The sequence below is a fragment of the Rhinoderma darwinii genome, chromosome 10, assembly GCF_050947455.1.
Source record: "Rhinoderma darwinii isolate aRhiDar2 chromosome 10, aRhiDar2.hap1, whole genome shotgun sequence".
In the NCBI taxonomy this organism is placed as follows: domain Eukaryota; kingdom Metazoa; phylum Chordata; class Amphibia; order Anura; family Rhinodermatidae; genus Rhinoderma; species Rhinoderma darwinii.
In genome coordinates, this window is record NC_134696.1 from 45,124,664 (window position 1) to 45,196,752 (window position 72,089).

At 43.5% G+C, this 72,089-nt stretch overlaps 1 protein-coding gene across 1 annotated transcript; it reads left to right on the plus strand.

Moving 5' to 3' along the window:
• Positions 1-8,314: 8,314 nt before the first annotated feature.
• LIN7B (lin-7 cell polarity scaffold B) lies at positions 8,315-51,945 on the plus strand. The gene is made up of 6 exons (XM_075839822.1): positions 8,315-8,423; positions 13,976-14,094; positions 14,858-14,929; positions 23,685-23,894; positions 35,569-35,732; positions 45,484-51,945. The coding sequence occupies exons 1-6, from the start codon at positions 8,387-8,389 to the stop codon at positions 45,503-45,505; spliced, it is 624 nt and encodes a 207-aa protein (XP_075695937.1). The 5' UTR covers positions 8,315-8,386; the 3' UTR covers positions 45,506-51,945.
• Positions 51,946-72,089: the final 20,144 nt, after the last annotated feature.

The following is a 72,089-nucleotide window of genomic DNA, read 5'->3' on the forward strand; positions in this document are numbered from 1 at the left end:
TCATTTTCTCATCAAATAAAGGAGAAAAATCACCATAACATTTGTAAAGAAACTTCTCCAGAGTACGCAAATACCCCATATGTGGTAATAAAGTACTGTATGAATACACATCAGGGCTCAGAAGGGAAGGAGCGCCATTTGGCTTTTGGAGAGCAGATTTTGCTGGATTGGTTTTTCTGCACCATGTCGCTTTTGCAAAGCCCCTTAGGTAGCAGTACAGTAGAAGCTACCCAAAAGTGACTCCATTTGGCAAACTACACCCATTGAGGAATTCATCTAGGGGTGTAGTGAGCATTTTGACCCCACAGGTGTCTCATAGATTTTATTAGAAATGGGCAGTGAAAATGAAAAATTACATTATTTTCCAATAAGATGTAGCATTAGTTAAAACATTTTCATTTTCTCAACAAATAAAGGAGAAAAAGCACCATAACATTTGTAAAGCAACATCTTCAGAGTACGGAAATACCCCACATGTGGTCATAAACTGCTATTTGGACACACAGCAAGGCTCTAAAGGGAAGGAGCGCCATTTAGTATTTGGAGTGGAGATTTTATAAGATTTGTTTTTTGACACCATGTTGCATTGAGCTATAGTAGCAGTACAGTGGTACCCCCCAAAAATTACCCCATTTTGGAAACTAGATCCCTCAAAGAATTGATCTAGGGGTGTAGTGAGCATTTTGACCGCACAAGTGTTTTGCAAAAAGGAGTAAACAATAGATGTTGCAGATTGAAAATGGCTGTTTTCAACAAATATGCCATTTCAGTGCCCAATGTGTTGTACCCAGCTTGTACCACCGTAAATACACATCCCATAAATTGTTAAGCGGGTTCTCCAGAATACCCAATATGTGGTCATAAATTGCCGTTTGGGTACACTGCCAGGCTTAGTTGGACCACCATTTGGCTTTTGAAGCTCAGATTTTGCTTGGTGTATTAGTGGTATTTCAGCTTATAATGTGGGGGCATATGTGAGCTGGGCGGAGTACATCAAGGGTATATGTAAGCTGGGCGGAGTACATCAGGGTATATGTAAGCTGGGTGGAGTACATCAGGGTATAAGTAAGCTGGGCGCAGTACATCAGGGTATATGTAAGCTGGGCGGAGTACATCAGGCTATATGTAAACTGGGCAGAGTACATCAGGGAATATGTAAGCTGGGCAAAGTACATCAGGATATATGTAATATGCGCGGGTACATCAGGATATATGTAATATGTGAGGAGTACATCAGGGTATATGTAAGCTGTGCGGAGTACATCAGGGTATATGTAATATGTGCGTGTACATCAGGGTATATGTAAGCTGTGCGGGTACATCAGGGTTTATGTAATATGTGAGGAGTACATCAGGGTATATGTAATATGTGCGGGTACATCAGGCTATATGTAAGCTGTGAGGAGTACATCAGGGTATATGTAATCTGTGTGGAGTACATCAAGGTATATGTAATATGTGCGGGTACATCAGGCTATATGTAAGCTGTGCGGAGTACATCAGGGTATATGTAATATGTGCGGGTACATCAGGGTATATGTAATATGTGAGGAGTACATCAGGGTATATGTAATCTGTGTGGAGTACATCAGGGTATATGTAAGCTGGGCGGAGTACATCAGGGTATATGTAATATGTGCGGGTACATCAGGCTATATGTAAGCTGGGCGGAGTACATCAGGGTATATGTAAGCTGTGAGGAGTACATCAGGGTATATGTAAGCTGGGCGGAGTACATCAGGGTATATGTAAGCTGTGCGGAGTACATCAGGGTATATGTAAGCTAGGCAGAGTACATCAGGGTATATGTAAGCTATGTGGAGTACATCAGGGTATATGTAAACTGTGAGGAGTACATCAGGGTATATGTAAGCTGGGCGGAGTACATCAGGGTATATGTAAGGTGGGCGGAGTACATCAGGGTATATGTAAACTGGGCGGAGTACATCAGTGTATATGTAAACTGTGAGGCGTACATCAGGGTATATGTAAGCTGTGCGGAGTACATCAAGGTATATGTAAGCTGGGCGGAGTACATCAGGGTATATGTAAGCTGGGCGGAGTACATCAGGGTATATGTAAGCTGGGCGGAGTACATCAGGTCATAATAGGATGATGTAATAATGGGGAGAATGAATAATCCATGGATTGGTGTGGTACGTTTTGAACCAATCCTTTATACACAGGCCGGGTTTATTGGGTATTATACAGAATGTCTGCGCTCCAGTATTGCCTTATATTTGACTTCTTCACTAGCCCTATAAGCCGCACAAGGCTCTAAAGTTTCCTCATCTCCGCTGTGTCTACAGTGTCCACCTGTGGGGTCCAGCAAATGACGATGTGGGGTATTTAGTGAAATTCTACTGGACCTAAAAATAAGTCTGGGCCGTCATTTAGAATCATTTTGCATCATTGCGTTTTGAGAGTCATAACGTGTTATTTTTCCGTTGACGGAGCTGTGTGAGGGCGCGTTTTTTAGTGGAACGAGCTGTAATTTTTATTGGTTCCATTTTGGGGTACATGCGATTTTTTTTATCACTATTTATTCCATTTTTTGGGAGATGAGGAAACCAAAAAACAGCCATTCCAGCACGTTTCTTTTTTTTTTTACAGTGTTCACCGTGCAGTATAAACAACATGGTAACTTTATTCTGCGGGGCGATACGATTACAGCGACACCAAATTTATATAGTTGTTTACGTTTCACTACGTTCCCACAAAAAAAATACTCTTTTCTAAAAAAATCATGTTTTAGTGTCGCCATTTTCTGACAGCCATAACTTTTTTATTTTTCCGTTGATATCGATGCGGGAGGGCTTGTTTTATGCGTGACGAACTGTAGTTTCTATTAGTACCATTTTGCGTTACTTTTTGATCACTTTTTATTACATTTTTTTTGAGACAAGACGACCAAAAAATAAAATGCTGTCATTGTTTTTTGTTAAAATTTTTTACGGTGTTCACCGTGCTGTAAAAATAATGTGATATTTTTATAGATCAGGCCGTTCCGAACGCGGCGATACCTATTATGTATAGTTTTTTTTTCATATTTTCATTTTTTTTTCTAATAATAAAGGAGTTGATCAGGGAAACAGGGCAAGTGTTGTTTTTATTATTTATTTATCATTTATTAAGTTTTATTTATTTATTTTTCTTTCACATTTTTTTTAAACTTTTTTCACTTTTTCTTTTACACTGACCTGGGGACTTGAAGATCTGGTCTTCTGATCCCCGCTACGATGCACTGCACTACTTATGTAGTGCAGTGCATCGTAACTGTCATTTTTCATTTGACAGTTAGCCGATTAGGTCCTGCCTCGGGCAGGACCTATTAGGATACCGTACCTTGGCAACCAGGAAGCCTAGTAACGGCTTCCTGGTTGCCATAGCAACAATCGCCATCCGCGATCCATCGCGGGGGGGGGGCCCGGGGGTTACAGAGGGAGCTCCCTCCCTCTGTCAACCACTTCAATGCGGCGGACGTCATTGACAGCCGCATTGAAGGGGTTAAATGGCTGCGATCGGCGGTAGCAGCCATCGCAGCGGCATGTCAGCTGTGTATAACAGCTGACAGCCGCTGAAGATAAAGCGCGCACAGCTCCTGTGCTCGCTTTATCTGCTGGGCGTAACTGTACGCCCGTCTGCGGCAAGTCACTTGATTTTCGGACGTACAGTTACGCCCAATCGCAGGAAGGGGTTAAAGTCTGTGTTGTACGACCCACATATTGCAACTTACATGTGCATTGAAGCACATATACTACATATGTGCTCCCACAGTTGAGGTGGTTTTTAATCGGAAACCTTTCGCCCGTCAATGCAGAAGAATAATCCGTACACTTATTGGTAATGTTGTTACAACACAAACATCTATTGCGACCACAACAAAAAGAACCCTTCACATCAATTGATGAATCTTGATTTGCCCTTTTACTATTACACGTTTTACTAGGGGCTATTAAGTTCTTAATTGTTTTAGCCCGTCTATATGTGATTTTAGGATTTACAGGAATTAGAGGTTTCAGAAAAGGATCATTGATCAGAATATGCCAATGTTTTCTAAGTATGGACGTGATCAATGTGCTACCTTTATTATATGTCGTTATAAAATTCCTGTTTCGTTCCACATTATTAGACCTCTCTATACACGCAGTTGTTTTTATTTGGATACATTCATCCTGGGTCAAAGTCCTGGCTTTCAGTTCTGCACCCTTTAATAGACTCCTTGGAAAGCCTTTTTCCAGGAATCTTTTATTTAAAATCTCACATTCCTTATTGAAATGTAATTCATCAGAGCAGTTTTTTCTAATTCTGCGGTATTGACCAAAGGGAACATTTTTAAGCCATGGAGAATAGTGCGCGCTCTTAAAATCAAGATAGCTGTTCACATCTACCGTTTTAAAGTGTGTTCTAGTTAGAAAACGGCCATCCTTTTTCTCAATCGTTAAATCTAAAAAATCGATGCTATTACCCGAGAACGTGTGGGTAAAAGACAGGCCAAACATATTCTTATTCAGATAATCTATAAAATCATTTGCAGTGGATGCATCACCCTTCCAGATAAAAAACAAATCGTCAATATAGCGTCTATAGAGCACAATTTTATCTTTAAAAATATGTTCATTCATTATGAGGGAGTCTTCAAAGGACCCCATATACAAGTTTGCATATGAGGGGGCGAACCGCGACCCCATTGCACAGCCCTTGATTTGTTTATAAAAAACACCATCAAAAGTAAAAGCATTGTGAGTTAAAATGAACTCAATACAGTCCATAATAAAATTCAGTTTTGAATTAGAAAAACGGGGGTCATTTATAAGAAACCCAGAAATAGTGTCTAAACCTTTTGTGTGAGGGATATTTGTGTATAGAGAGGACACATCAGCGGTAAGGAAGTTGATGTCTGACATATCATTGTCAGTTTGTAATTCAAAGAGATCTCTAATAAGTTGGGTCGAATCTTTCAAAAATGAAGGTAATTTTGAAAAAAATGTTTGAAGGTGAACATCCACAAAGTGCGATAGATTGCTGGTCAATGATCCTATACCCGAAATAATTGGTCGACCGGGTGGGTTTGACAACGTTTTATGTATCTTCGGGAGATGATACATAAAAGGAATAGTTGGGAAAGGAATGGTCAAAAATGCCCTTTCTTTTTTGCATAGGAGATTATCCTTAAATGCAGTCTCTATCAGAGATTTGTATTCAGTCTCAAATTTAGAGATAGGATTGAACTTTAGTTTCTCATAGAATTGCTCATCCGAAAGCAACCTAGATGCTTCTTTAAAATATTCAGGTCTGTCTTGAATAACAATACCCCCCCTTTTTATCTGCTGACCGTATTATAATATCCTGCCTCTTTCGAAGGGCTTTTAGGGCTCTGCGCTGGGGACCGGACAGATTATCCCTATTAGAAATGGATGGTTTCAAATTATTAAATTCTGTACTCACTAAATTAGAGAAGGTCTCCAAAGCCGGGCCCCTGTGATGCAGCGGATAAAACGAAGACTTAGGTTGCAATTTGGTTCTAACTGGCGTAGAATTATCTATAGTTATTTGGTCAGACAGTCAATGGTGGAGACATAGCGAAATGACGTAAAAGGGTGATTTTACGCATAAATTTATTCAAATCCATAAAAAGTTAAAATCCGTCAGGAGATGTGGTGGGACAAAATGAAAGACCTTTGGATAATAAGCTAATTTCATCAGCATTTAGACTATGTTGAGACAAATTGAAGATTTTGACTAGGTCAACTTGTATTTCTTTTTCAGCGATGGGGGCAGGACCTTTGGTATGATGTCTGCCCCCTCTGCAACCTCTATATCTACCCCTAGTTTTTTTTTGGAGGATAGTTTTGAGATTTTTGGGAAATATGAATTTATGGTTATGGATGAGGGACTTTGAGGTCCCCGGGGTTAAAGGAAAGGAATGATTGGGGGCATGAGAGGATGGGGAGGAGGACCTAAAAAAGACAAGGAGTCGGTGGAAATGATGGGGTCAGATGTCACAGGAAGAGTGGTCTGGGAATATGGGGAAGGGGTGTTGGTGGGGGATGAGGGAAAGTGCGTGGTAAGATCTAGAAGGGTGGGTGAAATGGCAGAAATAATAGTAGTGTCAATAGAATCATTGAACATAGAGCAATTGGAAACTGAATCTGAAGGTGAGTCAGGGATGAGATTGAACAGTCTAAGCTGAGCATCTAGGTCACATGATCTAAATGCAAATTGGGACAAATGCAGGTAGAGAAAAATGGATCTTTTCAAAGGCGCTGCTGTGTGGTGAGAATAATGTGGAACGAAGTCCCGGGGTATTGGTAATAAGATCAATTTATTAAGAGTGGCTACGCGTTTCGACGACGAACAATCGTCTTCCTCTTTGAAAAGATCCATTTTTCTCTACCTGCATTTGTCTCTACCTAAGCGGTCCCATCTGGACACCGACTCGGATCCGGCAGCAGCACTGTGGATATTATACGCCTTGAAACCTCCTTTTTCTGGTGAGCACATTTCTTGTCATTTGTCTCCTCACCCCAACCTTCTGATCTACACAAGGTGGCGCCGTCCTTTTTTCTATTATTTTCATTTAAATGCAAATTGGGGAATGGATCCCAAATGATGTGGGATGTGCGATGAACTGGCAAGAGAGAAATTGGCCGGTGCAGGCACCTCAATTGAAAGAAGGCCTACACTATTTGTGGTAGACTGCTTAGATAGAATATTTGGAGTCAGAGTAGTATTGAGATTAGAGGACAGTTGTGATGAGAGGGAAACGGAAGGATAACGGGCATTGATGGTATGCCCTGGACGGAACGGGATTGTGGATTTGGAAATATTTGTGACTTTAGAACGGTGTATGGGAGTGAAGGATTTTTTATAATTGTTGGCATTGGTGACTGGAGGACATGACACAGTCCAATCACCAATTTCATTCCTAGCATAGTCCTTCCTATCACGCACAAGTTTGCGTTTTTTTTTGGAGATAAGCATTTTTTCAAAATCTTTAAGCCGATCAAGGGTTGATTTTTCCAATTTCTTAAAATCAGGGTGAAGAGAGTAAGGAACAAACTGTTCCATAAGAACCTCAATATTAGATGCGAGGGATAAGATCAACTCGGACCTCTTATATACTAGGCGATCTATAAAACCTAGACTGCAATGTTCTATATATTCAAACCAGTTGGAACTGAAACCCGAGTCAGCAGGATAAGGGGATTTAAACAACAGCCTTAGTCCCCTAGGGGCCATTTTCTCAGATAAATATACATTTAAAAAATGGCAATCTATACTATGGAATGCTTCCTCTTTCAGGGAGTCTTCCAACCGTAAAAAGAGTTCAGTCATAACCCTAGTCTGATCTAAACTGAACGGATTATTATTTACAGTAATCACATCATCATCCCCCGATTTCATATCAGTCATCTGTAATAGTAATGAGTCCCGGGATTTAACCCTCTCCAACACAGCTTCCATCACAGCAGAGTGTGGAATGGGAGCAGTCATCCAGAAAGTAGCTTATGATCAGAATTTTTGGTGATCACTAAGTGTGGATAATCGATGTTACAATCAGATCCAGGATATAGATTTCCAGTTATTGAGGCAGCCAATGTCCGAGGCTCAAAAACAGTCACTAGACTGCGTCCAAATGTAGAGCTCCTCGAATACCAGGGACGAACACCCACAGGACCTGGTGTAAAACGCCCAGCAATTGCAAACTAAAACAGGAGAAAAAAAGAGACATGGTGTGGGGGCCATGGGCAGAGGGCAATTTCGACCGCGGCAACCCATATATCTACGCTACTGAAACCTCAGCCACTATGGCAATGTACCTCATAGTGAATTATCGCTTATATCAGAAATCTCCATCCTGCCGCAGGCTGTAAGGAAATGCTGGAAGTTGTAGTTTCACAACAGCTGCAGGTAGAAGCCACTGGGTTATATACTCCTCACGACTCATTTTTATAATTTATATACCACTGAAGCCGCTCAGATTGCATGAAGATTTTATCTGGTTAGATGTAATTGTTTTGATTGTGTAGTAAGACTATCTGATATGATAAATCTTTCGCCACCTTCAGACTGGGTGCACCAAAAATAACTACAAATGAATAGTTGCGTTATCTATTTTTTTTAAACGTCACTGTGGTGTGTTTCAATACACATGGGGCACATTGTGGGTACATCAGAGGGCATTAGAAAGCTATGCAGCCTGATCTGCCGTACGTTCACTGGCAAACTCATGGCTGTGACACAATAGTCAGTGCTTGTGTGGAGGAGGATGATATAGCGGCTGTCAGGACGCACACAGCATCTCCAAGGCTTGTGGGCTGAGCAGCCGCCTCCTCCTCCTCCACAGTGGGGAACTCCTGGGCATGTGACTGCTGGAGCTAAGATGGCAGCTCTGTCTGAACCCTTAGGTCTGGAAAGAGGTAATAGACACAATGAATGTTGCATTGCAGGGGCTAGGATGTTGCCTGTGGCAGATGAGTGTAGCCAGGGGGAGGGGAGGGGAGAGATGAATTGCTTAGCTTTACCTTGTTTCCCACTGGTGCCAACCTGCTAATCATGGAGGAGACTGACTTGCAGAATAACCTTGCACTTACCTTCCTATTGCTACGATGTTCATTCATACGCTCTTCTGCGTCAGAACATATTGTAAATGTGGCCTTATAATCTCTTCCCTAAGTATTTTATAATTACTGTTCTTGTTCACATTTGTCTGTAGCTTCCATTTGTATCTTCATTTATATATATATACACACATACACATATTGGAGGGGTTGCTGGATGTTTTGGGTGTCAGGCAGGTGCCTTAGCCTGGGTGTTAAGATACAAGGCTAGGCGGAAATCAATTTTACATTTTTGAAATTGTATTCAAGATGGCAGAGGGTAGGTTTGCGTGGTGATATACTGTATGGTGTACGCCGTTACTCTAATACGCTAATTTAATTGTGAGATCTATGTAACAAGCGCTTAGAAATGGTTCGGTGTATTTGGACTTTTAACTGAAGTTTGATAGACACGAGATAGATACTTTTCAACACAACTGTATATATGAAAAGAAGTATACTGCGAGTTAGATAGGCAGACACACATGGATAACCCTTTAAAGACCCAGACATTTTTCGTTTTCACGTTTTAGTTTTTCACTCCCTGCCTTCCAAGAGCCATAACTCTTTATTTTTCCCTCAATAGAGTGGTGTGGGGGCTTATTTTTTTGCGGGGGGAGTTGCAGTTTCTCTTGGCGTCATTTAAAGTACCATATAAGTACTTTTTTATTTTGTACATTGTGCTTGGGGAAAAATGGGATATGGGGCTTTTTTGAACTTTTTATATTTTTTCCATTTTTTACACTCCTGAAAAATGTATTTAACTTATTTTTACACTTTTTATTAGTCCTCCTAGGGGACTTGAAACAGCGATCGTTAGATGGCTGGTACAATACACTGCAATACAAATATCTATCTATCTATCTATCTATCTATCTATCTATCTATCTATCTATCTATCTATCTATCTATCTATCTATCTATCTATCTATCTATCTATCTATCTATCTATCTATCCTATATATTCTATCTATCTATCTATCTATCTATCTATCTATCTATCTATCTATCTATCTATCTATCTATCTATCTATCTATCTATCTATCTATCTATCTATCTATCTATCTATCTATCTATCTATCTATCTATCTATCTATCTATCTATCTATCTATCTATCTTATATATTCTATCTATCTAATCTATCTGTCTGTCCGTCCGTCCGTCCGTCCGTCCGTCTATCTATCTATCTATCTATCTATCTATCTATCTATCTATCTATCTATCTATCTATCTATCTATCTATCTATCTATCTATCTATCTATCTATCTATCTATCTATCTATCTATCTATCTATCTATCTAATCTATCTATCCTCTATTATCTGCGGGGCTAATGTGCTACATTGTATAACAGGTTTTGTAGTAATTAGGTCTGCTGTATACTTGTCTTTTCCTCTTGGAATATGCTGATACAGCATTTTGAAGTATCTAGGACAAGGCGTACATAATAAATGAAATATCTGTAGTGCATAATGCAGTTTTTCATAAATCTTTTTGTACATTCCTAGTTTTCCTATCTCATAATGACATGACTCAGTTTTCGTAGGTGTCTCTTCCTTTGTTCTGTGGCATCCATTCTTCATTAGAAATTCAGACACCAGGTTCCTGTGATCACTGGGCCATGTACTGGTATTGTGGCAGAACCCCTAAGGTCTTTTTGCATGGTAGCCTTATAATCTTGACGGAACAGAACTGATTAACTCCTTATTTATCTGCTAAGAACGAGAATTGTTCTCTTCATATAGTCATCAATGGAACAGAATTACTGCATCGTATAACAGTATTGTTGTAATGTGTGGAGGCTGAATTAATACAGTATATTTAACCCCTACATGACCTGCATATCACCCTATTACATTTTAAAGCAAATTCTTTTTATTTTTACTGTGAGATAGATACTGGGATCTACAATTACTGGAGAAATATGTTCCCAGTGTTAGGGCTTATTCAGACGAACGTAGTATACGTCCGTCTGACAGACATTTTTTTTTAACGGTCGTCACACGGATGCATGTATTTCAAATCGGCCGTTCACACGGTCGTTGATTTTCGTCTGTTTTCACGGATCCCTCCGTACACTCAAGTCTATGAGGGATCCGTGAAAACGGGTCCAGCACGGGTGTGACTCGGACGTGAAAAACGGCTGGTTTTCACGTCCGAGTTTGCACTCGTTCGTTTTAATCGGGCATTACTTAGCACTTCGAAAGTCCAGCTTTAATGTAAATTGAGCTGCCAGCAGAGCGCAGAGTTAGTAATTAGGGCACCCTATAGCAAAACTATGAATATGGACCAATGCCAAACTTGCTCATGTATCATGCCTGGCCAAGTAACTTTACAAGTAACTGTCCCACTGCTCCTGAATGGTCCCATCATGGACTGCACGAACACTGACTTTTAAAGGCTATGTCCACCATTGCAACCATTTTTTTCTCTTATTCCAATGTATCTTAAAATGAAATAAAAAGCAACTTTACAAATGGTCTTAAAGTGGTTTTCCCATCTTGCCATTTATGGAATATCCAAAGGATACCTTGTTAAGCTCCCGCTGCTCTCCAGTAACTGTCTGACGAGGTGGTCCGAAGAATGGAAACGGATGAGCTCGCTGAGCTATGTTGCTTCTGTAACTACCATAGAAGTGAATTGGAGCTACGGAGATAGCATAACTCGCCATGCTATGCTGTTTCCTGGAACTCCCATTCACTTCTAAGAGGGTTATGGAAACAGCATAGGACAGCAAGCACAGCTGTTTCCGTACTTCCTAGGCAGTGGCCGGATATAAGTGGGAGCAGGATAAGGTAGGAAGGGGTCAGGGGGACCCATTCTCAAGATGCAGGTCCCAGAGTCCCTATTGGACATTTATTGAATATCCTGTGGCTATACCATAAATGTCCAAGATTGGAAAACTCCTTTAATTAATAATGTTCTACAATTTTCACCTAAAGGCTGACGCAAAAAATAGGTTTGTAGGGAGAGACCTTAACATTAGAGTTTTGGAATGGTGGATTCAGAATCTTAACCTCTCATCTTGGTCCAGTCAAGGGATAAGCCAAATACAACAACTATATCAGGTCGATTCGCTGTTGTCGTTTCAAATTTTAAGGGATAAATATTCTCTCCGGGAAAGGGAATATTATAAACATCTTCAAATTGTTCCTTTTCTGTCTCTTTGCCCACTAGAGCACATCCCTCATTGCAGAGCAGCTATCACACAGGTAGAAACAGGAGGAAAGGGCCTTAGAGCCTTATATTCTATGCTAGATGATCAATCGGAGTTCGTTAAATCATATCCATTCAGGCATAGGGACAGGGATTTCCATACTGTAGTGGAAAAGGAGGATTGGACTAGGGCTATTCGTCTAGCACATAAGTCCTTAAAATGCAGTGCACATATTGAGTCCTTCTTAGGTGGTACTTTACACCTGATAAGATACATATAGCATATCCTCAGTGGGTTGTGTTGGCGGGACTATAGTCACAGGGGTACCATTATGAATATTTTCTGGTCCTGCCCTGTGATACGATCCTATTGGAATGGACTCTTTAGATTACTCTCCAGAATCTTATATAAATAATTACCGATGAATCCACAGATGGCTTTACTGTTTTTAAACATGTCAGAAGTTCCGGGTACACATAGATCCCTAGTCTGCAAAATTCTAACAATTTCTAAACTGATATTAGCAGGCAAGTGGAAAACCAAGACAGTCCCCAGCATCACTGAAGTGATAGAGGAAATCAATACCACATAGTTATGAAAAAGTCACAGCACTTGGGAATAAATCTTTTTCCAGCCGTGGAAACATCTGGCATGGGTGGACTAGGGGTTCTCTTTGTATATAGGTATAGAGACATATCAAAGAGGTGGATACAACTGCATATATTTATTTATATATATATATATATATATATATATGTGGTTTTGCTAGTCTGATGACCACACTTGCCTACTACTTAGTTTGGACATTAGTTTTCTTGATTTGTTTTTATTTTCTTTCTTAATGTAAGGGTATGTACACGCAAACGTAAAATACGTCTGAAATTACGGAGCTGTTTTCAGGCGAAAACAGCTCCTGAATTTCAGACGTTTTTGCCAGTGCACACATTTTTCGCGGCGTCCATTACGGACGTAATTGGAGCTGATTTTCAATGGAGTCAATGAAAAACGGCTCCAATTACGTCCCAAGAAGTGACATGCACTTCTTTGAGGCGGCCGTCTTTTTACGCACCGTCTTTTGACAGCGGCGCTTAAAAAAAAAGCCCGTCTGCACAGAACACCGTAAGACCCATTGAATTCAATGGGCAGATGTTTGCCGACGGTTTGGAGCCGTTTTTTCGGCCGTAATTCCAGGCGAAAAACGCCTGAATTATGTCCGTAAATTGGGCGTGGGAACATACCCTTACTTGTAAACTTGTGCATCTTATCCAATTGAAAATCGCTCTTAAGACGTAACCGAACTATGTTATTTTTCATGCAGCGGATGGATAGATGTATCTTCACGTTGATTTTCTATGTTTTCATAATTGTTGTAAAACATCTTATGTAAACTTCTAATAAAAAAACTATTGACACAAATTAAAATGTTCAACTGTTTAGTGTCTACAGCTCGTATATTACCTATTTGTTTCCATGGTAACAGACAACAAAGAAACGCTGTGTAGTCCGATCCTACAATCATATTGCCTTTCATCAGTCCCCTAATTCTTACTAAGGCTAAGATCACACTAGCGTTAGTATACGTTTACCTCTCTTCCGTCAGAGGAAGAGACGATCAAAACTCTTTAGTTTCAGTTGCTTTCCGTTTGTCTCCGTTCACTATGTTTGCGTTTTTTTGAACAGAAACAAAAGTGCGGTCTGTAGAACTTTTATTTCCGTTCAAAAAAACGGAAACCTAGAGAACGGAGAATAACGGAAAGCAACTTAAACAAATGAATTACCATTGCAATCAATGGTAATTCTAACAGAACCGTTGTTTTCCGTTTAATGTTTCGATCCTATCTTCCACTGATGGAAGGGAGGTAAACGTATACTAACTGTAGTGTGAACTTAGCCTAACATACATGGTAAGTCAGCAAGTAGTAGGGGATAGATGGGAGGTAATAAGACCAAAAAATAGTTTGCATAGGTTGACAAAGCTTTTCAGTGGGGGAGATAGAACAAACGTTACATTTCTTTGCTAGAACTGCTAGCAAAAGCCAAAGCCACCAATCACAGCAAAAACTTAAAGTAAAGTAGTGGTACAACTTTCTCCTACACCACTGCAGGTGCCTGTGAATGTAACTTTCAACAATGGAAGGAGTAAGATCTCCAGTATCACAGAATACTGACTGTAAAGTACGGTAGATTTTAACTGATATGTCTATGGCTTGTAGATGTTTGCCGTGCAATTGAGCTGCTGGAGAGACTACAACGAAGCGGAGAAGTGCCACCACAGAAACTGCAAGCCCTGCAACGTGTTCTGCAGAGCAAGTTTTGTTCTGCCATAAGAGAGGTCAGTTTATCATATCTCATTTAAAAAGCAGATTGCCAATATTTAATATTTACTCCTCCAAATGGTCTGTGTATCTCCGAAAATAAGAGGAGACCTCCTGGACTCTCAGGAGAGCAGCCATGTCTCTTGCATAGCCAGAAACGTGTCTGACAGTAGCAGTGAATCACTGACCACTCCTGCCAGATGATGGGTGACTAATCTCTGCTTACAGAGGGGGCACTCAGGATATTCTGTGGAACACTGTGACTGATCACTGTTTATGGGGACACTCTGTCTGTTGAGGCACTCTGGCTGGTCACTGTCTAGGGGCACACTCTGGCTGGTCACTGTCTATGGGGATACTCTGGTGAGCCACTATCTGTTGAGGTACTCTGGCTGATCACTGTCTAAGAGGGCACTCTGGCTAGCCACTGTCTGTTGAGGTACTCTGGTTAGTCACTGTCTAAGAGGGCTCTCTGGCTAGTCACTGTCTGTTGAGGTACTCTGGTTAGTCACTGTCTAAGAGGGCACGCTGGCTTTATGCTGTCTCTGGGGGCACTCTGGCTAGGCACTGTCTAGGAGCACACTCTGGCTAGGCACTGTGTCTGGGGACACTCTGGACAGTCACTGTCTATGAGGGCACTCTGGCTATTCACTGACTAAGAAAGCATTTTGGCAAGTCACTGTCTAAAAGGGTACTCTGGTTAGTCACTATCTATGGGGGCACACTGGCTTGTCACTGTTGGATTTTCTTTTATCTTCTTTCTGCATTCTCTCCATGCAGGTGTATGAGCAATTATACGATACCCTAGATATCGCAGGGAATGCTGAAATAAGGGCAAATGCCACTGCCAAGGTGAGTTGGGATGTACCATATACCATTATGCCATCTTGTATTTTTTATGTGCTTCTGTCTGACACAAGTTAGGCAAATCAAATACTAGAAAATATTGTCAGCTTATTTAGTGAATTGTTTGGTTGCCCTACAAGCAATGGCTCTTTGCAATGGCTCTCTACTCTGTCCAAGAGATTAGGATCCTGAACATGGTACCCCCCTCTATTAACTCAAAATTCCCTAATAGGGTAAATGCAAATAGTTTTTCTAAACTGGACAACCCCTTTAATTAAGTAAATCCTGCAGGACGAGTGAATCCAGTAAGCGTTCCCCCATCCTTTCTTAATGACTCACAGCGTTCTCTGTATGAGTGTGTATATAGGAAGGGCTGCCAAGTGCATTTATGGATGAATAAGTTTTGGGTGTAAACCCTCTTTAAAGAAGGCCTGTCAGTTATAAACTGTATGTCCAATACAGTGGTCTAGCTATAAGAGGTTGCAATCACACTTGAGCTCTGGTGCCTGAGGGTGCCCAAAGTCTAGCCTACAATAATACCTCTCGTGGCCCAGGCTTTCACAAAACACTGGGCCCCAATGGTCTATCACAAGACGACCCCATTTGGGACTCACTTTGGAGCCAATTGCTTGTCATTAGTGTCTATTTATTTTGAGTTAATTCATAAAGCTATGAGAACTTACTATGTGTGCAACAATAACAGCAAAGATTTCATTTTATCGTAATGTGGATGTGCAGATTCTGTATAGAATAATTTCCTGTGATTCACCCAAAGAACTTCAGTACGACACTGCCTATGACCCCTCTGACACATAAGACGACAATAGTACTATGAAAAGTTTGCTTTCGGAACCAAGGGCTTCAAGCTACTCTAAGCAACCCACTAAGAAGACTGCTTGCTGAATGTAAAAAAATGTTGGTCTACATGAGCATAGCTATAGTCTTTAATCCCTTTATGACGAAGGATGGATATATCCATCCTATGCAGGAGCTAGTTCCCGCATAAAGACGGATATATCCGTCCTCTGATCGCGCGGGTACTGCCACTGTACCCACGCTATCAGCGGCAGGAGCACGGCTGTTATACACAGCACGGCTCCTGCCCCAACTGCCGGAATCGAAGCGCTCTCCGAATTCGGCAATTTAACTCATTAGATGCCGCTGTCAATAGCGACAGCGGCACCTAATGTGTTTGACAGAGGGAGTGAGCTCCCACTGTCATCCCAAAGAAATTGCGGGACGCCTTTGGGTTTCCATGGCAGGCGGGGGCCTAACAAAGGCCCCCAGGTCTGCCTTCAGCAACTGCCTATTAGGCCATGCTGGAGGCAGCTTTACACTGACAGGCAATAATGCTTTGGTATACTAAGTGTACCAAAGCATTATATCTGTGATCGGAAGATCGCAAAGTGAAGTCGTCTAGTGGGATCAAACAAAAAAAATGGAAAACAGTTAAATAAAGTTAATGAAAAAAAAAAAAAAGATTACACTAAAAATAAAATAAAACGACGGGGCGTGGCTAGGTGCACTGGAGAGCGGACGCACCTAAAGAGAGCTCCAGGCCAGGTCCGTGAATAACGGGAGATTACACCGCTGAAATGGGGAAAGCTAAGATCCGTAGCTCCCTCAAATGCCCACAGACACCGGGCACTTCGGACGTACCCATCCGCAACTTTTTTCAGCCGCTCCAGGAGCTGGCAGATCCGGACGAAGAGGGCGCCGGGTTCGTAGGCCTGCAGGCGCCATCTTGCCTGGACCATGAGACAGAGCCTCATCCGGAAATGGAGCCAAGCCTGGGGACAAACTCGGTGGAGGGTGAGTCAGACCAGGGCCCCTGCCCCGACGATCAGCCCTCAGATAGGGGGGAAGGAGAGCGGAATCAACGCCATCACCAGCCCACGGGACAGCGAGACTGGGCGGCGGCGGTTACAGCTCCCCAGCCGCAGGACCACGTGGCAACCTCCCCTGCACATTACCTGGTACAGCACACATCGCCTTCTCCCCCTGTTAGTCCAGCGCACTCCCCGATACACCCAGGAGATGCCGACAGAGTCCTGAGCCCACCGGCGAAGAAATCGCTGTATGCACCTAAACCAAGCCCCTTACCAGGCATTAATAGAGAGAGGGGCTTTTCATGTGTGGAAGCAGACCCCTTACCTGTCAGGGAGCCGGGTCGCGATCACCGTGGTCACTGGCCACCTTAAACGGCCGTGGGAGTGAGATCCATGCAGGAGCTGCCCCCTCCTGATGAAGCAGCGCTTACCCTGAGGGGACATTCGAAGCTACAAGCACTACTTGCCCTCCTACCCACAAAGAACGACATGTCTCTATTAGCTGCAGACCTTAAAGCAGCTTGGTGTCAAGATCTTCAAAGAGTACAAGGTGAGGTCACGGCGCTACATGCCCGAGTAGACGACTTGGAGGAGTTTAAAAGCCATATCTCACAATCCGTACAGGAGTTGGAAAGAGTCACTGAGACTCAAGCTGCGCAACAACGATTTCTGGCGTCACAACAAGACGATTTGGAGAATAGAAATCGAAGGAATAACATACGAGTGCGCGGCCTTCCAGAAGCGACACGCACAGCTGACCTCCTTCCCACCCTTAGAGGAATCTTCAATGGCCTCATGAAGAAACCTGTGGAGTCCCACATCGAAATTGATCGAGCCCATCGAGCGCTCAGAGCCCGCAGCAATGATCACAGCAGACCCCGGGACGTAATTTGCCGTATCCATTACTTCGCAGTCAAAGAGGAAATTATGCAGCAAGCAAGAGCTCTTACGACCATTGATTTCGATGGAGCAACGATCTCACTGTTTCCAGATCTCTCGCGGCGAACCCTGCGACAAAGAGCAATTTTGAAACCATTATTATCGGTTCTCCAGTCCCGGAACATTCCCTACAGATGGGGATTTCCTTTTGCTCTCCATGTAAAAGGGGGAAACACGATGGCAAGCCTTGCGGTACCGGAAGAGCTTCCTACTTTTTTACAAGAATTAGAACTGCCGCGGATGTCCCTCCCGGCCTGGGAAGGCTTCCTTCGAGAGCCATCGGGCACGTCGTCTTCTGCCGCCTCTTGGGATCTGAGGATTGCTCCTGAGCGACCATCATCGCCGAGACCACAGCGCCTGCGTCGCAGACCTGCCACTCCGCCGAGACGACCCCGGGATCGCTGACTCCTCACTCCCGCTACTTTATCAGCTTCCAGTGGGTGAATATGCTACAGCCGCTGATGTGATTGCATATTTATACCAATGTTTTTCTTTCTCCTTAATGTAATTTGCATTCTCCTGTTTCATATGTTACTGTTTGACTTATAGGGTAAGACCTGGTCCTTCGGAGGGAGTAATTGTTCTCTGGTCTAGTCTTCTGTGACCCCCCATAGGGTCTAAACTAGTTTACTAGTAAAGAATTAGCACGAGTGCGCTTCACTGATAAGATTATCCTGCTGACAGTATCTACTGTCGCTTGTTTTTGTTCCTCTTCCTCACCTCTCCTTTTACCTTGCCCTTTTTGTTCCATTACTTTACCTTACTATATTTTTTATTTTTTGTTTATTTTTGAAGAGACAGACGTGGTTTAGGGTGCTCGCTTCTTAACAGGATGACTGATATCAATGTGGGCTCGTTTAATGTACAGGGGTTCAATGTCCCCCAGAAGAGGTCCCAAGTCCTTTATGCAATGCACAAGCAGAAAGCACATATTGTGTGGCTACAAGAAACCCACTTCCACACAGACCATTTTCCTGACATGAAGAACAGATATTATACATCCATGTATCATAGTACTAATCCAGAGGGTAAAACAAAAGGGGTCTCTATTTTTATTCACAAATCTCTCCCCCACAAAGTCCTTCAGGTCCAAACGGATCCCGACGCACGTTTCCTCTTCCTTACCTGTGAGATAGGGGAGCAAATATACACGATTGCGAGTTTATACGCCCCAAATATAAATCAGGTTGCATTTTTAATTAAGACACTAGAAGCACTGCAAGTCTTCAAGAAAGGGAGCCTGCTTTTATGTGGTGACTTTAACATACCCCTTAACACATCCTGGGACACCTCATCTGGGAGATCTAGCATTGCACATAATAAGCTGAATAAGATCAAAAAACTCTTCCATGACATGCAGCTCTGCGATGTATGGAGATTGGCGCACCCGTCGGACAGGGACTACACCTTCTTTTCCCACGTTCATAACTCTTATAGTAGGATTGATTACATTTTGTCAAACCATAGTTTGCTTCCTCAAATTACCTTGTCACGTATTGGGAATATTTTGTTGTCGGATCATGCACCTGTCTTCTGTGCGATCACCTTACTCCCCAAACAGAGGGGTTCTTTCACATGGAGGCTCAATGAGTCACTCCTACAAGACTCCTTATGTAAGCTTGATCTTGAGAGAGCAGTGACGCACTTTGAACAGAATCATGCTGACGATTCTACCGCCCCGCCAACTCAAATGCGTATTGAGAGGGATCCTTATAAAGCATGGAGTGCGACTCAAAAAAGAGGCGCGCGCTAAACTCATCTCCCTGCTTGCGGAACTGCACGCGCAGGAAACCCAACATAAACGTACACTGCAGGCAGATGCACTACAAAAATTACTCCTAAAAAGACAGGAAATTCAGCATGTGCTCAATAAAAAATATGCTCGCTTGCGCCAAATATTTTCCCGCTCCATGTATGAATGGGGAAATAAACCCGGAAGAACATTGGCCCTAGCACTTAAAAACCGGATGTCAGCCTCCTATATCCCTTCGATCAAAGATGAGGCGGGGGTAGCAGTACATACCTCGGAAAAAATTACGGAGGCTTTCCTGCAATATTATAGAGCATTGTACAACCTCCCCGCTCCGACGGAACCCCAGAGCCCGTTTGGGGAACCTCGCTCACTGACGAAGTACGTACTAGACACAGCTCTTCCCACATTGGCCACCGCAGATATTGAGCTATTACAGTCCCCCTTTACATTAGAGGAATTAACGAATGTAATTAAACAGCTGCCAATGGGTAAGAGCCCTGGTCCAGACGGGTTCACAGCAGCCTTTTATAAGTCTCTGCCCGACGGGATTTCGCCAACATTGTCACGTTCCTTACAGGCGCTGTCTGGAGGGGCACCGACACCACCTGAGTTTTTACTAGCTCATATCACCGTTATTCCCAAAGAGGGCAAGGATCCACAATTGTGCACTAGCTACCGACCTATCTCCTTGATAAACACAGACGCAAAACTCTTGGCGAATAGATTGGGAGGCCTGCTGGGGTCCCTAGTCCACCCGGATCAGGTTGGCTTTGTCCCCACCAGAGAGACCCGAGACAACACTCTGAAATCTTTCTCTCTTATAGACCATGCAAAGCGGACTTCACTCCCCTGCATGTTGCTCTCACTTGATGCTGAGAAGGCCTTTGACCGGGTGGACTGGGGATTTATGTGGAAGACTCTGGAGCAGATTGGAGTAGGCCCATCCATGCTGCAAAGTATAAAAGCGCTTTATTCGGGCCCGCAAGCTAGGGTTAGGATAAACGGTCAGCTATCCTCTACTTTTAAAATAAACAACGGTACCAGATAGGGCTGCCCCCTATCTCCCCTTCTCTATGCCTTAACCATGGAGCATCTTCTACAGGCGATTAGGCGTAACCCGGACATCAGCGGCATACAGGTCGGGGCACATCACGTCAAATGCTCCGCTTTCGCAGACGATGTACTGTTATACATCACGCAACCTCGTATCTCCCTGCCGGTACTGAGGTCCACTATTGAGGAATATAGCCGACATAGCAATTTTAAGATCAACCTCACTAAGAGCACGGCGTTGAACGTATCTCTTGATAGCAGCACCTTACAAGACTTGCAGTCCTCTTTTAGCTTTACCTGGCAACCTAGGGCGATTAAATACCTGGGTATAATGATACCCTCGGACATAACGCAAACATATGCCATGAACTATGTTCCCCTCTTACAAACTATAAGACGAGACTTGAACACATGGGAGGGAAAGTGGCTGTCCTGGCTAGGGAGAATCAATGCCTTGAAAATGAATGTACTACCCCGCTTACTGTACTTATATCAAACGCTACCCTGTACCCCCCTAAGACGCTATTTCGAGATTTAAATGTTTGCTTTAAGAAATTTGTCTGGGCTTCGAGAGGGCCAAGGGTGGCACGCCACATCCTGGTACAACGGAAAAATAATGGGGGGTTGGCTTTACCAGATTGCTTCTTCTATTACATGGCTGCAACCTTGGCGAGGTTACTTGACATCGCTCATACCCCATCGGACAAGAGGTGGATACAGTTAGAAGCAGCCCAGACGAAACTACCATTGATCTCCCTTCCTTGGGCGCCTAGGCCACTAGGCAGTAGGATGGCATCCAAGTCCTTACCTATGGTAGTAGGGGAGCTATTGCGTACCCTGGACAGGTACCTCGCCAGGACTGGCCTGTTCTCTAGAAATGGGCCGTTGACGCCAGTAGTAGGGAACAAGGATTTCGCTCCGGGATTGCAGCCATCCTTTTTGGGTAGACTGGGAGGTGATGGGGACTTGGGTGTCCCGTTTAAAAATGTGATGGTATCGGGTCAACTAAGACAGTATGAAGATTTGGTCACAGTAGATGCCAGGTCCTTACGGTCAAAGTGGGACTATCTTCAGCTGCAGCACTATTTTAGCAAAAATAAACACTCCCTACATCTGTCCAGGGAATTGACCCCTTTCAAGTCTCTGGTCTCCTCGTCCTCCACAGCGTCGAGACCGATAGCGCTGGTTTATGCTCTTTTACTGGAAGAGAAGAGGGTATCCAAACCTTCCTATGCCCTAAGTTGGGAAAAAGAACTGGGGGCATCTATTCCACCCGCTGACTGGTCCAGGGCATTTACTTTATGCCATAAATTCTCAATCTCATGCAAAGCGCAAGAAACTAATTTTAAAATCTTGTCTCGGTGGTATAAGGTGCCGGCAGTCCTGAATCGGATATACCCGTCTACATCGGATCGGTGTTGGCGCTGTGGACTAGCGAGGGGAATGATGACCCATATATGGTGGGATTGCCCTATCCTTCGCCCATTTTGGGGATCGATACTATCTTTGATCAAGAACATCCTCGACATAACCTTAGAGGACAGCCCAGAAGTATTACTCCTATCCATAATACTGGTGGCAACCAAAGGATGGTCCCGCACGTTATTGGGCTACATCCTGGTTGCAGCTAGAACGGTGATTCCCAGACATTGGAAAAGTACTGTTATCCCTACGGTGTGGGAATGGATCAGGGAAATGTCACATATACACGATATGGAAGAGTCGATAGTTATAGTCCACCAGCGCTCTGTCTCTCACTTTCAGACTTGGCAGAAGTGGCATGATTTCCGTACCACTCCAGAGTTTGAAGCGCTTAACTCTTAAACATACGTCTGTCTGGTGCATTTTATCTTGTTCTTTGTCTTTTTCTTTTCTCTTTCTGTTTTATCCACGCCGAAAGGTGCCTATTCCTGCCTACCCCCTAATCCTATGAACAGTAGGTACCTGGATTACTTCTGGTAGTAAATTTTAGCAGACTCCGCGAGAGTTGTCAGTGATTTTAGGATGTTGCGAAATAAAAGCCTATCAGATGTAATTTTAGGAATATTTTATGAGAACGCGTGATATTTGCTGTATATGCGCCTGTGTATTCTTGATAACTTGTTTTATGGTATGACAAATTTGAGATATGTATCTACCCCCTTTACTGTGTATTCCCCTTTTTTTTTCCTTTCTGTATGCCCTTTGCATATGTTATGTAAAACTTTAAAATAGAGAATTTATAAAAAAAATTAAAAAAAACAAAAACACTTTTTTCCCCAAAAAGTAGTTTTATTTAGTAAAAGTGTCTCCCATTCCCCCCCCATAAAAATTAAAATAGCATCATTAAGTTCCATGTACCCCAAAATAGTACTAATAAAAACTACACCTTGCCCCACAAAAATCAAGCTCACAAACGGCCACATCGACGGAAAAATAAAAACGTTACGGCTCTTGGAATACGGCGATGCAAAAAGTAATGGTTTTTATTGTGCAAACGTAGGAAAACATATAAAACCTTTATAGAATTGGTATCCGTGCCTACCCATAGAATAAAGTTAACATGTTATTTACGCTACATAGTAAATGGCGTAAATTTATAACGTGAAAATCAGTACTGGAATAGTTGCTTATTTTCAATTCTGTCCTAAAATAAAGTTAATAAAAATTAATCGATATATTATATGCATCCAAAAATGGTGCAATTGACATATACAACTCGTCCCACAAAAAACAAACCCTTATACGGCTATGTCGATGAAAAAAAAAATAAGTCTCTTGGAATGCGGCCGTGAAAAAACTAAAAATAATCCTTGGTCACTGACGCGCAAAAAGGCCTGGTCATTAAGGGGTTAAAGCAATGGCAGATGCTATGGAGCCCAGAGGCACAGGAGCCTTTTTGTAGGTAAAAACATAGTGGCTTTCTGCTATCTGGGGCTTTTATGTGGGTTCCCCTTAGTGTAGGCGGTATGATATATGACAGTACTGCTATCCATCCTTTGATTGCTGGACTAGTAAAAAATTGTTATTCTGCTTTTTTCATCACTGCAGTTAACTTTACCGTTAATAAGGTTGTTGGGCCACATTTCTAACTGCATCAATCTATGAATATTTTCTGGGTGCAAAAGTTCAGAAACAAAGCAAAAGCCAAAGCAAATAACCAGAGCATATTTTCAAATGTAAATACGTTTTTTTATTTCCCATTTAGGCCACAGTTGCTGCTTTTGCTGCCAGTGAAGGCCATGCCCACCCAAGAGTTGTGGAGCTTCCAAAAACAGAAGAAGGTCTAGGGTTCAATATCATGGGAGGTAAAGAACAAAACTCCCCTATTTACATATCACGCATTATTCCTGGTGGTGTGGCAGATCGTCATGGAGGGCTGAAACGTGGGGACCAGCTTCTATCTGTCAATGGAGTGGTAAGTAATATTCATTTTATTACCTAGCATGCCCGGTTATAGTCACATGCAACCATTACATTCTGATTATAAGTTCCTGCATAAATACTGATCTGAGAATATGTTACAAGGGGCATTGGTGTAGCTATAGGGTGCAGAGGTAGCAGTTGCTCCTAGACCCTGGAGCTTGAGGAAGCCCAAAGGTCCCTCTGCCACATGACAGGGCTGCAGTAGTATAAATGGCACATGATGGTTGGGGGGGCTTTAGTACAGGTTTTGCATCAAGGTGCAGGGGCTTAAAGCTACCGCTCCTACTATCTCAGGAGCCAAAAAAGGGCCAGGATACAATACCCTTCCAAGAGCCGATGCCAGAGAAAACGCCAGAGGAAACGCCTATGCACATTAGATCATCAGGGGGTGTGAATCTAATGTCTACGGCTCGCTTTATAACAGTGTTGTGGTAAAAAAAATATCCTAGTTGTTTAGCTCTCTTGCATGTTCAGAAACCAGGAGGTTGGGTACAGATTGCATGCAGAGCAGCAAATCCTGCATATAACATTTATAAATTATATCCACTCTATAGATCAATTTTTAACAACCAGGTCTCCCTGGAATCCTGGGGCTCCTTGAAATCTGCCACAGCCCCCTGTAGATACTGCCACTCTCTGCCCTCTGTAGATAATGCCACACACTGCCTCTTGTAGATACTGGCACAGCCCCCCTGTAGTTAGTGTCACACAGCCCCCCTGTAGTTAGTGTCACACAGCCCCCTGTAGGTAGTGCCACACAGCCCCCTGTAGGTAGTGCCACACAGCCCCCTTGTAGGCAGCACCACACAGCCCCCTGTGGGTAGTGCCACAACCCCCTTCTAGGTAGTGCCACACAGCTCCCCTGTTGGTAGTGCCACACAGCCCCAGTGTATGTAGTGCCACACAGCCCTCTTGTACATAGCTCCCCCGTAGATGGCACACCCTCCGTAGATGCCACCCCCACTTTCTTAGATTTTTTCAATATTGTTGAATTTATTTCTTAGAAAAATCAGGCTCACCTTTTAGTCTTAGTGCAATATCAATAGTTTACTGCAACTTTTTGGAGAAGAGATCTAGAGTATGTTTTTCTTCTTTAGGTAGAAGTCACAAATAGGAGGCGGTTGCTTCCTGTTCACACTTTATCATCAATTGTGAGGTTCTGGATCAGTTTGCTGGAATCTCTATTTGTAGGCACATTGGGACTATATTATTATTAAAGGCTATGTAAATGTTTGAAAGTGGTTGAAAGTGTTTTTTACTAAAAAACAAAATAACAAAAAAAACAAAACACTTTCAAACATTTACAAAGCCTATAGTTCTCCAAGGATTTCGTTTCCCAACAGGACTTAATATTGTCTTTTTACCTACTATTTAACTCCTTTAGGACAGAATTAAAGGAAATCTTGTAGTGGGAGGAAAAAAACGACACTACATTCACTACACTACGGGGCCAGACGTGAACTTTAGATGAAAAACTAGCCATGATATAAAAAACAGTCGGTCATGCGTCCGTTTTTTGGAGCATTACCAACATACATAAGGGATACCACAGAACACCTCCATAAGTTAAAGGACAACTCCTGGTTGTGTAGTTTCAATGTGGAGGCGTTGTACAGCTCCATCCCGCTGTACAATTCTTTCTAAAGCACAGGAGTATCCACCTAGAGCCTCACAGTGAGTTGGTGCTTCAACTCTTGTTTTTTGTTGTCACGAAAAACTACTTTTTATTTGATTTACCTGTCTTCCACTAACACAGGGGCACCACTATGGGCAGTCCTGGGACCCCTGTGTATGCCATCTTGCTTCTGAGCAGGCGGGAGAACACATGCACGTTTGCAGGACCCCTGTCGCAGTACCACGACCACGTTACATTGTGGGGCCGATACATTGATTACCCACTCTTTCACAAATGTTTGTAAAGTCGACTGCAGGGCTAGGTGCTTGATTTTATATATCTATTGAAATGGGACTGAATAAAACACCTAAATTCAGTCATTAAGAGGTATTTCCCAATACTGTTGTCCATATAGTGTATATCATTCTGGCCCAATTGTGTTCCTTAACCCCTACCCGCACCAGGACGCAACTGTACGTCCTGGCGAGGGGTTACTTCCCGCACCAGGGCGTACAGTTACTGAGACATTTACGGAGATCACTGTCCTAACGGATAGTGTCCGAGAACCAGAAGGTCAGCTGTCGCAACAGCTGACACTCCCCTGTTGTCGGGCAGCAGTGAAACGCAGGCAATTTAGGCAAATAACCCCTTATATGCGGCGATTGATAGTGATCGCCTCATTTAAGGGGTTTGTAGCAGATTGGCAGCTCCCCGATTGCTGGGAGTGCCAATGGTTGGCATGGCAACTGGAGGCCGAACAATGGCCTCCAGATCTGCCATGTATGGAAGCCTATCAGTGTCAAACTGACAGCTATAATACATGACGCTACCTAGGTAGTGTAATGTATTATAGCTGAGATCAGCGTTGCAGGTGTTCAAGTTCCCTAGTGGGACAAATTTAAAAAAAAGTTAATAAAAATGAAAACTTAAAAAAAAAGAAGTACATATATTTGCTATCACTGCATTACTAACGACCAAACTATAACACTATAATGTTATTTTTCCCACACGGTGAACACTACAAAAAAAAAGAGAAAAGAACAATGCCAGAATCGCTATTTTTTTGGTCACCAACCCTCTCAAAATATGGAATAAAAAAGTGATCAAAATGTCACATGTACCGCAAAATAGTACTAATAAAAACAACAACCAGTCCTGCAAAAAAGAATCCCAGAGCTTTCTGATTATTTTTTATTTAAAAAACATAAGTGATTTTATTGTACAAACACTGCAAAAAAAACTATATACATATGGTATCACCGTAATCGTATTGACCCGCAGAATAAAGTAAAAATGTCATTTATAGCCCACGGTGAACACTGTAAAAAAAACTAAAAGAAAAAACATTGGCAGAATTGCTGGTTCTTGGTCACCCTGCTTGCCAAAAAATGTAGTGCCGCAGCGTCCACTATAGATAGTGCCTCAGTGCCCACATAGTACCAAAGTGCCCACATATAAAGTGACATAGTGCCCACATGTAAAGTGCCAGTGCCCACAAAGTGCCCATTGTAGATAGTGCCGCAGTGCCCACATATAAAGTGACATAGTGCCCACATACAGTGTCAGAGCCCAGATAGTGCCACAGTTCCCATGTAGATAGCACCACAGTGTCCCCTGTAGATAGTGCCACACCCCCATATAGTGCCACAGTACCCATGTAGATAGCGCCACCCCCTGTAGATAGCACCACCCTTGTAGATAGTACCTCCCTGCAGATAGCACCACCCCCTCCCCTGTAGATAGCGCCACTGTAGCTCCCTGTAAGATCGGAATCCCTCTGGCCGAGGATGGGCAGTGACGTCAGGGGCTTCCTCTAAGAGCGGAATCCCCTGGCAGAGCGTCGGCAGAGCTCTGGCTGACGATTCCGATTCAGGAGTAGCCCTTGACGTCACTGTCCATTCCATATATGGATAGTGAAGATGGGGGCTTCTCCAGGAGGGGAATCCCTGGCCAGAGCGTCGGCAAAGCTCTAGCCGGGGATTCAGCTCCAGGATTAACCCCTTGACATCACTGTCCATACATGGATAGTGACACTGAAGGCTTCACCAGGAGCGGAAGCCCCGGCCAGAGCGGTGTCTGGCCATCAGGTATTCCACTCCTACAGGGAGCTACTATGGTGCTATCTAGGGGGGGTGCTATCTACAGACAGGGGCTGCTATCTCCAGGGGGGTTGGTGCTATCTACAGGGGGGTGCTATCTATGGGGGGGGGGATCAGTGGGAGCCCTTGACGCCACTCTCCATATATGATCTTGTGATGCTCTGGCTGGGGACTCCATAGTTGAAAGCCCTGCCTTCACTGTCCTTATATGGACAGTAATGTCAAGGGTTTCCCCGGGCTCAGCGCTCAAAGTAGTGCTGTGTGCGGGGAGTCCTCGGCCAGGATCAGTTGTTACTGGCCGTTACAAGGATTGATTCCTGAAAAACAGCTGGTAACAAAACTGATCCATTGAGTTCTATGGGAGTTGTCTGGTTGTGAAAACTGCCAAAAACAGGACATGTCCTATTTTTTGACGGCCGGTATTCACAGGCGGTTAAAAAAACGGCCATGTGAATACACTCATAGAACCTCACTGTTCTGAAACCGGCTGTGTGACAGCCGGTAAAAAAACGGCCGTCGTGTTAATGTAGCCTAATTTTAATAAATTCTGCAAAAGTCCTGTGGGGTCTAAATGCTCAATATACTCCTAGATATATTCCTTAAAGGGAATGTGTTGCCAGAAAAACATGTTTTTGTTTTTTTTAATTAAACATTTAGTGTGTAGGTGATTAAACATTGTTCAAATTTTTTTTATTTTTTTCACGAGTCAGGAAATATTATAAATTAGATTCTAATTTATAATATTTCCCATTGCTGGTCACTAGATGGAGCTATTCCCAAAATTGCAGCATTGCAAAATTGGGTAAAAAGCCCTCGCTCTTGTGAGCTCTCAGCATCCCCCCCTCCTTTATCCTGGCTAGTGCCGGGATAAACGAGGGGTTTGAACGGTCTATCCTCCTACACTGTGTGTCGCCATTTTTTGAGCTAACACACAGTGTAGTAGGTTTACACACAGTAGTAAACGTACACAAACACGAACATACATTGAAATCTCTTACCTGCTCCTGCCGCCGTGGCTCCCTCCGGCCCGTCCGCTCCGTCTGCTGCCGCTGGTCCAAGTGCACAAGTCCGGAAGCCGCGACCGGAAGTAGTAATCTTACTGTCCGGCCGCGACTTCCGGTCCACAGGAAAATGGGGCCGGACGGCGCCAATTTCAAATTGGACTGTGTGGGAGCGGCGCATGCGCAGTTCCCACACAGACGGCGTACACAGAAGTGGATGGGACGGGAGCCGTTCGCAGTCCCTATGGGACTGTGGCTGCCGTATTCCATGTCTGTATGTGTCGTTAATCGACACATACAGAAATGGAACAAAAAATGGCAGCCCCCATAGGGAAGAAAAAGTGTAAAAATAAGAAAAAGTAAAACACAAACACACAAATAAATATAAACGTTTTTAATAAAGCACTAACATCTTTAACATATGAATTTTTTTTTTGTGATGACACTGTTCCTTTAAGGGGTGTAATTTCCAAAATGGGGTCACTTTTGGGCTGTTTCCACTGTTTTGGTCCCTCAGGGGCTTTGCAAATGCAACATGCCACCCGAAAACCATTCCATCTAAATTCTCGCTCCAAAAGCCAAATAGCGCTCCTTCCCTTTTAAGCCCTGCCGTGTGTCCAAACAGCAGTTTATTACCACACAAGGAGAATTTCCGTGCTCAGAAGAGTTTGCTTTACAAATATTGGGGCACTTTTTCTCCTCTATCTATTGTGAAAATTGAAAAATCTGAGCTAAAACTCCATTTTAATTTAAAAAACTTAGATTTTCATTTTCATGGCCTAATTTCACTAAGTTCTGCAAAAAATATGTGGGATCAAAAGGCTCACTATACCCCTCAATAAATTCCTTGAGGGCTGTAGTTTTCCCAAATGGGCTAAATTTTGGGGGGTTTCCACTCTTTTGGTCTCTCAGTGGCATAGCAAATGCGACATGGCGTCCGAAAACTATTCCAGCAAAACTTGAGCTCCAAAAGCCAAATGGTGCTCCTTCCGTTCTGAGCCCTGCCGTGGGTCCAAACAGCAGTTTATTGCCAAATTTGGAGTATTACAGTAATCAAGAGAAATTGCTTTTCAAATGCTGGGGTGCTTTTTCACCTTTATGGCTTGTAAAAATTGGTAAGTTCTATTTTTTATTGGAAAAAAATGTAGATTTTAATTTTCACAGACTAATTCCACTAAGCTCAGCAAAAAATCTGTGGGGTCAAAATGATCACTATACCCCTATATAAATTCCTTGAGGGGTGTAGTTTTACCAAATTGTGTCTTTTTGGGGGTGTTTCCACTGTTTTAGCCCCACAAGACCTCTTCAAACCTGACATGGTGCCTAAAATATATTCTAATAAAAAAGAGTCCCCAAAATCCACTAGGTGCTCCTTTGCTGCTAAGGCAAGTGTTTCAGTTCAGTAGCCCACTAGGGCCACATGTGGGATATTTCTAAAAACTGCAGAATCTGGGCAATAAATATTGAGTTGCGTTTCTCTGGTAAAACCTTCTGTGGTACAGAAAAAAATGGATTAAAATGGATTTTCTAAAATATAAATAATGAAATTTGTACATTTCACCTCTACTTTGCTTTAATTCCTGTGAAACACCTAAAGGGTTAAGAAACTTTCTAAATGCTGTTTTTAATACTTTGAGGGGTGCAGTTTTTAAAATTGGCTGACTTATGGGGTCTGTCTAATATATAAGGTCCTCAAAGCCGCTTGAGAACTGAACTGCTCCCTATAAAAATAGGTTTTGGAAATTTTCTTGAAAATGTGAGAAATTGCTACTAAAGTTCTAAGCCTTGTAACGTCCTGGAAAAATAAAAGGATCTTCAAAAAAACGATGCCAACATAAAGTGGGCATATGGGAAATGTTTACTAGTAACTATTTGGTGTGGTATTACTATCTGTTTTACAAGCAGATACATTTAATTTTAGAAAAATGCTAATTTTTGCAAATTTTCTCAAAATGTTGGTGTTTTTCCACAAATAAATACAGAATTTATCTACCAATTTTTTTTCCACTAACATAAAATACAATATGTCATGAGAAAACAATCTCAGAATAGGTAGGTAAAAGCATTCCAAAGTTATTACCACATAAAGTAACATATGTTAGATTTGAAAAAAATTGGCTCTGTTCACAAGGCCAAAACAGGCTGTGTCCCGAAGGGGTTAATTGCCAAGCAATCATTACTTGATTTAGGAATGCGGAGAGACCTGAGCACCAGTTTATTTAAAGTTCCTGCACACTTAGGCTGGATTCACACGAGCACATTACGTCCGTAATGGACGGAACGTATTTCGGCCGCAAGTCCCGGACCGAACACACTGCAGAGAGCTGGGCTCCTAGCATCATAGTTATGTACGACGCTAGGAGTCCCTGCCTCGCAGCAGGACAACTGTCCCATACTGTAATCATGTTTTCAGTACGGGACAATAGTTCCATGGAGAGGCAGGGACTCCTAGCATCGTACATAACTATGATGCTAGGAGCCCGGCTCCCTGCAGTGTGTTCGGTCTGGGACTTGCGGCCGAAATACGTTCCGTCCATTACAGACGTAATGTGCTCATGTGAATCCAGCCTTAGAGTATGGTCACACGTACACGTCCGATACGCCTGAAATTACGGAGCTCTTTTCAGGAGAAAACAGCTCCTGAATTTCAGACGTAATGGCAAGTGCAGGCGTTTTTCGCAGCGTCCATTACGGACGTAATTGGAGCTGTTTTTCTATGGAGTCAATGGAAAACGGCTCCAATTACGTCCCAAGAAGTGACAGGCACTTCTTTGACGCGGGCGTCTTTTTAAAAAAAATGACCGTCAGCACAGTACATCGTAAAACCCATTCAAATGAATGGGCAGATGTTTGCCGGCGCTTTAGAGCCGTATTTTCGGACGTAATTCGAGGTTAAAACGCCCGAATTACGTCCGTAAACAGGGTGTGTGAACCCAGCCTAACAGGGGAAACTCGTCAGAAACCCTTTAACCCCCTAACGACCATACCTCTTTGGGCCTGAATGACCAAACGTTTTTTTTTAATTATTTTATTTTTCTGTCTATGTAGCTGTATGAGGGGCATAATTATGGTGCGCAGATTACTCATTGATTAGCTTTTATTCTTTTTTTTTTTTTTTTGGAAGGGTATGCAAAAAAAAACAAACTTAAATTCTGCCATTGTTTTTTGTTTTAATTTTTTATTGGTACTATTTTGGGGTACATATAATTTATTGACTACTATTTATAAAAAAATTTGGGTGGATGCAAAACAAAACAGCGAATCCACCAGCATTTTTTGGGAGGTTTTACACCATGCACCATGGGGTATAAATAATAAATTATCTTTATTCTACAGGTCAATTGCGGTGGTACCTAATATGTCTGTATTTTTCTAAGGCACATTTTAAAAAAAAACAAAAACTTTTGAATAGAAAAAGGCTGTCATTTTTTTTTTGGGGGGGGGGGGGAGGTAGTTTTCAGTTCTTTAGGGAACTCAATTTTACACTTTTTTTTTTGTCCCATTGGAGGACTTGAGCAACGATTCTTTGATCCCCAAAGCATAATGCTTTGAAATATTAGTATCCCACAGCATTATTGCCTGTTAGTGTATCACTCTCGAATGGCCGAAAAGGCAGATACCGATGGCAGACCCTGGGGGCCCCTCCCAATCGGCGCCCCTCCCTCTGTCAAACACCTTAGATGCTGTGGTCACTATTGACAGTGGCATCTAAGAGGTTTGACTGCCGGTATCAGAGTTATCTCCGATCTTGGCAGTTGCAGCAGTACCTCGGCTGTGTATCAGGACCCGTGTATCAGGACCCGCTGATCTCGTGGGTATAGTGGCAGTAACCACAAGATCCGAGCGATGGATATATCCGTCAGGATACAGTAACTAGCACCCGCTCATGATAGATATATGTGTCACTTGGCGTTAAGTGTTAGCCTCAATTTTAGCATAAATATTGCTTCTACATCTTGATATTGTTTTGACTTTGTATATATGTACATTTTGGTCATTTGTGGTGTTGGTAAGAATCAGCCTCCCCTCTTTACCTATCGGTGTACCTATTACCACTGAGGGAATCAGATAGGGTGGTTAGGGGCGCAGCTAAAGGCTCATGGGCCCTGGTGCAAGAATTCATCTTTGGCACCCCTACCCCTCCCCAACACCACCACACCCCTGCGCTTGCCTATGCCCAGCCGCCTTGCCCGACAGCCCCCATGGATGCCCCCACAGTATAATGCCTCCCATAGCTACCTCCACAGTGCAATGCCCCCATAGCTACATCCACAGCATAATGCTCCCCATAGCTGACCCCACACAGTATAATTCCCCCCATAGCTGCTCCCGCACAGTATAATGCCACTTACAGATGCCCCCACACAGTATGCTGCCCCCACACAGTGTAATGCCCCCATAGCTGACCCCACAGTATAATGCCCCCCATATTTGCCCCCACAGTATAATGCCCCCCACAGTATTATACCCCCCATAATATATTGCCACCCATAGCTACCTCCACAGTGCAATGCCCCCATAGCTACCTCCACAGTATAATGCTCCCCATAGCTGACCCCACACAGTATAATGCCCCCCATAGCTTCTCCCGCACAGTGTAATGCCCCCCATAGCTTCTCCCGCACAGTATAATGCCACTTAAAGATGCCCCCACACAGTATGCTGCCCCCACACAGTGTAATGCCCCCATATCTGACCCCACAGTATAATGCCTCCCATAGCTGCCCCCACAGTATAATGCCACCACACAGTATAATGCCCCCATAGCTGTCCCCATAGTATATTGCCACCCATAGCTGCCCCCATAGTATATTGCCACCCATAGCTATCCCAACATTATAATGCCACCACACAGTATAATGCCCCCCATAGCTGCCCCATACAGTATAATGCTCTCCATAGCTGCCCCCACAGTAAATTGCCCCCATAGCTGCCCCCAAAGTATAATGCACCCAAAGTATAATGCCCCCATAGCTGCCCCCACAGTATAATGCCCCCATAGCTGCCCCCACAGTATAATGCCTCCCATAGCTGCCCCCACAGTTTATTGCCACCGATAGCTGCCCCCATACAGTATAATGCACCCATACAACATAATGCCCCCATACAGTACAATGCCCCCATACAATATAATGCCCCCCATAGCTGCCCCATACAGTATATTGCCCCCATACATTATAATGCACTCCATACAATATAATGCCCCCATACAGTATAATGCCCCCATACAGTATAATCACCCCATACAGTATAATGCTCCCCATAGCTGCCCCATACTGTATAATGCCCCCCATACAGTATAATGCCCGCATATCTGCCCCATACAGTATAATGCCGCCATACAGTATAATGCACCCCATACAATATAATGCCCCCATACAGTATAATGCCCCATACAGTATAATGCCCTCATAGCTGTCCCATAAAGTATAATGCCCCCATACAGTATAATGCACCCCATATAATATAATGCCCCCATACAATATAATGCCCCTATACAGTATAATGCCCCATACAGTATTATGCCGTCATGGCTGTCCCATACAGTATAATGTACCCCATACAATATAATGCCCCCATAGCTGTCCCATACTGTATAATGCCCCCATAGCTGCCCCATACAGTATAATGCCCCCATAGCTACCCCATACAGTATAATGCCCCCATACAGTATAATGCTCCCTCAGCAGCCACCATATCAGCCCCCCTCCCATACCCAGTATAATAGCCCCCATACAGTATAATGCACCCCATACAGTATAATGCCCCCATACAGTATAATGCCCCCCATAACTGCCCCATACAGTATAATGCACCCCATACAGTATAATGCCCCCATACAGTATAATGCCCCCATAGCTGTCCCATACAGTATAATGCCTTCCATACAGTACAATGCCCCCCATACAGTATAATGCTCCCTCAGCAGCCACCACATCAGCCCACCTCCCATACCCAGAATAATGGCCCATATGTGCCTAATAGAAAAATAATAACATAATTACTCACCTATGTCTATTCCCACGACGGGTGGAGGAGATCCCTCTCCTCCTCCGGTCTGTGCTGTGAGTGACTCGGTTCAGACAGGCGCGATTACGTCACTACATAGCGCCTGCCTGCACAGAGCATCCCAGCATTGAATTGAACTGTATCTGCGTCCTGAGGACGCAGATAAAGTTGGAAGTGGGCCCCCCCAGGCTTAGGGGCACGGTTGCAACTGCGATTGTTACGACCCCTATAGCTACGCAACTGAGGGTGGTACTAGGGTACACTAGGGTGTTGTTTTGACCACTGCTTATTTCTTGTACTATTTTAGCATAGTGATTAATAAAAGTTAGGTTTTTAGCTGTACAGTTATTGCCAGGACCACTGGGTATGTCTTCTATAATTATATGGAACACATACAATATAATAACCAAAACATCTTGGAAAAGTAAAGAGGACCTTCTCCTTTAAGAGCTTTCCCTGCCTGAAGTTGAGGAGGATCAAAGTTGGTGGAGGCCTCTGGGAAAATAATTAGTGAGGGTCCCCTCCCCCCTCTTGTTGGTGCCAGTAATAACCACTGACTCGAGTTGTCCTCCCTAGATTACTCTTTGTTTGAAACTTCTATGTCTAGCTGATGGGAGTATCTACGAATACTAGAGGGGACTGGGTGGTGAAGATCAGTGGTAAGTAGTGTAGGCCCCTGGGTGATTGTCCCTAGTTCCCTCCCTATAGTCCTGTCCGGACTGCAGGGCACAATAGCAAATACCATGTCTGCTACCCTAGCAGTTATTCCAATGTAGAAATCTCCTCATTAAAAATGTCCTCTCATATAAGCATGACCTTGGGATTTTCCAACCTTAACTTCTCTTTGACTCTGTTTGGTCAGATGCGTTTTTCACCAGTGTTGTATATTTACCAAATTATCACGATGCAATTATAAGGTCGCTGCTATTTTCTTCTCTGCAGAGTGTGGAGGGAGAGCAGCATGAGAAGGCGGTGGAGCTGCTGAAGGCAGCACAAGGAACAGTGAAGTTGGTTGTACGCTACACACCAAAAGTGCTGGAGGAAATGGAGGCCAGGTTCGAAAAAATGCGGACAGCTCGGCGCCGACAGCAACAGAATAGTTACACGTAAGAGAAGATGGTGGATTCTACTCAATATAGACAGAGAATGCACTGTCTTATTGGTTGTCTCAACTACATCCCAACTTTATATTTATATACCTACCATACATTATTAGACTAGCTTCAGAGGGCAGAGAGTCACCTCTCCACAGTGGCTTAGAGGGTGTTGACGCAACAACTGAGCCAAAATATTATTAGACTGAAATTTGTAATGGATATGTCAACCGATACCCACCCTCCAGTGATTTATCCAGTTTCAAATCATGTTTTATTAATATATCGAGAGAGGAATTAGACACACTACTGTTCCCCTGTCACTACACACAACTTCTGGGGAAGATACTGGCCAGGCTTCAGGCCACCCTGAGAACAGGTCTACACATATGAGCACATTTTCATACACTTCTACCTCGAGTAGTTGTATCTTCTGCCGTCGCTGGAACGGGTAATCTGGCCGGGGTGCACTTTTCATAGGTACCTTTGCTGTTTTACCTATATCATTCCGTGCAAATATCATGCAGGCTGCTACAAACCTAGTGGTGGCATTATTGAATCCAGGGACAAGCCAATTTACTAATACATGGCTGCACATACTCTTGTTGTCAGGTCTGTCATCTCTTGCACTCTCAATTGGCTTACCCGATGATCCAATAAAATTCCTACTACCAATGGGCCCATAATTGTGGGCGATGCCAAAAGCGTACCTAGAGTCAGTGTAAATGTCGGCCGTCTTACCTTCTGCTAGGTTACAAGCCTCAGCGAGCACCTCCAGCTCCGCTTCTTGAGATGAACAAGAAGGTGAGAGTGGTTTCTGGATAATTTACCTTGTGCCTCGTATCCTGTCTTGTACATACTGTATATGATGAAGTATCTCTACATTACAAATTTACATTGGAAACCCATGTCACATATAGATAGACTATTTCAAAAGAGTGGAGTTTTATTTTTCCACATTCATCTGATAATCCAGGACACTTGTAAATCATCCCCATCAGGTCCTGTAAATACTTGATTAATACAAAAACAAACAAAAATTATTCTTACAAAGATCTGGCATAAAATTAATATTGTTCAGGTAATTTTCACCTCCATCCCATCTAAATCTGTAAAGACTCATCTGAGAGTGATATCACCTCGGGCCTCCTGTACAGATTTGCTGGAGAGGAGTGATCTCTTACACAATACCTCATATTTACCATTCTGGAAGGATCTGGAACCATCTACACAGAAAAACTCAATGACTGCACTTGTCGACTGCGCTATTGATTCCGTCAAAACAACGGAACCCGTTCACAACGGTGACAAACGGAAACCATTAGCAAAGTTTCCATCACCATTGAGAAGCTGAGGTTTCCGTTTGCCTTTCCGTTGAGAGGTTAACCCGACGGAAACCTCAGACGGAATCCCTCAGACGGAAGGGCAACGCTGATGTGAACAGGCCCTTACTGTTTTACACATTTAATCTGGATTACTCTTTTGGGTCTCATATACATTTTGTAGACCTCCTAGAACCATATTCATTAATCAAAACAAAAAAAATACAAAACAAAACAAAATTCAAAAACAAAACAAAAAATTGTACCTGATCAGTCTCATCTCTACTCCCCCTTTTTGGACTCTGCGGAAGTAATGTAACAGGGTTCAAAACGACATATCTCAACGTAATAAGGTTAGGCACTCTGGGGGCACTAGTTTAGCCCCTTGTAATACACAATAGCCTGGAACAAAAATGACTTTTTCCTGACAAAACTAAATTTTATCTTTTCAATAACTTGCAACCATTTAGTTTCAAAACATCATACATTTTTAAAAATGACATTTAGGCAGTACTATACCACTTGCTTGCATGTGTAGATACAAAAATAACAATTGTAATTCTTTATCCAATAAAACAGAGAATAATATATCTTCTAATGTTAATTACTGCGAACCAATAAACTATATGTGGGAGTAGGGAACTGTAGGGGTACATACATTTTCTAGACCTTGTGTCTCACAATATCTGTATTTTAATTCATTTGAATTAACTTCAAAACATTACAACATTAAATATTATCATATCATAACACATAAATATGCAGCGTAGCGCCACACGTTCCAGCAGTCCATATTTTGTATCTTTTATGCAGACAAATTCAGCCTGCTGTAATATTTTACTCCCTCTGTACTTAGGACAACAGCGCATGCGCAGAGATAAGAAACATTCCTTTACACAGAGGAGAGGAACTGATTACATTTGTAACTCTAATTATTTAACCCCATACACAAGACACTAAAACATTTACACAGTACTGCTGTTAAAAACAAGAGCATGCAATATAGATCTAAAAAGCAATGCTATATTGTGGCCACATCAGACTTCACACATATCCATTTGACCATTACAGTCCTGACAAAGAACCTGATTATTACAGGACCCCTTTTTAGTTGTTATAGCGTCTTTCTTCCCCTGTTTGTTACAATAATTTTTTGGCTGCATGCCACTGGGCTTCCGCTCTGCCCTCTGAGTTCCTTATTACCAGGACTTAACCGCAGAAGTCCTTGTGGTACTAAAAGTACTACAGGATATTACCTACGAATATCCAACCAACCTTTATGTTACCTACGGACAGACTCTGCCACCTACGGGCAGTTTGTAGTACGTTTCTGTCACCTACGGACAGATTGTGTCACCTACGGACAGGAGATCAAAAAGGGTTATGGGTGACCATCAGGTTCCTCACCCCCCTGCAACCTAGCTACCCCTTGTGGGATAGTTAACCCCTTCCCGACATTTGACGTACATGTACGTCATGGAAAGTACTGACTTCCCGCATCTTGCCGTACATGTACGTCAAACGTTTGGCACCGGCTCAGAAGCTGAGCCGGTCCCATCATCACCGGATCTCAGCTGTATCTTACAGCTGACATCCGACTGTAACGGCGGGGACCGAAATTAGCTTCGATCCCCGCCATTAACCCCTTAAGTGCAGCGCTCAAACGCGATCGCTGCACTTAAGGTGTTTGCAGCTCATCGGAACCCCAGTAATGAAATTGCCGGGGTTCCGGTGGCTGCAATGGCAACCGGAGGCCTAATACTGGCCTCCCGGTCTGCCTAGCACCGAAGCCGGTCAAGATCCGCCCGGCGGCGGAGCCTGATCGGCTTCCGTAGCTGCCGGCAAGATGGCGCCGGGTCAGGAGCTGATCCGGCGTCATCAGCGGTGGAAGTCAGCTGTACTGTACAGCTGACATCCACCTGTAACGGCAGGAACCGGAGCTAGCTCCGATCCCTGCCATTAACCCCTTCGATGCAGCAATCGAAAGCGATTGCTGCATCGTAGCGGTTACAAGCAGATCGCCAGCCCTGACAGGCAATCGGGACTGGCGACTGCTGTTATGGCAACAGGAGACACAATGGTCTCCTGCTCTGCCATTACGGAAGCCGATTTAGGCCCCGCCGGGAGGCGAAGCCTAAACGGCTTGCTGTCAGTGAATGACTGACAGATCTAATACATTGCACTACATAGGTAGTGCAATGTATTAGAAAAAAAAAAATCTGACCGTTGGACCTTCAAGTCCCCTAGTGGGACTTGAGAAAAAGTGTAAAAAAAGTATAAAAAAGTGTAAAAAAAAGTGCAAAAAATAAAAGTTTGAAAACAATAAAAGTTTCAAGTAATCAAATAACACACAATCCCCCTTTTACTCTTATCAAGTCCTTTATTATTGAAAAATAATAATAAACCATATGTATTTGGTATCGCCACGACCGTAACGACCGGAGGTATCAAAATATTATATTATTTATTGCACGCGGTGAACAGCGTAAAAAAAACCCGTAAAAAACGTTACCAGAGTTTCTGTTTTTTAGTCACTTTGCCCTACAAATATTACAATAAAAAGTGATCAAAAAGTCGCACGTATCCAAAAATGGTACCTATAAAAACTATAGCTCGTCCCGCAAAAAACAAGCCCTCATACAACTCCGTCGACAAAAAAATTAAAACGTTATGGTTCTCACAACTTGGCGACAGAAAAAATACATTCTTTTTACAAAAGTAATTTTATTGTGCAAAAAGTTGTAAAACATAAAAAAGTTCTATAAATGAGGTATCGCCGGAATCGTACTGACCCGCAGAATAAAGGTAACATGTAGTTTATAATGCGTGGTGAACTCTGTATAAAAAAAAACCAAAAAAAGCTGTGCCAGAATTGCGTTTTTTGGTTTACCTGGCATCCCAAAAAATAGGATAAAAGGTGATCAAAAAGTCACATGTACCCCAAAATGGTACCAATAATAACTACAGCTCGTCCCGCAACAAACCAGCCCTCATACCGCTACGTCTATGAAAAATAAAATTAGTTATGGCTCCAATAAGTCAGGAAATAAAAAAATATGCAGTTGTGCCCGAGGAGAACATTTCTTCTGTTTCAAGAGGCGATTTATCAAGGACCTAAAATTAGGGAACCAGGAAGGGAGGGCCCAATCATATCCGATGGAAGCGACGGTGCCCGTATTATACCAGGATAATACTTTCCCAGCAAAATTCCCCAAACTACAAAGGCGCGGAGTGTGGACCAAAAGGGGGATAAGAAATGACACCATTTATCAGTGCGACACCGGCCTGTGCAGAAAGGATTGCTTCACAGCGTAACACACATCTATGGATTATTTTTATTTTTTTATACCACCTGACTATGCCCCTTATATACTCCGCCCCGCTTACATGTACCCCCACATTATAAAACACCAGCAATACTCAAACAAATATAGTACCAAGCAAAATCCGCTCTCCAAAAGCCAAATGGTGCTCCCTCGGCCCTGAACCCTACAGCGTGCCCAAACAGCAGTTTCCTTCAACATATATGGCACCGTCATACCCGTGAGAACCCTTTTAACAATTTTTGTGGTGTGTGTCTCCAGCGTCATAAGCTGGGCATGACATATTTGCCACTGAATGGCATATCTAGGGAAAAATATAAATTTTTAATTTGCACCATCCGCAGCGCATTCATTTATGGAAAAGACCTGTGGGGTGAAAATGCTCACTACACCCCTTAATAAATGCCTTGAGGGGTGCAGTTCCATAATGGGGTCACTTATCAGGGGTTTCTTTTTATTATTTCACATCTGAGCCTCTGCAGTTGTGAACCAATACTTTGTAAATCGCCAAATTAGGCCTCCACTCCGCATGGTACTCTTCACTTCTGAGCCCTGTCATATGTCCAGACAAAAGATTAGGGCCACATGTAGGGTGTTTCTAAAACCGGGAAACACCGCATAATAATTAGAGAGCTGTCTTGTTATGGTGGCACAAGCCGGGCACCACATATTGGCATATCTATGGAAAAAAATCCCATTTTCACTCTGCAACATTGAGCGCACACTAATTTCTACAAAACACCTGCAGGGTTAAAATGCTTACTACACCCCTTGGTAAATGCATTGAGGGGTGTAGTTTACAAAATGGGGTCACTTCTGGGGGGTTTCCACTGTTTTGGGCCCACAGGTGCCCAGAAACCAATCCAGCAACATCTGCACTCCAAATGGCGGTCCTTCCCTTCTGAGCCCTGCCGTTTGCCCAAACAGCAGTTTATGACCACATATGGGGTATTGCCGTACTCGGGAGAAATAGCTTTACAAATGTTGGGTTCTTTTTTTCCTTTATTTGTTGAGAAAATGAAAAAATTTGCGCTAAAGCTACGTCTTATTGAAGAAAAAGGACTGTTTTTATTTTCACTGCCTAATTCTAATAAATTCTATGAAACATCTGTGGGGTCAAAATGCTCACTACACCCCTAGATGCATTCTTCAAGAGGTGTAGTTTCCTAAATGGAGTCCCTTTTTGGGCGTTTTCATTGTTTTGTCCCCTCAGGGGCTTTGCAAATGTGACCTGGCCTCCGCAAATCATTCCTGCTAAATGTGATCTCAAAAAGTCAAATAGTGCTCTTTCCCTTCTAAGCCCTGCCGTGTGTCCAAACAGCCGTTTATTACCACATGTGGGGTATTGTTTTACTCGGGAGAAATTGCTTTACAAATTTTGTGGTGCTTTTTCTCCTTTAGTCCTTCTGGAAATGAGAAAAAATTAGCTAAACCTACATTTTCTTTGAAAAAATGTAGATTATTATTTTCAGGGCCTACTTCCAATAATTTCTGCAAAAAAACTGTGGTGTCAAATCGCTCACTATACCCCTAGATAATTTCCTCAATGGGTGTTGTTTCCAAAATGGGGTCACTTGTGGGGGGTTTCCACTGTTTTGTCCCCTCAGGGGCTTTGTAAATGTAACATGGCCTCCGCAAACCATTCCTGCTAAATTTGAGTTCCAAAAGCCAAATGGCGCTCTTTCCCTTCTCAGCCTCGCCGTGTGTCCAAACAGCCGTTTATTACCACATGTGGGGTACTGTTTTACTCGGGAGAAATTTCTTTACAAATTTTATGGTGATTTTTCTCCTTTAGTCCTTGTGGAAATGAAAAAAAATTAGCTAAACCTACATTTTGTTTGAAAAAATGTAGATTTTCATTTTCACAGCCTACTTGCAAAAATTTCTGCAAAAAACCTGTGGGGTCAAAATGCTCACTATACCCCTAGATAATTTCCTCAAGGGGTATAGTTTCCAAAATGGGGTCACTTGTTTGGGGTTTTCACTGTTTTGTCCCCTCAGGGGCTTTGTAAATGTGACATGGCCTCCGCAAACCATTCCTGCTAAATGTGAACTCCAAAAGCCAAATGGCGCTCTTTCCCTTCTCAGCCACGCCGTGTCTCCAAACAACCGTTTATTACCACATGTGAGGTATTGTTTTACTCGGGAGAAATTGCTTTACAAATTTTGCGGTGCTTTTTCTCCTTTAGTCCTTGTGGAAATGAGAAAAAAAATCGCTAAACCTACATTTTCTTTGAAGAAATGTTGATTTTAATTTTCACGGCCTACTTCCAATAATTTCTGTAAAAAACCTGTGCGGTGAAAATGCTCACTACACCCCTAGATAATTTCCTTGAGGTGTCTAGTTTCCCAGATGGGGTCACTTTTGGGGGATTTTGACTGTTTTGGCACCGCAAGAGCCCTTCAAACCTGACATGGTGCCTAAAATATATTCTAACAAAAATAAGGCCCCAAAATCCACTAGGTGCTCCTTTGCTTCTGAGGCCGGTGTTTCAGTCCAGTAGCACGCTACGGCCACATGTGGGATATTTCCTAAAACTGCAAAAACTGGGCAACAAATATTGAGTTGCATTTCTCTGGTAAAACCTTCTGTGTTATAAAAAAAATTGTATTAAAAATGTATTTCTGCAGAAAAATATGAAATTTGTAAATTTCACCTCTACTTTGCTTTAATTCCTGTGAAATGTTTAAAGGGTTAAGACATTTTCTAAATGCTGTTTTGAATACTTTGAGGGGTGAAGTTTTTAAAATGGGGTGACTTTTTTGGGGTTTCTAATATATAAGGCCCTCAAAACCACTTCACAACTGAACTGGCCCCTGTAAAAATAGCCTTTTGAAATTTTCTTGAAAATGTGAGAAATTGCTGCTAAAGTTCTAAGCCTTGTGAGGTCATAGAAAAATAAAAGGATGTTCAAAAAACGATGCCAATCTAAAGTAGACATATGGGGGATGTTAATTAGCAACAATTTTGTGTATTATAACTGCCTGTCTTACAAGCAGATACATTTAAATTGAGAAAAATGCTAATTTTTGCAATTTTTCGCTAAATTTTGGTGTTTTTCACAATTAAATACTGAACATATCGAGCAAATTTTGCCAGTAACATAAAGTCCAATGTGTCACGAGAAAACAATCTCAGAATCGCTTGGATAGGTGAAAGCATTCCGGAGTTATTACCACATAAAGTGACACATGTCAGATTTGAAAAATGAGGCTCTGTCAGGAAGGTCAAAAGTGGCTAAAGAGGGAAGGGGTTAAACTTAGATTTTTGAGTGTCAGTCTAGGCAGACTGGAGCACAGAAGATCTCTCTAAGCCTCAGCGAGCCACTTGTGCCTGACCACTTCCGGCCCTTCTGGTTCAAAGGATTAGGGAATAGGTCAGAGGCCAAATCTCCTTTTGGAGAGGGCGGATAGGCCACATTTGAGTGAGCACTTTTTGTGTGACAGACTGCACTTGGGTGAAGAGAGCACGATCTCTGTCTTTCAAAGACTGAAAAAAATATGTATTTACAAAGTTACTTAACAGTTAATGTACATTATATGCGTATAGATGGTAAAATGGTATACACTATTTAATACACCTGTTACCACAACCATGTGGACTAAAAAGAGCGGATTCCCATGTCTGCAATTATAAAACTAATTCAATTGCACATGTCTTCACTCAGTTTAGAGTAATATCTCGTGGCTCATTTCCCTTCTGTTGTGTATACATCTGTATTGTAGCTGTTCACGTATTTCATAGGCAACTTATACAATTAATTCATGTCTTCCACCTCATCGAGAACATGACTGTGTCAGAGATTATTGTGCTCTCCTATAAAAACACTTCACTTCCACACCATTTACCTTTCCTTCCGCACAGTTTATAATCCTGCTCACAAGCACTTTTAAAACCTCCAGAGTCATATATGAAAAGTTCTGTAAATAATATATTCTCTACATTTCATTATAAGGATTTAAAGGAGCTAAAAAGTCCTAGGATACATAGTGCTGGTTCTAGAAGTATGGGGAGCCTTTAAATAACACCTTTAAATATTTAATTTTATGAGACTTACCATGGGGCATAATAAAATATCCTTATGCAGGTCCAGATAATAAATTTTTTTTTAATGCCCCAAAAAAACACAAAGCCAATGAGAACATATGGAGCATTGCGGGGACCTCTACACTCATATTGAGTACTACACACACGCAGACTATTTTCCAGAACCCAATACAACCTATATAACTATAGGTGCCGCAACTCACTTTTTAATGTGTGCCCAGTCGGAAGGAGCCTGCCCTCTTGGCACTTCTGATTAGCTGTGAGGATGGAGGGGCAACAATACATACATACAGCATGCAATCCATGGGCAGACATAGACAGCAGAGGGCTATTGTGCAAGAACAGTATATGAGCTACTTAGTTTACAATCCGAGCATCCCCATTATCGTAGAGTATTCCCTTCTGTCTGTCCAACAATCACCCAGTAATTGTGATAATAGAAACGCATTTATTAGGATGCGGCTAGCTGCTTGTTGGGTGGAGTCACACATAGCGGTTTGCTGCATTTTCATGCGTTTTTGGTGGCGTTTTTATCAGACTAAAATTAGTGGCAAATATTTTTTGTTTGGCGTAAAGTACATTCTGCCAACAGGACCATATTAATGCCTAAGCACCTGTGGTCCATGCAAAATATGTTCATGTCACGCAGAATGTCTAAATATGATTTTTCTTTTGCTGTGGAGGCATCAGTTAGCACGGAACACGAAACAGAGATATAATGTGTGTATATAATATTTTTTTTACATGTCGGTTTCCTTTTTTTAAAAAAAAGGCCATTTTCGAGGCACACACTTCGTTTCTGCATTGGCGGTACATACAGTGCAGCGGGGTGTGTGCTTTGTAGCAGCTGCAATCAATGCGAGATAAAGGTCGGATAAATGTCATAAATTATTACAGTTTTCAGAAAGTGATAGAGTACAGCCCCCTCCCCCAGAGAAGAGAATAACCAGGGAGATCCCCCTAGTAGTGTGTTTATGTATATTAGGATTTCTTTGCATTGTTTGCTATAGCAATACTATACTTTATTCTTGTTTATACTTTCTTCTTCAACATCTTATATTGCTTCCTAGGTCTCTTGAGTCTCGAGGATAATTATCTCTTCTCGTGTACGTCCCAGAGAATTTATGAGCTCCGGACGCTCCACCATGTATTTATTGACACAACTCATCTCGTGTACAGTATTTATTTTAGCTGTGTTTGTATGAGAGTGTATCAGGGGCACATGATGATGTGTGGAGGATGTTGTGAGGAGCTTGGGGTGAAAGGGGAACGCACAGTACAGTTGATAGGTACCATGTTTTGAATGCCTTTGAATTTTAGTCCTTTTTAAGTTTATAAAAGAAAGCCTGTATCTTCTGAAGCTAATCAATATTGCCTTTACAAGTGTGTTGCAAACACACATTTATTGTTAGGAGGCATTATCTTATAAGGCCTCATGCACACGACCGTAGTGGTATGCACGGCCGTGATTTGCGGCTCGGACGGCCGCGGAGTGTCACCCGCGTGCATTAATTTCTATGAGCCTGGACCGCAAAACACGGCCGTAATAAGACATGTCCGTTCTTTTTGCTGTCCAGGCTCCTGGGTCATGCACGGACCGTGGAAACCACGGTCGTGTGAATGGGCCCATTGAAATGAATGGGGCCACAATTCACCTGCAGATTTGCGGGTGAATTGCGGCCGCAAAAATACGTTCGTGTGCATGGGGCCTAAGAGTAAGGAAATCCTGATCTGTCTCTGATGAAATGTTACTGAGATGGTGCCTCATATTAAAGAGTCAGGGTCAGTTCACACGTTACGTAAATACTGCAGAATTTCCGCAACGGATTTAAATACGGAAAATCCGCAGCAAAAACAGTAGCAGCAAAGTGGATGAGATAAAACAAACCTCATCCACACGCTGCGGAAAAACTTCTCAGAAATTGAGCTGCGGTGCAGAATATTTTTCCGCAGCATGTCAATTGTATTTGTATAAACGCTGCTTATTTGTTGTGGGTTTTTCTTATTGAATTTAATCTGGAGGTAAAACCCACAACAAATAGCAATTGTTTTTTTTTTTTTGCAGCAGGTTTGCAGCAATTCCACCGCAAAAAAACATAACTCAGATAAAAAAAAAACAACTTACCCAGGAGTCTGTGTTTCTTCCTCCAGGCTGGCCTTCCTGGGATGACGTTTCATTTCATGTGACCGAGGCAGCCAATCACAGGCTGTAGCGGCGGTCACATGGGATGAAACTTCATCCCAAGAGGCCGGCCTGGAAGATGTCAGAGGGTCAGCCTCCTGGTATTTTTGTATTATTATTATTATTATATTTTTCTCTGGAGCTGTGATATTCTTCCTGGCCTCCTGGGATGACGGCCGCTACAACCAATCACAGGATGCAGTAGTCTCCTGGGATGAAATGTCATCCCAGGAGGCTAGCCTGCCAGCAGTCCGGCTAAGTGCTGCGGTTTTACGCAGTGTACATTCCGGCCAAAATCTGCACCACAGTTTGGTGCGGTTTTTTGCCCAGAATTCCCGATTACGCAGTGTTTCTGCCCAGTGTGAACTCAGCCTTATGGTGAGCACATTGGGGTACAAACTATGATCAGGATTTGATCTATGTTTCCCATAACCACTCCAAAGATATTATATAATATAATACATAGTTACAATAAGGTTACCAGTACACTGCTCTTAAAATAGTGATTAGAAAAGACTCCTGGGAGGGCTTGCCAGGGAGAAAGGGAGACAATTGTCCTTTGGGGCACTCTTTCAATTATAGGATAGCATTGAGTCAAGTGTCCTTTGTATGCTGCTTCTCATCCACTCAACAAGGCACAGATACTATATAGGCTTTTAAAGGGTTGTCTTATAGTTTTGGGGTTTTATGTAATGAAAGTTCCCTGAAAAAAGAGTGTTGCCAATAGCAATCAAGCAGAGTTCAGCTTGACACTTCTGCCTGAGCCCGCATGACATGCATCATTCCGCAGGCCATGACCTAGTGCTATGTTTTCTCTAAAACGCAGCAGCCCTTTGGAGTTAAACATAGTTGATTATGACTTTGGTTAGGTGCGGCATGACCTTAGTGACAGGTTTCCTTTAGAGCGTATCTATAATTATATTTTTTTGCATAAACTAGCTGCTTCCAGGATCCTAGCTGCTTCCACCTACCAGGAGCCTGTAGTTCTCTTTCCCTGCCTGCAAGCTCTTTGTAACTGTATAGAAACCCTTTTCAGTTGCCAAAAAATCAGCCTAATGCAAAATCGTACATAGGAGAGGTAGGAGGGGGATGCAGCTGCATTCTCTCTCCCATTCTCTCTCCCTCAGTGTGTGTGTGAAAGGTAAGGAGGAGCAGCAGATGGGAGACATCTGATTGGTTCAGAGCAAACAACACAGCTCTTACATCACACCATGAAGTGCCCACCCACTCGGCAAGCATGGGGAGAGAAAACGAGCGTTTACATGAACCAGCAGGGAGTAGGCTATAGACCTGCTACATCTAATACACATCTATAGCTGCCTAAGGAGGGATTGGGATTATGGTAGGTGCACTTTAGTTATTTTCATGTTCTGAAATTGTCTATAACAAAGTTTAAATAGCAGAGATGTAACTTTCTAAATCTGTAACAGTTCCCCCACCTACAGGGCTGTATTTGCTACTAGGCACTGGGAGTGCAGTGCCGAAAGAATCCAGCAGGGGGGTTTGCAGGATCCTTTTTATTTATTTTTTTAATTATTGTTAAAAATTTATCTTGTGACCTGACCGGCCACCAGTCAGGTCACTCACAGGACAGGGGGATGCGCTTCTTAGGCTGTAAGACACGCCCCTTGTTAATGGATTGGCCAGAACTGCTCACGTGAGCAGCTGTGGCCAATACACGAATAGTGGGTGTGTCTTAGACTTGGATGGCAGAGCAGGACAGTACGGCACTGCAGCAGGTCAGGTAAGTAAATGTTCAATAACGTTAATTCATGTATTTTGATACTAAGCTGTGTGGCCACACAGCTTAGTATTGTTAGACATGAACATAGTAAGCGAGGTTGCGGCTGTGTAATACAGCCATTGCCCCGCTCCTGACAAGAGTGCGTGCACGGTTAGCATGATGTGATTCGTCCAGTGCTGCGCAAATGCCCGCCGGCACCGAAGACAGAACATGGCGGACGCACTGCAAAACACCCCCATATTCTGTCTCCAGTACCCGACCATTTGTAGTGATGGCGGGACACCGGGCGGCCGCTAGGCTGCTGCTTTATTGAATCTGGCTGGTTATGAAAAATGGGGGGGACCCCACGTTGTTTTTTTTAAATAAATAGTTAACCAGCAGGATACAACACAGCAGCAGCAGGCTAGTATTACCAGGGTGGGAAGGGCCATTATTTTTAGGCTTTCCCAGGCTAATAATACCAGCTCGCTGTCTCCCCAATACCCGACCATCACTACAGATGGTCGGGTACTGGATTGTACCCTGCTCTTCCCGGCACCCCTGGTGGCAGTGGGTACCGGGGTAATAATAAGGGGTTAGTGTTAGCCTCTTCACCGGCTAACACTAAGCCCCTCCTTAGTAATGGACGCGGTCTATCAGACTGCCACCATTACTAAGGCAGTTGTAAAGAAGTTAAAAAAAAACACCAACACAGAAAAAATATTTTATTGAAATAAAAGCCCCCCACACACCCCTCTTTAACCATTTTATTAAAAATAAAAGCACCATAATCAAAGTAGTCCTCGAATCCAATGTAGTCCAATGACCAAACCTGTAAAAAAACACACAAAAAAACAAAACACATTTGTAACACTAAGGGTATGTGCACACAAAAAATCAAATTTGTCTCAAAATACGGAGCTGTTTTAAAGGGAAAACAGCTCCTGATTTTCAGACGTTTTTTAAGCCACTCGCGATTGTCGCAGCGTTTTTTTTAAAATATCCTTTTTATTGTCAGTTTTCACATTTTCTTACAAACATTTCACGTAAGAGTTACATCATGAGTGCGCAGCACTAAACTGTCATGGGATTAACTTTTAAATTAAATTCAACATAACATATAAACACACCAACATAGAAACATGGCATAATTGTCGATCTTCAGATGGACCAAACAAACATGACTCCCCCAACTCCAACACCACCTAGATCATCAATGAGTTTCCACTCATCATTTCTCCCCCAGCTGGTTCACAGTTGCATCCTCCCTAAAACGCCTGCCAAGAGCTGCGTGCAGTAGCACTTTGTGTACTGGAAAGGCCTAACAATTTCCGCTATTTCGGCTGTTGTACATTGCGTTTCTATAAATACTTGCCACTTATCAAATAGCTTCTTGGTTCCCGTTTCCTTCCGCCTTTCCACCTCCACCCTCTCAAGAACCAATAACTGTTTCAGCCGTGACACAATCAATTCTAACCCCGGCGTGTCTGCCTCTAATCGCAGCGTTTTTTACGGCCATTTTTGGAGCTGTTTTTCTATAGAGTCTATGAAAAAGGGCTCCAAAAACGGCTGAAGAAGTGACATGCACTTCTTTTTTGCGCCTGTTTTTTTACGTGTCCGTTTTGAAAATCTCTGCTTCCGATTTTTCAGCCGTTTTTTGGTACATTCACGGCCCAAAAACTGTCTGAAAACACTCCGTATGAACATACCCTTATACGTAAAAAAGCAAAACCATTATTATACTTACCTTTCTGGGTCTGTAACAGTAAACTAATCAGTGTCAGCTCTAAGCTGTCATTGGTTAGTTTACTTCATATGGTCCCAGATTACCTCAGTTCATTGGCCTACTTTTAATAGTAGGACAAAGCACTGATGTAACCTGCAGGGCGTAATTTGCTCCAGTCGGGAAGGGGGCTGCAGGAGGGGTAAACAGCTCCAAAAATGGCCGTAAAAAATAATAAACTGTGACCTAATCAATAATAGGGGAAATGGGCCCCAGTGTTCATGTGGGGGGCAGGGGAGGGAATGTTAATGGGGTAGCACTAAGCATTTATTTTAGGGTATGTCCACACATAGCGTAAACACTGCGGATTTTACGCAACGGATTTCATTGCGAAAAGTCCGCAGCATAATACAGTAGAAGCAAAGTTCATGAGATGTGAACAAATCTCATCCACACGCTGCATAAAAAACCCACGAAAAAACGTTAATAAATTGACCTGCAGTGCATTTTTTTTAATCCGCAGCATGTCAATTTATGCTGCGGGATCGCTGGTTTTCTGTTGCAGGTTTTCTCTATTGAATTCATTGGGGAGGTAAAACCTGCAACAATTATCACATGTTGTAATTTTTGCAGCGAAAAACCTGCGTTATCGGGGGCGTCAGCACTAAAAGTGCTTAGGGCAGCACCAACTCCAAATACGGCCCTGCCCACCTACCATGTCCCATCTGCGTCTTAATTGGCAGAGGAGCCTTTAGGCCCCCTTAGGCACCAGGGTTCATGTGTGACTGCTGCTTCTGCACCTTCCTATAGCTACACCCACTTATACAGAATGTCCCTCGTGCTATCTGATAAATGTCTCAGTGCAAATGTAAACATATTTCTATGGGTAAACTGTGATTTTGTGAAAAGATTGTCCTGACAGACCGCATACATATTGTAGCACGCAGAGATGTACACTTTGTGTGTATGCGTGCCATGATCCCACCATTGTGTAGATAATTATCTGAACGTGATTATTATTCACCTCTATACATGCAGATGCAATCTGTGGTTTCATAACCACAAACATAATAGCCATTTAAAGTGAATAATAAACGGGGAGAATCTTTGAGGCTCCTATTAACATATTAGTTATTGCAGAGAAAGATTGGAATTAATCACATGACCCGCACCCTCAGCAGGAGATATAATGTTGTCTTTCTAACAGCAGGTTGGTAAAATAGAGTAGAATGTAACACATTTCTTCCTGTTGCCTCTCTACAATTTTATTTACTTAAAGGAAAACTGATTAAGTGGAGTTTAAAAAGAAGAAATAATTGTAATTATTTAAAGGGCACTGGCCCTCACTGTACAGGATGCCCTAAAGTTAAAGGTTGTCTCTCATGAAAACAATCCCTGTGCGTATGCCCTATTAGGACATATGGACATCAAAGAGTGGGATCCCCCTACTCTGGACTCTCCTCTATGAGCCAGAGTGGCTCTTCATCTGAATGAGTGCCATTCAATACTTCGCTGCAAGGGATATGCCTGGCGCAGACAGGGAGCCAGACAAGTAGCTGCGGAAGTAGCTGCAATCTGAAAGGGTAAAAGAGGCAAATTCCCTGGGGTCACCAACACTACATTCCCACTTCAAGCTTTCTACTCTAGTCTTACTCTCTGACAGGTCATCTCACATTTATATCAATGTGATGGTTGTGGTATTATTTGGGCACTGTAGAAGAAGTACTATGCACACCATTTGGAGTAAATGCAAAGAATTATTTCTTTTCATGCCAGTGTGGACATTTCGGTCTAATCCTAGACCTTCCTCAGGCACTATGGTATGCTGGAACCTGTGTCTCCACAGCGGTTAGCCATGATTCTATAGCACCGTCACGCAGGTTCTATCATAACAATTACCTGAGGAAGGTCTAGGGTTAGACCGAAACTTCCACACTGGCATGAAAATAAATAATTCTTTGCATTTACTCCAAGTGGTGGGCATAGTACTTCTACATTGATATCGGGTTGGGCCCCTACTTATGCACCCATCAGAACCTAGTGCCATCTGAACCGCTACAAAATTATTTGGGCACTGTTATTGGGTTATTTGGTACTGTATGGTAGTATTATGTAGGCAGAAATGTTCTGTATAGATTTGTGAATTAAGTACTATTGTGCTGGGAATGAATTACTAATATGAAGCATAAGTTTAAGTATCTAACAAAACAAATTAACCAATCAGAAATAATCAGTCATCTCTCTGGTAGAGTGCCAAGTCATGAGAGCTAGCATCTGGTTGGCTGATATACTGGTTAGCTCTTTTCAGAATCTAAGACGTAGGGTCCCCTTACACAGCCCGACATGGGCCGTGTAAACGAGCACCAATCATTGAGGAACTATGATGAGTAATGTATGACCATCATGTCGGCAGCACATCTCCCCTGCACAGGGAGATGTGCTGCCAACAACGATAACATTTTCTGCTGCATGAACAACACGATCAGCCGATGAATGAGCGTTTGCAGGGCAATGATCGGGAACGAGTGTTCACATGAACGCTCGTTTGCCCAATAATTGGCCCGTGTAAAACGGCCTTTAGGGAAAGTGCATAATGTTTCACATTGAGTAATAAAGGTAAGGAGAAGCTCCATCTTTGGTTATCACTGGTTCTCTGTAAACTCTGGCATCTATGTGATTATCTTCTTATTGGAGAGATGGGACCAAGCTCTGGTTGGTCCCATACCCTTTACTGCTGGGTGTAGAGAACCTGTGGGGACTCCCATCTCCAGAGAAATTGCATTGTTAGCAAACAAGAGGGTGCGGAATTGACCCAAGAGTTAAGGCTCTTTAACACCAGCCAATAAGCGGCCGGTGCAGCGAGTGTCGATCAACGAGACATCGTGGATCGGCGCTCGCTTGCTCCTGTCACACGGAGCTATGAATGGGGACGAGCGGTCGTTACTCCGATCGCTCGTCCCCATCCATTATTATGATGTCGGCAGCGCGTCTCCCTGTTTACACACCAAGATGTGCTGCCGACAACGATAATCTTTTGCGTTTTTAAAACGATACGATCAGCAAATGAACGAGCGTTGGCTAGCTCATCTGCTGATCATTCCCGTTTACACAGGGCAAGTATCAGCAACGAGCGTTATATGAACGCTCGTCTGCCCTATAATCGTCCTGTGTAAAACCCCCTTTAGAACGGAAAACAAACACCAAGCCCTTTCGTCCTGGGTGGCAAAAGCTTGCAACATAATAGGGGTGGGGGTAGCATTTTGATCTGTGCTATGTGGCTCCCTCTCTCTTGTATGTACACCACTGCATCATATGTAGTTTGTCAATGGCAGCTAGTCTGCAAGATGGTGGCTTTCATAGATATAGACTCTTCTTGACTTCAGAAAGTAAAATATTGTCCAAAAGGAGTCAAATCAGCAAAATCAGTAATGAAGGTATATTATAGAGATGCTAGCTCTTAGATCTGCTGACTATATAGTTGTATATATACATATATATATATATATATATAAATAAATATAAAAAAATAATTATATATATATATACTGTATATACACACATATATATGTATATATAATATATGAGTCTAAGGAGTATTGTCACATTAATTTATAAACTATCTATGCTATAATTATATTTTTATATTTTATTTTTAAGCAAAGAGTATATGATAAAATAAAATTATGTACTGTATGTTTCAAGCTGCATACATTTTCTAAACGGAACAAGGAGTGTCTGTCAGCTAAACCCATTCAGAGAATACAGGCTGTCATAAATAGAGACTGTATTCCCCTCCTCTATTGCCTAAACTGCCCCTGCGTGTAAACATGGTGATTCTAGTAGGAGATTAATACTGTGGAATTGTTAATGCAATTCCCTAAAATAATAATTTAACATTAACATCTCAAAATAAGTGAACCTGCATTTGGGGTCCATGGCACTTATTGAATTCAACGAGTGCCCAGCACTGGTAGCCATGCTGGATGTTGCTTCTGGGTCTTCCTAGTGCTGTATTCCCATCCCTCTTCCTTTCTAAACATGACCTGATGGGGCTTATAATAAAGAGCAGTGAGGTCGTTATTAGTCACTAGGCCATATAGAAAAGGAGAAGAATAATCAGATTATGTTCTACGAGAAGAACCTCACCTTATCCAAATGTGGGGTAACCTAACATACAAGATATGATAACTGTTTCAGGAAAGTGCTCTATACATTGTACTAGTGTTATTTCTGCTGGCGTTGTGACCACATGTGTGAACATACCCTTGCTTACCTGTGGCCCTGTCCTGCAGAGGTCTCCAGTCTTATCCCACCTAGATGTCTCCAGATCATGATTATTGAGCAGAATTCGGAATCTTGTGCTGTCTTGGGTGACCTATGACCTATGGCATAACAAGTAACAGTGGGTCCTCAGAGCAAAACTTAGAATGGTGCACTAACCTCCCTGTAAAGATAACCATCAGCATTATGTTCAATAAATAGAAAAATTATGAGAATCATAGCCATTGTTCTGTCTATTTCCTTCACTTCCTAGGCCTCAGCACTCAGTAATCCATGTTATGCTACCTCTCCCCTCATTCACTAACTTTCCCGTAGTCTTTATTAACACAGTGGTATATTGACACCTTCATGTGCTGGGCCCCATAGCTTCTTCACTGCCTGTTACCATGGTAGGTACACCATAACAATGGTGCTCAGTAGTCATACTCTGGAGATAGCTGCCCATAGAAACACCAAGCGGAACAAAATCCCAGTTGCATAATGGGTAATGGGTTGGGAGAAGGGTCAGATCATGCAAAACTGCATTTCAGCTTAGTTAGAGCGTGAGCGAAGTATTGGAGAGTGTGTGTTGGTGATCGCATGATCCTATATCTAGATTTGTACTGTGTGGTGCCTTCTATCTCTGTTACTCATTCCACTATAAAACTTTCGAAAGTGAAGCATGTTATATCCAGTACGTGTGGACAGTGACGCTGACGGGATAAGTACACCTGTAGAAAGAGCACAATATCTGACCTGTGTTTTTAATGTTCTTGTATACTGTCATATCCTCTCAGCACAGGGGGCGCTGCAAATATATGTTACGCAGGCCAAAGATCAACACGATGTTCTTCCTGTATCCAAAATGGCAATGAACTGTGAATTTAGTGATGTTATTCTGGAATCTCTCTACTACCTGTAATTGTTGAGAATTTAGAAGAGACTATTATAAGACGGTCTCTTTGACCATGAAATCTGTACCAGATAATCCTGAATGCTGCTCTAATGTTTGTGTACAATAAAGTCATATTGTTGGTGATAGTAACACTGCTCTCTGATTTTGATGATGGCATTATTTGACATTATGGTACTGACTATTTGGTAGATAATTTATTTTCAGGACTTTCCATTTGACCTCAGACAGTAGATAGAAGCGCCATGTCTTGAAGAACGTCACTGTCGGGGTTGTCTGGTTAAGAAAACTCATTTCCAAACACCCTATTAGGGAATTCTCTGTTAAAAAATGAAGCCCTGCGTTCCTGTCTGTGGAGGTGTGCATTATATAGACAGCCCATTGATTGCATTAAGAACCATGTAATGCTCAATTTAGCCTGTGGTGGCGCAGCAGGGGGATGTAACACTAGCTATCAGGTCCGTCCCTTCCAAATTACAGCTAATCTCTGGGGGTCTCAACTGTGGAACACCTTATGATCATCTTAATATTATGGGACCCTTTAAAGCATTACCACTTACTGCCTTCAGTTAAACCAATACCCCCCATCATGTCACACTTACAGGTGTTCACAAAGCTGAGATTTGGGGAGCTATTTAGTGGGGTCCTCAGAAATTTTAGCTGTTTTAACTACCCCTGGATCCACTATAGTCACCAGTGATTTGCTTGCATAGCGTAGACCATGCAGTGGCTATAGGACCCTTGGAGCGAGGGGGACCAATCCTAAGTTGGTAACATTGCTTTGTTATTGAGTGGCAAGAACCTGTACTGGACTGCCCTGTCCAGAGGAACTGCATTGTTAGCAAACAAGGGGTTGGTGAATTGTCCCAAGGGACATAGACAAGGCATGGAAGGGAAACAAACGCAAGGCCTTTTTGTCCTGGGTAATAAAACTTTAAAACTGGGGGCCCAGTTTGATGTCTGCTTGGGGCCCCCTTTTCTCTTAAGTATATCATTGTTCTGCAATCACACGTCCGTAAATACTGGTGTAATACGGGTCAAATACGTGTGACCAAGGACCCGTATTTACGCCAGTATTTACTGGAGGACAAAAATACGTTCATTTGCATGAGGCCTCATTTTCAGGCTTTGATTGGGATATAAGGGTCACGTTCACAGACGCATTTTAGGTCTTTCACAGACTGTTTGCAGGTAAGTGTACTGTTGCCATGAACTTGAGCAGATGTTCAGATATTTGCTTGAAGATATTTCTGCTCAGATGGAGGAAACTGATGTGTAGCACAGAAATAACTAGAACAGACTGTGTTGGGGGCGCTGTGATGGTCCCCACAGACTACTTTTAACTCTATTGACTGCTCATGACGGCTGGCTGAGTGTCCCACAGTAAGGCCCCATGCACACGGCCGTGCCCGTAATTACGGCCCGCGATTGCTCACATGGCTGGCCGCCGAAGGCCGCAGAATGCCACCTGCATTTGAGGGTCGTGATCCCATATAAAGTATCTCCCATACCGTGATAAGCAAAAGAACGGACATGTCCTATATTTTGCGGTACACTTCTCTGGCCTGGGCACCTTTCCGTAAATATACGGAAGGCCTCATGCACACGGCCGTGCCCGTAATCACAGCCTGCGATTGCGGGCACGACCGGCCACAGACACCCGCGGGCCACATTTTCGTGGTATGAAGGCACGGCTTGCAAAAAACGAAAAGTAGGACATGTTCCATATTTCCCGGCACAGTTCTACGGCACGGACACCCTTCCGTAGCGATACGGAAAGGTGTTCGTGGCTAGGAGTCCCTGCCTCGCTGCGGAACAACTGTCCTGTACTGTAATCATGTTTTCAGTACGGGACAGTAGTTCCCTCGGAGAGGCAGGGACTCCCAGCGTCGTACATAACTATGATGCTAGGAGCCCGGCTTCCTGCAGTGTGTTCGGTCCGGGACTTGCAGCCGAAATACGTTCCATCCATTACGGACGTAACATGCTCGTGTGAATCCAGCCTAACAGATCCATTAACAGCAGCTTGTTGATGGTTTCCAAGTTGCAATAGATTTTTAGTAAAAAAAATAACTAAAAATAAGTGGAAACTGTAAGGATAGTTAAGAGATATTGCAATATATCTATAGCCAATATTGAGCAAATGTGGAGATTTAGTTTAAACATGTAACTTGCCTTCTTATTTATAAACGTGAAAAAATGTGCACAGTGCCATTGTCACCACTATGAAATTATATAACATGGTGTCAATACAAGAAAAACTGGGTTAAGAAGACATTGCTCTAAAGTGAAAATAAACTGCCTGTATTTTAGGTGGTCACCTATTAAAAACAGAAATATGCGTAATCCGATGTTTTCACACTGCTTGTATTTCCACTGGGGTGCTCTAGAGGGCGATAATGTACCATTGCATAACATCTAAAAGAACCTTATGGAGTATATAATGATGATTGTTACTGTAAACTGAAACTTAATTCACAAAATAGAAACTCAGTAGATGCACAGTTCTGGTTTATCAATGCAAAGAATGAAGAAAGGGAAGAAAGGTAGGACATTGTACATATTCTAGAACCTTTGGTGATGCCTTGGTAGAGAAGACTAAGGGTATGTTCACACACAAACTCGAAAACGTCTCAAAATACGGAGCTGTTTTCAAGGGAAAACGGCTCCTGATTTTCAGACATTTTTTTAAGCCAGTCGCGATTTTCGTTGCATTTTTTACGGCCGTTTTTGGAGCTTTTTTCGGAAGGGTATGTTCACACGCAAATGCAAAATACGTCTGAAATTACGGAGCTGAATTTCAGAAGTTTTTGCAAGTCCTCGCGTTTTTCGCGGCATCCACTACGGACGTAATTGGAGCTGTTTTTCAATGGAGTCAATAAAATACGGCTCCAAAAACGTCCAAAGAAGTGACATGCACTTCTTTGACGCGGGTGTCTTTTTACACGACGTCTTTTGAAAGCGACGCGTAAAATTACACCTCGTCTGAACAGAACATTGTAAAACCCATTGCAAGCAATGGGCAGATGTTTGCAGACGTAATGGAGCCGTGTTTTCAGGCGTAATTCGAGGTGTAAAACGTCTGAATTACGTCTGAAAATAGGTTGTGTAAACATACCCATAGAGTCAATGAAAAACGCCTCCAAAAACGTCCCAAGAAGTGACCTGCACTTTTTCGTGGCTGTTTTTTTTACGCGTAAGAAGCGCTGTGAAAAACGCTCAGTCGGAACAGAACGCCGTTTTCCCATTGAAATCAATGGGCAGATGTTCTACTTCCGATTTTTCGGCCGTTTTTCGGCCATTTACGGCCCGAAAAACGGCCGAAAATAGGTCATGTGAACATACCCTCAGGTTCATGACCATCTTACTGACTATGCATAAACCAGTCTATTATACAAAAGAAACTCTGCACATTGCAGACAACATAAATGATTCATGGTAACACAAGTCCCAAATACTCATTAAAATTACATTAATAAATAAAAACGCAAGACAATAATTTTGGATGAAAAATGGCCGCAATGTTTATTAATGGTAACACATAATTAATAATAAATATAATAAATAATTATTAAAAACACCAATAAATAACCAATCAGCTTGAATTAAATAAATGACTAGGTGGGAGGCGTTTTTTCCTGCGACCAGAAAAACCGTCTCGTGGGAGAAAGAAGGGACATGCCCTTTCTTCAGGCATTTACGTCTCTGACCTCCCATTGACATCAATGGGAGGCAGAGAAAGCGTTTTTCGCAGCGTTTTTAGCCCGCGGTGCGCAATGGCCATGGGCAAAAAACACAGTGAAAATCGGCGTGCAGGCAGAGGAAAATCTGCCTGCAAAAAACTCAGTGGGAACCCAGCCTAAACCCCATCTAACTAAACATAAGTCATTATAAAGGGCACCAAATCAGTCGGTCTTATAAAGCTGGAATCTTCCCGCCACAAATACAAATCCACCAATCAGGAAGCATTCAAAGAATCGCGAGCTGCTTCTAGCAAATTCTGGAACCTGTTCGAAAGATAGTTCAACTGACCTGAAGATGACCTTAATAAGGTAAGTACCACTGTGGGAATAAAATAGGGGGGGGGGGGGGGGGACAAGCAGAACATACTAAGAACAAAAAACCTTAAAAGGAAGATTTTCTTTGAAAAAAAACCATTGAAACTGTGTTACCATGTGTTCCCCAAGCTAACACGCTCTGGGGGGGGGGGGGGGGGGTCCCTGTCACTACTCTCACAAGACAGTGGATATGCACAGTGTAAATGAAGCGGCGACTGACAAGTCTCTGGACTCCAGGCAGGGATTGATGATGTCACTAAGGCCTTATTTACACGAGCGTGTTAAACGTTCATGTAACGGCCGTTGAAACAGTGGCCATAACACGGACCTTTTTAATTCAATGTGGCCGTTCACACGGCCGTTGTTTCAACAGACCGTGTGAAGGGTCCGTGAGAAAATAGGACATGTCCTATTTTTTTGCACTTCACGCATCCCTCCATAGACTCTCATCTATGAGGATGCGAGGTCACGTCCGAGATGCGCAACGCTCATGTGAATCTAGCCTTAATGTGAGAAGTTCAGGTATATCCTCTACTCCACTAGAAGCATCAGATGGGGATTCACCTTTGGGTACTATTGTCCAGGTGAGATGGGAGGATTGTGGGTTCACTTAGGATGTTGTGCCACTAGGCACTACACACTGGCATACACCATGGCATATCCAAGGATGATATTATGGTTTAAAATGTAGAACCAATAGGGTATTTCTGCTAATATATACACGGTTACAGACAGCATATATAGCATTTCTCTGCAGTACGCACAGTGGCTAGTAAATTATCCCCAAAATGTAGAAGACTTGTGGTGGCCCTGAAAGAAATGTAAGCGCACCACTAGGATAATCACTACAAACAACAAGCATTGGTACAAAGAGCTGGCAAAGAATTGTGTATATTTATCTCGTTACCTAGACACAATTAAAGGAGATGTCTGCTCTAGAGAAACTGTTTTTAAATTCCCAATTAGGAAAAATAGAGGGGGAGATCCCTCTTGCAGGACCCTCATCTAGTAACCAGAGTGGAGAGTGGTTATAAAAAGCCTTCACTCTGGAGGACCCGACACATCCGGGCAATACATGGAAGGCCCATTGGTTTCAAAGGGAATCATGTAATGCTTTGTTTCTCCTGTGGTGGCACTACAGCGGAATTAAACACTTGCAACCAAACGGTTTCCCCACAGTTTATAGCTGATCCCTGTAATTAGATAAACGTCAGAAGACCCTTCTAACAAAAAGGGATTGTTCAAAGCCGACAGCTTCTTTAGGCTGAAAACATATTTTGGCATATTGTAACTGTGCCTTTAAATCTCCTGGCAATTTAAAAATGTCACCCAAATTCACTTTATAATTTACAGGTGTGTTTTTTTTACTGTTTACGCTGGATCCTGCCCATGTATTGTAAAGTGGGTGGAGGTGATTGGCTTCTGGAAAGCTGATTGACGGTAGGAAAGAGAATAGCCAGAGAAACATAAACACGTTTATTATGCTTCTAGAACCAGGCAAACCTGATATCAGAGGGAGGATGCCTGAAATGCCAGCAGCACATAATCCCAAAAAGATCCCCGTCGACACAATGACTCTACGCTACATATAACCACCGTCTGCACCGCACTGAAGGCTTTTTAGTGTTAGCTTTGGTGTGGTTGCGAAAAGACCACAGAGCCGCAGAATTAATATTGATTATGACATCATATGTGCACTGACAAACAATAAGAAGTACTAAAAACGAGGCGTCACGAACATAGTGATTAGTGATAGCAATAGCCGCATGGCCACTCGCGGCCCAACGCATTTACTACAATATATGCCAGAAACGACACCAGCTTCATTCAGTGTCGCACGGACAGCCAAAGATGCGACAAATTTATTAAAAAGGTGTGTGCCTCTAAATGAATTTTTCGCATCTTACACCAACTTGTTTTTTTTTAAATAAGGATGGTGCAGTCTTAATACATCTCCCCCTACGTGTTTCAATTCCTCACCATTTTCAGGATCCAGAGGCAAATAACCATGCAGACCTCATCGTTCTCTCAAACCTCAGGAGAATCCTCTGTGAGCTAAACCACCAGAACTGCAGACTGATAACATTTTATACACTGGTACATTGTACAAGAGCAGGAAACAGATTTGTGCTGCTGATGTATTTAGCTCAAAGATGATTGCCCAAATTACATACAATTGTGGCAAACCCCTTATCTATGAGACGTATTGGGTCTGTATAGGTTTTTAACCTCTCAATGTAAACATCCACTCACATCAAACAGATCTTGTAAGGCCCCATGTACACGACCGTATTTTTGTCCACCCGTAAATACTGGCGTAAATACAGGTCCTTGGTCACACGTATTCGACCCGTATTGCACCAGTATTTATGGACCCGTGCCTGTAAATATGGGTCCGGTGTCACCCGTATTCCACCCGTATTTACGGGCACGTTTTCGCTGCAAAATTACACTGCAGTAATCGGCAGCCCTTCTCTCTATCAGTGCAGGATAGAGAGAAGGGACAGCCCTTTCCATAATAAAAGTAAAAGAAATTCATACTTACCCGGCCGTTGTCTTGGTGACGCGTCCCTCTCTTGACATCCAGTCCGACCTCCCTGGATGAAGCGCAGTCCGCTGCAGCCAGTGATTGGCCTGTGATTGGCTGCAGCGGTCACATGGGCTGAAACGTCATCCCAGGAGGCCGGACTGGAGGAAGAAGCAGGGAGTTCTGGGTAAGTATGAACGTCTTTTTTTTTTTTACAGCTTTATCTATATTGTGATCGGTAGCCACTGTCCCTGGTGCTAAAAGAGTTACTACCGATCATTTAACTCTTTCAGCACCCTGGACAGTGACTATACACTGACGTCGCCTAGCAACGCTCCCGTAATTACGGGTGCACACACGTAGTCACCCGTAATTACGGGGGCCCCATAGACTTCTATGGGGCTGCCCATGCCGTAATTACGGCCTGAAATAGGACATGTTCTATATTTTTGAACGGCACGGGCACCTTCCCGTAAGCATACGGGGAGGTACCCGTGGCCAATAGAAGTCTATGGGGTCGTAATTACGGGCCGTAATTACGGCCCGTGATTACGGGCGTTTTTACGTTCGTGTGCATGGGGCCTAAGGCTGGATTCACACGAGCATGTTCGGTCCGTAAAAGACAGAACGTATTTCGGCCGCAAGTCCCGGACCGAACACACTGCATGGAACCGGGCTCCTAGCATCATAGGTATGTACGATGCTAGGAGTCCCTGCCTCGCTGCAGGACAACTGTCCCGTACTGTAATCATGTTTTCAGTACGGGACAGTAGTTCCACGGAGAGGCAGGGACTCCTAGCGTCGTACATAACTATGATGCTAGGAGCCCGGCTCCCTGCAGTGTGTTCGGTCCGTGACTTGCGGCCGAAATACGTTCCGTCCTTTACGGACCGAACATGCACGTGTGAATCCAGCCTAATGGTGAGGAAATAAAACTCAAAGTAACTTGAGAGTTGCAAAAATTTTCATTATACAATGATTACAATTTATTTACATAAAACCAAAAAGCCCATTAGTTTTCTAATGAAGTCAATAGGGAAACTATGCCACAAAATGCAATGAATAGACCATGCTGCTTGCTGCATCCTTGGTCTCCATATTTGGTACAAGTACCCCTTGCAGTTTTGAACTTATACTCTTAGGCCCTGTTCACACTGAGTTTTTTTGGCGCTGATTTCGACGTGGAAACCACGTCGGAATCCGTGCCAAAAAACGCCCAAATCTGCCTTTCATTGATTTCAATGGGAGGCAAAGGCGTTTTTCTCCCGCTCACGGAAAAAAAAAGCGACCTGCTCTTTCTTCCCGCGGTTCCGTCTCTGACCTCCCATTGAAATAAATGGGAGGCAGAGAAAGCGTATTTCGCGGCGTTTTTTTGCCCGTGGCGCTCAATGACCGAGGCCAAAAAACGCAGCGAAAACCGTGACTAGAAAGTGCAGGCAGGTCAAAATGTGCCTCAAAATTGCTGATGGAATTTCTGGCCTCAAAATACTCTGTGTGAACAGGGCCTTAGGCTGGGTTCACACGACCTATTTTCAGGCGTAATGGAGGCGTTTTATGCCTCGAATTACGCCTGAAAACACGGCTCCAATACGTCGGCAAACATCTGCCCATTCATTTCAATGGGTTTGCCGAAGTACTGTGCCGACGACCTGTCATTTTACGTGTCGCTGTCAAAAGACGGCGCGTAAAATAACAGCCACGTCAAAGAAGAGCAGGACACTTCTTGGGACGTAATTGGAGCCGTTTTTAATTGAATCCAATGAAGAACAGCTCCAAATTAATGGACGCCCCGCAAAACGCGAGTACGAGCAATTACGTCTGAAATTCAGGAGCTGTTTTCTCCTGAAAACAGCTCCGTAATTTCAGACGTAAATGTAGTTATCGTGTGCACATAACCTTACATTGTGTGTGTTGCACGGAGTATTGAATACAGAGGCAAAATAAGCACTTGAGAAGATTTGCCGAGGCTGCCCGTTTTTTAGCAGAGCAGTATTTTGTAATATGATTTGTGCTTCAAAGACATCCATAAGAACCCCCATAATAGGGTTGTCAGAGATAACAATAAAAGTAGGTTTTTAATTTTCTAGGAACAGCGCCAGTATTTTCCTTGTGTTGTGCCTGGTAATGCAGCTAAGCTCTATTTAAGTGAATGGTGCTGAGCTGCAATACCAGATACAGTCCACGGACTAGAGGGGCACTGTTCTCAGTCGGGAGGAATAGCTGTCGGCTGAACAAGCATTCGGCCAACAGCTATCTAAATGTATGGCCAGCTCTTGCAATCTAGTGTGTACCAGTAATATTCCTATTGCTGTGTCTTTTTTACATTTCATCAACTATGTAACTGTGCTGTAACCTGGATTTTAGTATCACCTTACTGTGCTATATTATTCAGATGCTACAGTATGTTCTCCAGAATGAGTGTTTGTTTAACCCCAGGGGGAAATGACTGACGGCATGGGAAAGCATACAAATCTCCTAGGTGAGATTCCATCTTCATGGGTTCTTATCTAATATCATATTTACTTAGTATTCACGTAATGGAAACATAGGGAGCATACAGTAATGTACCAGAAGTGTGTATCCATACTACGATAGTGCTATACCATTGTATTCATTTTACATTCAGTAGGGTTTCTCCATTGCAGGGCTTAGGATTCTCAGTCAGCGCTTGTAGTGGGCATACCTCTCCCTCTCCACAGTACAGTTTTAGTTTTGGCTGGAGTTTTCGTATATTTTTCCTGTGACAGCTAATTAAACAGCAAAACATCTTTCTATGCAACATTAAATTATAATGGCTAAAATAAAGAATGCAACAGAAAAGAAAGAGGGTGTTACTAACTTATGCGGGCATACATAGCTGGCCGTAGAGGTGGGTGACCTCTGCGCCTGCACAGGGGGCTGCAGCCTCCCCGCATGTAGGGGCACCACTGGGCAGGCCGTTTGAGCTCTATATCCTCTTCTCCTCGTAACACACACGGAGGGAGCAGAAGCAGCAAGAGGAAAGAAGGAAGCTCCACCCACAGCCCGTCCCTGCAGGAAGCCTGTGCAACAAGGAGAGATGGTAAGTGCCTATGTGTTTCTATATGTCTCTGTGTGTATATGTGTCTGTGTCAGGGCCAGCCTTAGGGGTGTGCGACCTGTGTGAGTGCACAGGGCGCTGCACCCTCTCAGCATCTAGGGGGCCCCACTGTGACCTGCCTCTGCTCTTGGTCACACACACGGAGAAAATGAGGAGCAGGCAACAAGAGAAGAGGAGGAAGCTCCACCCACAGACTGACCCTGCAAGAAACCTGTGAGCCTGTCACCAAGAAGAGGTGGTAAATGCCTATTTGTGAATATGTGTCTGTGTTTGTATGTGTACATGTTCCAGTATGTGTGTGTGTGTGTGTGTGTGTATGTGTACATATGTCTCTGTGTATGTGTGTATATGTTCCATTATGTGTGTGTGTGTGTGTGTGTGTGTGTGTCTATATATGTCTGCATGTATATATATGTCTCTGTTAGTGTTGTGTATGTGTGTGTATATACACAGTCAAGTCACATTTATACGACCACCTCCTACTTTTGACGTCGACAGCGCGTAGCCCATGAAGGAAGTGATATGTCGTGGGCTGGCTTGGTGGGTATATAAGGTGTGCAATAGGCTGTCTGAACACATATCACTCATTGTTGCCATGGGTAAAAGGAGCGATTTATCAGAGTTGCAAAAAGGGATGATTATTAGCTTTCGGCAATGGCGGATTATCATAGGGCGTTTTGGGCGGCCATCCGGGGCCCGAGGCTCCCCGGAGGCCCATGGCCGCCCTAAGTACATTGTAATTTTGTCGTGTTTTTGCGGCAATTTTGCCTGCAAAAGGACCTTTACACATAAGGTCACATGACCGGAGGACCTTGAGCAGCAGCAGCAAAATTCCACAGGGAAGACTGAGGAGAGCTGCTATGTAAGTATAAGGGGATGGATTTTTTAAGGGGTCTGTATTTAGGGGGACTGTATTTAGGGGGCCTGGTTCGGGGACTGCATTTAGGAGGTTTGGTGTCTGTATTAGTTTAAGGGGTCTGTATTTAGGGGGTCTGGTCTGGGGTCTGTATCAGTTTAAGGGGTTTAGGGTCTGTATATTTAGGGGTCTGTGTTAGTTAAAGGGGTCTGGGTTTGGTATTTAGGGGGTCTGGTCTGGGGTCTGTATTAGTTTATAGGGTCTATTTAGGGGGCCTGTTCTAGGGTCTGTATTAGTTTAGGGGTCTTTATTTAGGGGTCTAAATTTGGGGGTCTGCTCTGGGGTCTGTATTAGTTTATAGGGTCTATTTAGGGTGCCTGTTCTAGGGTCTGTATTAGTTTAGGGGTCTAAATTTGGGGGTCTGGGGTCTGTATTAGTTTATAGGGTCTATTTAGGGGGCCTGTTCTAGGGTCTGTATTAGTTGAGGGGTCTTTATTTAAGGGTCTGGTCTGGGGTCTGTATTAGAATAGGGGGTCTGGTCTGGGGTCTGTATTACTTAAGGGAGTCAGGTCTGGGGTCATTATTAGTGTAGGGGTCAGGTCTGGGGTCTGTATTTAGGGGGTCTGTATTAGTTTGAGGTCTGGTGTCTGTATTTAGGGGATCTGGTGTCTGTATTTTTTGGGGGGTCTGGTGTCTGTATTAGTTTAGGGGTCTTTATTTAGGAGTCTATATTGGTTTAGGGGGTCTGGTCTGGGGTCATTATTAGTTTAGGGGTCAGGTCTGGGGTCTGTATTTAGGGGTCTGGTCTGAGTTCTGTATTTATTTAGGGTGCTTGTTCTGGGGTCTGTATTTGTTTAGGGGGGTCTGGTCTGGGGACTGGACTAGTTTAGAAGGTCTGGGGTCTGTATGTATTCTATGATCTAGTTTTGGGTCAAAATGTATTAGTCTGAGTAAAAGGGGTTGTCCAGGCACATCGATAGCTCATCAGTATAAAAAACGGTCTGTGCTCGGACAACCCCTTTAATGTATGGTGCTGGGCCTTGGTGTCTAAATTTGGGATTTTCTATAGAGGCTGGAAACGGCTGCAGAAGTGATGGGCAAAGATGTCTCATCAGGAGAAGTCGGCATAACGGTCTACGTCAGATGGAGAAGAAAAGAAAATGGCTCCCATCAGAGAAGACGTCACTTGTGAGTCACTGGATCTATTGAGGATCTGTCACCTCTCCTGACATGTCTGTTGCAGGTAATCCTTGTATTCTACATATCTCTGTGTACCCAGGACTAATAGACAAATGCGTGTTACCATTCCCATTGTCAAGAGGAAGTGTCCCTACACAGTGTGATACTGTCAGCGATGGTTGGAGACTGTCAGTATGTGGCGATGCAGCCCTTTGACAAGGGGAATCGTAACAACCATTTGTCAATCCTCGCACAGGAAGGTGGTGTTCACTATAGACACGTAAGAGTGGCGGTGGGAAAGTGGGGCCCAAGTTTGTGGAACAGCCCAGGGCCTATGGTGTACTTAATCCGCCACTGGCTTTTGGGCCAAGGGTGGCAGTATTTCTCAATACTTAGACGTGTGTCTAAAACAACAGTTCAGCGAACCATACTGCGTATGGGGCTCCAAAGCAGACAGATGGTCACTGCTCCTATGCTAGCAAAGGTGCATCCAAAATTTTCACAGCTGTATCGGAATTGGACGACTGATGACTGGCAAAGGGTTGCCTTCTGCGATGAGTCACCTTTTCTGCTTCATCAAACGGATGGACATTGGCGTGTCAGGCGAGAAACATCAGAGAACAAACTCCCTGCAACCATTGCTGGAAGAGCACAAGATGGTGGTGTCAGAGTTATGGTCTGGGGAATTTTTTCATGGCATTCTCTGGGTCCACTCATCCATGTGGGAGGCACTCTGAACCAATTTGGGTATAAATCCATTGTTGCAGATAACGTCCACCCATCCATGGTGTTTGTCTTCCCTGGGGCAGATGGAATCTTCCAGCAAGACAACGTGACATGTCACATGGCTAGAAATGTCTGACAGTGGGTGGAAGAGCACGACCAAGACTTCCAAGTACTTCCCTGGCCCCTAATTCACCAGACTTGAACCCAATTGAGCATCTGTGGGATCACCTCGATCGTCTTGTTCGCTCTATGGATTCTCCCCCACGCACCCTCCAGCAAATGTGGAATGCACTGCAGTCAGTATGGCTCCAGATACCCGAGACAACCTACCAGCACCTTATTGAGTCACTCCCAGCCCGTCAAGCTGCTGTCAGTGCTGCACACGGCGGTTACTCTGGGTATTACCTGGTGGTCATAATAATGTGACCCGACGGTGTGTATATATATATATATATATATATATATATATATATATATATATATATATATACCTTTGTGTATGCTTATATGTGTCTGTGTGGGTATAGTTATCAGAGTGTGTTATATGTGGTGTTGCATAGGACTGTAGATAACATCCACTACATTATCTGTACTCAGAGAGTTATCACTGTGTGTTATCTGTGATGTTACATAGGACTGCAGGTAAAGGCCATTTTACACAGGCCAATTATTGAGAAAATGAGCAGCTCCTACCCGATAATTGCCCTGTTTAAACAAGGCAACGATCAGCCGATGAATGATCAAACGCTCGCTCATCGGCTTATTGTCAACGTTTTAAACGCTAAACAATTATCATTGTCGGCAGCACATCTCCCTGTGTCAACAGGGAAACGTGCTGCCGACATGATAAAAATGTATGGGGACGAGCGATCAGAGTAACGAGCGCTCGTCCCCATACTAGCCTCCTCCTTGAAAAAGGAGCAAACGAGTGTGGGACAACGAGCTGTCTTGTTGATGTGTGCTCGTTTACATGATTCAAGACACTACTACGTTATCTGTACTCAGAGAGTTATCACTATGTGTATTATCTGTGGTGTTACATAGGACTGCAAGTAACATCTACTACATTATCTGTACTCAGAGAGTTATTGTAATGACGGGGTAGGGAGACAGACAGGTGAGCCCTAATCTACCCGCCACTCAGTCCCTGCCTACTTGCACGGCCCATCCTAGGCGACGGCGTACAACTGGGCGACGGTCCCTACGCTCAATATGTGCACGACAGACAAACAGACAAGGGTACACAGAAGCTAAGGGAAATGGGGCAGTTGCCCACGGCAACACCGTGAGCCACAAGAGTAGTGAACAAGCTGAGTCAAACCAGGAGTGTACGAGGTACCAAACGCAGAGCAGGAGAGTAGTCAGTAAAGCCAGGGTCAATATGAAGCAGAGGTCAATAGTACAAGCAGCAGCAGCAGAGCCAGGAAACAGGCAGAATCATAGGCAAAGGAGGAGCAGGTAATGAAGGTATAAATAGACAGAGTGCGGGAGCTAGCTCCGTCTGGCCAGGCTGTGATAGGCTCTCCCACTTCTCAGCCTCCCAGCCCGAGTGGTAGATGATCGAGTCACTCTATCAGACTTAGGAGCAGGTGCAGACTGATTAACCACGGGCGTTGACAAAGAAGTTGTGTCTGGCAGATCCTTTACAGTACCCCCCCTTTTATGAGGGGCCACTCGACCCCTACTAGGTGGACCTGGCTTATTGGGGAAATGAAGGTAGAACCTCCTGAGCAATACCCCAGCGTGAACATCCCGGGCGGGTACCCAAGTCCTCTCCTCAGGCCTGTATCCTCTCCAATGGACCAGGTACTGGAGGGAGCCTTGGACCATCCTGCTGTCCACAATCTTGGCCACCTCGAATTCTACCCCTTCAGGGGTGAGAACAGGGACCGGAGGTTTCCTCGAGGTAGCCAAGGACGGGGAGCAGCATTTCAGGAGGGAGGCACGAAACACGTCGTGTATTCGAAAAGACGTGGGTAACTCCAGTCGGAAGGAGACAGGGTTAAGGACTTCAATGACCTTGTACGGCCCTATATACCGGGGAGCAAATTTTTTGGACGGGACTTTAAGGCGCAAATTTTTTGAAGACAGCCACACCAGATCCCCGACCACAAACAAGGGGTTAGCAGAACGTCTTCTATCTGCCTGAGTCTTTTGTATGCTCTGGGACGCCTCTAGGTTCTTCTGAACCTGGGCCCAGACTGTGCACAGTTCCCGATGAACGACATCTACCTCGGGATTGTTGGAACCAGCAGGTGAAACGGAGGAGAACTGTGGATTAAACCCAAAATTACAGAAAAAGGGGTAGACCCCTGACGAGTTACTGACCCGGTTATTAAGGGAAAATTCGGCGAGGGAAATGAAGGAGACCCAATCATATTGACAGTCAGAGATAAAACACCTTAAATATTGTTCTAGAGACTGATTAGTCCTCTCAGTTTGGCCATTAGTTTCAGGATGGAAGGCCGAGGAGAAGGACAGATCAATCTCCAACTTTTTACAGAAAGCTCTCCAAAACAATGAAACAAATTGTACCCCTCTGTCAGAAATTATATTGACAGGAACCCCATGGAGACGCAAGATGTGTTTGACAAACAAGGTAGCTAACGTCTTAGCATTGGGTAGTTTCTTGAGGGGCACAAAGTGGCACATCTTACTGAAGCGGTCTACTACAACCCACACCACCGACTTGCCTTGAGATGGAGGCAGATCGGTGATAAAATCCATGGAGATATGGGTCCAAGGTCTCTGGGGAATGGGCAAAGAACATAGTAAGCCTGCTGGTTGGGACCTGGGAGTCTTGGACCTAGCACAAATTTCACAAGTGGCGACGTAGGCCTTAACGTCTTTAGGCAACCCAGGCCACCAATAGTTTCTGGCTATGAGGTGCTTGGTACCCAGGATGCCTGTATGACCAAATAGTGCAGAGTTATGATTTTCCCTGAGTACCCTTAGCCGGAATTGCAGGGGAACAAACAGCTTGTTCTCAGGATGGTTTCCGGGAGCTGAACCTTGATCAGCCGCAATTTCGGAGACTAAGTCAGAATCAACAGAGGAAATGATTATACCTGGGGGCAAAACACAAGCAGGATCTTCCTCCGAAGGAGGGCTGGCCATGAAGCTTGTCTCGGGTTTAGCCTCCGGGCAGATTCTAAGAAAACCAGATTCTTGTGGTCGGTAAGGACTGTTACCTGGTGCCTAGCCCCCTCCAAGAAGTAGCGCCACTCTTCAAATGCTCATTTAATGGCTAAGAGTTCGCGGTTGCCAATGTCATAGTTACTCTCAGTGGGCAAGAACTTCCTGGAGAAGTAGGCACAGGGATGGAGATGGGTGAGGGACCTGGTACCCTGGGACAAGACAGCACCCACTCCCACCTCGGAGGCGTCAACCTCCATGATGAATGGCTCCATTTGGTTAGGCTGAATCAGCACTGGGGCCGAGATAAAGCACTTCTTAAGGACCTCAAAAGCCTGGACCGCCTCTGGAGGCCAGTGGAGGAGATCAGCACCTTTGCGAGTAAGATCCATAAGAGGCTTAGCGATGACCGAGAAGTTAGCAATAAATCTCCTGTAATAATTAGCAAACCCCAGGAAGCACTGTAACACCTTCAGGAAGGCAGGTTGGACCCATTCAGCCACAGCCTGAACCTTGGCAGGGTCCATGCGGAATTCATGAGGAGTGAGGATTTGACCCAAAAATGGTATCTCCTGCACACCAAACACACATTTTTCGGTTTTAGCAAACAGTTTGTTTTCCCGAAGGGCCTGGAGCACCTTCCTGACATGCTCAATGTTGGAGGACCAGTCCTTGGAAAACACAAGTATGTCATCAAGGTACACTACAAGAAATACCCCCAGGTAGTCTCTTAAAATCTCATTTATGAAATTCTGGAAGACCGTGGGAGCATTACACAACCCAAAGGGCATGACGAGGTATTCGAAATGACCTTCGGGCGTGTTAAACGCAGTCTTCCACTCATCCCCCTCTTTGATGCGGATAAGGTTATAAGCCTCACGTAGATCAAACTTAGAGAACCATTGGGCCCCCTGAACCTGATTGAAGAGATCAGGAATCAAAGGAAGGGGATACTGGTTCCTTAGTGACCTTATTCAAGTTTCGGTAATCGATGCACGGCCTAAGACCACCATCCTTCTTCCCTACGAAGAAGAAGCCAGCACCTACCGGAGAAGTAGAGGGGCGAATGTAATCCTTGGCCAGGCATTCCTGGATATACTCTCTCATGGCTTCACGTTCGGGACAAGAGAGATTAAATATCCTACCCTTAGGGAGCTTAGCTCCTGGTACCAAATCGATTGCGCAATCGTATTCTCTATGAGGAGGTAACACTTCGGAGGCCTTTTTAGAAAAAACATCAGCAAAGTCCTGAATAAACTCAGGTAGAGTGTTCACCTCCTCAGGGAGAGAAATAAAATTAACAGAAAAACATAAT

What these genes read in the sequence shown, in the direction of transcription:
- LIN7B (XM_075839822.1), top strand. Translation starts at nt 8,387, where the DNA reads ATGGCAGCTCTGTCTGAACCCTTAGGTCTGGAAAGAG. An exon ending in TTTGTTCTGCCATAAGAGAG is followed by an intron (nt 14,095 to 14,857) that starts GTCAGTTTATCA and finishes CTCTCCATGCAG; the next exon opens with GTGTATGAGCAATTATACGA. An exon ending in GGGCAAATGCCACTGCCAAG is followed by an intron (nt 14,930 to 23,684) that starts GTGAGTTGGGAT and finishes TTTCCCATTTAG; the next exon opens with GCCACAGTTGCTGCTTTTGC.